Raw genomic sequence first — 70097 nt, 5'->3', positions numbered from 1 at the left:
CAATCTTTCAAGATTTGTTTCAAAAGCACTACTTATGGTGCTTGGTTTCGAGGGTGATCACACACGTGAATGAAAGATGGTTCTTGCAAGCATTTGTTCTTGGACTTGCCATGCCCAATAAATACAAGACCCATGATGCTATTGGGTAGATAATATGCATGTCTACACTTATGACTTTTTGCATGAGGCTTATGGGTCCGGCATTTTCCGTGTAGAGGACCAAGGGACATATAACGTAGCCCTTGGTAGCTTGTCCCTTAATGTGATACGGTAATGTTCTTTATCATGCTAAACATATTAGGGGAGTGGCATTTTTCTTCCTTGATGCCACTTGGATGTTTTCCTTGCTTTAGCTGAGGAACTTCAACATATGACCTTCCTAAGACCTTTTAATGTCTGGTTTAGCACGAGCCCAGTATGCATTTGGCATAAGTATCTTCTTATGCCTATATTAGTTTTTTATTATGCTATGTTTCTTTCCTATTTTTTGTGCCCGTTTTCACGCGGATTGGGTTGGGGTTCGACATTGTTAGACCCACCAATTATATTATCGATCTTTCCGGTCGCGAACTTGGCATGGGTGGAGGATACAACCTCATCGGGTTGCACCTTACACCCCATCCCACCAAGTGGTTTAATAGGTTAGCAATCATAGATGATAAATGGCGTCGCGAGATGGCAGATTTTTGCGAACCTCACTTCTTGATAGAAGAGGAGGATGACGATGGTAAACTTTGGAGTGGAGGTAAGTTTTAGTTTCAATTCATCGCGCTTATGTCCCAAGCAATTTAATTTATTAACCCCATAATGGGTGGAACTCTTATAGAGTTCGCGTCGGTTTTTATTCCTATATTAGTATATTCTAACCTTGTTTTGCAGATGTTCCGCATTTCAATGCATTTCCATGGTATTTTTCTACCCTTTTATTTAAATGCTTTGAGGACAAAGCATGTTTCTTGTTTGGGGGCATAGAAACACGGTAATTAAGGCATCTGTTAGGATATAGATATGTATAATATGCATTTGTTTTCAAGTTAAAAATTTCAAAAATATAAATAAATAAGTTTATGTTATACACTTAGGAATATTGGTATTGTTTTCTTTCTCTATCTCTTAACAATCTAGAAGTCTCAATGTAAATCTGTATAATTGTTAGAAACTTAGGTTAATATGTAGGTAATAATCTTTGCATCTATCTATAAATATATTACATGAGTATCTATGATTGTTAGCGATTTCCAGTTTCTGAAATCTAGGCTAGAGTACTTATTCTACAAATCCCGGAGAATATAGCCTAAAAAGCCTTATATGATTTAAATATTTGAGAAATGACACAAGGGAGAAGTAAAATCTGATAAAAATCACACGCCCACTTGCTTGATCACTTTTCTTGCCATATCCTGACGAATTTAGGCCCTCTTTGGATCGATATAGCCAAAAAATTCAAACCTATGAATTATTTTCCGCTTTAGTTAAGCCCCTCCGAGCCTTTCTTTAGCCTTCCATAAACCATAATTCCTTTTACCCCTTAGTTCCAAAAACAAAACAAAATAAAAAATTCAACTTACCCAATCTAGAATAAGTCCGAGAATTCAAGAAAGAAGAAGAGAAAAACCTCCAAAAATTAGTTAGTTGCTTCAGAAAAAGAAAAGAAGTTTCCATCCAAAGAAAAGAAAAGAAAAAGAAAAATAGAAATAAATAAAAACTCCAAAAATAGAATAAAAGGGAGTCAAAAGCCAAAGAAAAGAAAAAAGAAAAATATGGCTAAGGATTTGGAAACAAAGTATAGAAGCAAAAGAAAATAACAAGGTTTTCTCTAAGTTACATAATATGAAGACTCTATTATCTCGGACTTGTCCTTTTGTATATCCATTTCCTTCCTTCGAAACCATCTCCTAATCCCATTTAATAAAGACCTCTAGCTCGATTAGGAATAGGTTAGTGTGATAGTAAGTGGCGGATGTGTTTGATCGACTCCGGCTTCCTGTTTGTCATTGAGATTGTAAGGTAAAGTGTGCCCACTTGGAGTAGAGAACGGCGGAAAAAATCGACAGATTTTTGTCTTGACTTTTATGTGAGGACCTACTTAAGGACGCTTTATTCGAAGTTTTCGAAAGCGGACCCCTTAAGCATTTCATAGCATTACTCATTGATATATATGTTTATTAAGTAGATGATTGATTATTATGCATATATTAGCTTAGGTTTCACATGATTATTCTCAGATTCAATTGCTAGTGAGATGTATAGATAGTTGAGACATGAATGAGAAAACAATAGTTTTATTTCTTAGTCGTTGTAGTATAGATGAAGTTTGTGAGTACCTTCAAGAAAACTCTCACGAGGCTATAACCCAGGGAATTCCTAGTGGTTTAAGGCCTTGTTGCATATGGTCAATGCAATCGCAAAAAAAACGAGTAGATAGAACTCCATTTTGGTCACTTATTCTAATTTCTCATCTTTGCTTGAGGACAAGCAAAATGTTTTTTGGGGTGGTTTGATAAGAGCCCAAAACTGTAGTTTTAACCCCCTAATAATCATACTTTTAAACCAATTATGTGAATAATAAGTAAGAGTTAATACTGATTACGTGTTTTTATGCATTTCAGGCTTCAAAGTCCATTATGTGCTAAAATGTGCCACTTTAGCGAGATAAAGGAAAAAAGTCGCCAGAACTTCCGAATGCCATATCTTTGGACTCAGACCTTCGGATTGAGGCCTACCTTATGTCAAAACGACCGGCTCGGAAAGAGCTTCGCAATGGTCCAAGCCTTGACCCAATCAGAGGAGCAGAAGTGGACGAAAAGTCTGTGGAAGCCAACTGCAGCTGAAGAGGCCTTTTTGATCGAAAAAATTCGGTTTTGGGCCTGATTCTCTGGCCCAAAACATGGCTCCAAGCCCATGCACGATTTTTGGATCTGGATGTATAAAAACAAAAGCTTGACTCTTTGTTAATGGCAGTTAGGTTAGGAAGCTAATGTTAATGGAGTTTAGGGTTAGAAAAAGTTAGATCTAGATTAGTTAATTACTTAGTTTTCATTCCATTAATTAGTTTCATTCTTTGTTTTAGCTTAGTTATTTAAATCATTGAATATCATTCATTAGATAAATAAAATAGTTGTTATTCATTCAATCATATCATTGTTATTTTTTATTAGATCAATAAAGTTAATTATCTTTATTCACAATCTTAGTTTTAAATTCAGTTTAATTTAATTATGTCTTATTGTTATTATTGTTCTTGTGTTGAGAATGGTAGTATAGAAATTTCACACCAAACACATCACTCTCATCATTGTTCCTTTTGGTTTGATTAGTTGAATTCTATTTAGTCTTGATAGATTGAGAGTGGAACGAATCCTTACTCATTATATTGCATTATTATGACTTGAGAGTAAGAAGAATTGATTTAAACGTAAGAACGGTAGGATTACGTATTAGTGTTCTTGTAGCATTAATATTTAGTGTTCTATTATTTTTACGGGTTATCAGATGTACTAATTGATCAACTTCGGAGTTCACAAAACTCAAATGCATATTCGGATGGGCACAATCGAACATTTTAACACCAACATGGTATGTATATATGGATGAATATACGCTTTGAAACTTACTTCTTTGATTTAATATCTTCTTATCTATGAATTGATGAGTACTTAAATTGATTTATAGGTATTTGATAGTTGTCAAAATTTGATTGATTGGACACAACATAAAGAAAATGAAGTGGGAGCTATTATCGTCATTGAAAAATCTCAAAATGTAATTGGTGGGAAGGCTTCTAGACTTATTTTGATATGTGAGCGTGGTGTGAATTTCGAACTCATAAAAAGGTAGAAGCAAATGAGAAGGCAACGAGAAAGACCGAAACAAAAAAGATGGCTTGTCCTTTTAAATTAAAAGCATGTTTTGAACGTGGTAGTTTGGATAGATGGGCACTAAGAGTTTATTGTGATCGTCATAATCATGGGTTGGCAAAAACTATGGAGGGTCACTCTTATATGGGAAGGTTTAATAAGATGGAAATGATTATTGTATCTGAGATGAGTAGAGTTTGAGTCAAACCAAAAGAGGTCGTGAACGTTGTTGTCAAAATAAGAGATCTGTTAAACTCCTCCTCCATGAGACAAATGTATAACACAAGACACAGAATTAGACTTGATGAAATGGAAAATAGAACATAGTTGCAAGAGTTAGGTTGCTAGATTGTTAAGGGAAAATGGATATGTGGAGCACAATAAACGTCGGGAAGGTAGCAATGAGGTTATGCTAATAGTAACCATTACATTAGGTTAGATTTGGGAAATTGTTGCCCAATTCCAAAAATAGTGTTGTTTTGGAGTAGAAATAGTCTAGAAACTTCACCATGGCAGCGCTGGAGTCTGGTGGCTACCATTAGAAGACGTACTTATGCTTTCCTTAGTTGATATCTTTTTGATCCATGTATTCTGAGAAGAAAATAGAGCTGCAGAACACCTTAATGCAAAACTCGTTAGGCGAAAATATTGAACCTGTTGTTTTTATTCCTCATTTATGTATTAAGTTGAATTCTATAGTAGAGGATGATGTAATGTTAACTTATGAAAGGTTATAATACAGATGGGGATCTGCAAAATCCCAACATTTTTGCAAAAAAAAAAATAGTCTAGAAATAGCAAAAGGCTGGGATATTTTAGTGAAAAACCGCGTGGAGGCATTCCAAGGGTTGAATATTCAGGGGATTGCTCAAGCGAAAGCTTTTGAAGGAGATCCAATTTTTGTCGACTAGTGTAGTTGGGCAAATAGATGTTCGAAATACTTTATACTTTTACAAAGAATACATGAAGAAACATTTTTTGCAAGGAAGAATTTTTGTAAAGACTTTGATAGAATGGAATCGAATTTTTTATATATTTTGGAACCAAACATTTTACATGTTTAAATTGATGTTTCGACTTTCATTGTTTTACATGTATTGGTCTGAAACATTTTGCCAAATTTTCAAATTAGTTAAAGTTTTAATTTCAATCAAAATATCATCATTTGGTCATGCATTAAGAACGGTTTAGATGAACTAACTTAAAAAGAAAAGACACTCAGATTAGACTAACCTTTTTGGCATTGGTTGGTTGGACTATACCATCTTAGAAAAAGTATGAGATCGTGTTGGTCTTGCATTAAGAATGGTTAAGATGAACTAACCTAAAAAGCAAAGAAGTTTAGATTATACTAACCTTTTTGGCATTGGTTGGTTGGACTGGACCATCTTAATTAGAAAAAGATGAGATTGTGTTGGTCTTGCATTAAGAACGGTTTCGATGAACTAACCTAAAAGGCAAAGACGTTTAGATGAGACTAACCATTTTGACATTGGTTGGTTGGACTGGACCATCTTAGAAAAAGTTGAGATTAGACTAATTAACCATTTTGGCATTGGTTGGTTGGACCAGATTGTCTTAGAAAAAGATGAGATTGTGTTGGTCCTGCATTAAGAACGGTTCAGATGAACTAACCTAAAAAGAAAAGATGTTAAGATTATACTAACCTTTGTGGCATTGGTTGGTTGGACTGGACCGTCTTATAAAAAGATGAGATTGTGTTGGTCCTGCATTAATATGCAACATTAAAAACGGTTTATTGGAACCGACTTTAAAAGAAAAGATGTTCAGATTAGGCTAACCTATTCTACATTGGATGGGTGGACCAAAATTCATTTTCACCAACCATTTCAGATACAGACGGTTCGAGCATACTCAGGGGCGGATGCAGGATTCAACAATAGGGGGGGCTACTAACACTAATTCTCACTACTTTTTTTTTTTTTTTTTTTTGGGAGTGAATAGTTACCACTGTATTTTTGGGTTTTGAGCAAAGTTAAGGGGGGCTACAGCCCGAGTCAGCCAACTCATAGATCCGCCCCTGAGCATACTAACCTCTTTCGTTTTGGATAGCTGATATGATGAGCCGTTTAGTTAGTCAAAATTGGTCAACTTTTAGTAATTCACTAAAATTTGGTCGACATTGGGTGACAAAATCTTGATTCTAAGTCGTTAATTAGAAAATCATTACTAACCACTGTTTGTACACCCAAATATTACATATTTATTTTATGGTCTCCTCTACTACACTAGAGGTACATATGAGTTAAGGGTTTAAGGTTTATTGATCAGCTCTCAAATTCAAATGCACGTTTTATTACCTTTATATTACTGCATTATAGCCATTCTTACGTTTAATGAAAAGATAACTCATAACTTTTATTGCCTTTTTCAGGTTACAGAGAAATTCATACCACTTATCATAAAAGCTGCGTCTTAGCACCAAAAGGAGCCTTAATCATGTTTATTATGAAGACCAAAAGCTGCTATGAAAAAGTGCTGAAAAAGTTAAGGCCAAAGGTTAAAGCCCTCAACTAAGAAGATCAGATATGGAGGTCCTTATCTCAAAATATGGCATTATCCAAAATCTATCTTGATCAAGAAGAAATCAAAAAGCAAAAGCATAAAATGAAGTGTGAGGTGTCTCAATTGTAATGGAAAATGGCAAATCAGTAAAAAGAATAAAGTAGGGGTATATAATCTAAAAGCTAGGGAGAGAGAATGTACCTAGACTTAATTTAGTGTCATGTAGGATTTAATTTATAGTCTTTTACATTTTCAAGTAATTTAATTTTACTTTATTGTTCTTCATTTTAATCTTGTTATTTTGCTTTGTTATTCAATCAATCAATCTTCTTTTTGTTGTTCTTATTCCAATCTTTAATTTCAATCATTCCTTTCAATGTTTGTGTCATTTTAATTTTCAAAACAACTTAAGTTTTCAATGTTCTTCATAAACTAAAAACTAAAACAAGTTCTAATTAAACTAATAGTCTACCTTCCTTTCTTCAACTCCCAATATTCAAACTCTAAACAATCTAGAATAAACCACATCAAAAATAAACTTTGAGAAATTCCAAACTATACTACTTCAAATGGCGCCGCCATCATGGATTGAAGGAGCAATAGTGCTTGGTTGAACATCTAAGGAGGAAGCACCATTCTCACCTTTCCATTTCTTTTTCATTCTTTTTTTAAATTTTCGTTGTTTTTCATTACTGACTTACTTTTTTGCAAATCAGGGTTTGGGATCAACATACTGGAGAGGAGCCAAAGTTGTGGACGAAAATCGACGGAAGTTCACCGAACTGGACGGGCGACAGCGCCCTAGCCGAAGGGTGACTGCGAGGACACACCTCATCAGTCTAGTATCCAGTTAAGTTGTTTTGTGAGGGGTAGTTGAACTCTAGGCCCGGATTTTGTAATAAAGTAGGATAAATCAGTGAAACTTGTTTGTAATAGATAGAGATATAAAGAAAAACGAAAAAAAAAAAAAAGGAAAAATGGTTTTTGATTGATTTTTGTGGATGAACATGAGTTTAAACTTGGTTGAAGTTGTATACTTACCAAGAGATTAAAATTTTCTTTGTCTTGGGAAGTTCAAGTGTGCGAGGCAAGTTATGAATCATCGCTCGCACACTTTGAATCAACTTGGTAATCAACACTCTAAGCCCATTTAACTCTAGTTAATCTAGATAATCAATCTTAACTAGTTAATCTATTAGATTAGTATAATAGTAGTTTAGTTTTAAGTTTTGGGCCCTTGAAGGCAAAATTATTTAATTATCAAAAACCCAACTTGTGGGCTTTTTAAGTGGACCTTTATTGTAACTTAAAACAGGGTAAAGCTCGAAAGGTTGGGCCTGATTCTCAGATCATGCGCCAACCAACTTCGTCTTCTCCTTAAGCAGCGTGTAAGCACGGCTTGAGAGGTAAATTCTAAACCTCCTCTAAGCCCATGTAAGAGGATACCTTGTGTGTTCAAGCATGCTTACGTGATTGTTTGAAATTTAATTTCCGCACTACAATTTACATTTACGCATAAGGCTGAACCCAAGCCACATAACAACTATTGGGAAGTCATTCCCCAATGTAGGTAAATTGGACGTTGCTTGATTCTTGAAGCCCTAAACCAAAAAAACAAATTAATTAAAATCAACTAACTAGATCCCAAAGTAGTCACGCTCCTCCAGAAAATGACAAAAATATAGCCACAAGGATTTAGAGTAATCAGTTACCAGATTCTGGTGGACCAACTACCTTCCTCACTCCCCTCTCCCAGATTCATCGTGAGTGAGATTCTTGGTTGCACACTACTTGGTGAAGTGACTGCCTACTCTTCTGAGACGTGTAGTAGAGCCATCCAAGTCTCGCGCCCAATTGTTCCCTTGAACAAGGCATAGTAAATTATAGACCAAAACAAAGTTTTCAAAACTTCATACTTGCAAAAATGAATTTCGATTGCTTGAGCATACTTTGCATCGTTTGTGCATGGTAGAATAGTTTTGTGGTCTTGCTAAAAGTGCATGATACTGCGTCCAAGCACTACTGGCATTAGCAAGAATAAAACTTACTCACATAGGAGAGCACGTCGTCCTAGACAATCTTCTGTTTCTAGTCTTCCATCTACTAAGATGGTCGACGAAGTAGTGCAAGCTAAAGAGCCTCTCTCTAACTTCTACACACCGTTGCAAGATGGGCCTCCATCTTGTATACGACTCACACCGCTCACGAGCGATTTTCGCATTGCACCGAACATGTTCAATCTTCTACCTATCTTCCACGGGTTAGAACATGAGTTACCATTCGAGCATCTACGCCGGATACATGAAGTATGTAATACTTTCCACCATCCGGGCATACTCAAATTTACCATCCATTAGGACGTGTTGGTCTGTCGTCCTCTTTAAGGAAATGCATTTCCTTAGCATCGCGCCAAAAGACAATAGTCTGCCAAATTTCTGCCCATTCTTTTTCTCTGGATTTGTTCAAATGTTTCATCATTTTGTCATCATTCGGGTAACCACGAACATGCCTCAGGTACCGAGCGGGACGTCGCCATTGCTGAAACCTCAATGAGCAGATTATCTTGCTGGCCGGGCACATAGAATCAACCTTAACCCAGTCATGAAATGTAGCTGAAAACTGCGGGAAATGTGTCCTCATAATTTGGCAAGCGGTTACCGGTAGCAGTATTTACTGATCTCGAACAGTGCGAGCTCGTTTCAGATTGGAGATAAAACAACCTAAGATATCAAAGAATGTATGACCGAGCGGTCGCGGTGAATACTACGCGAGCAGCAACTCATTGGCGGTAGAAAAGTGCCAATCTCCCATAATGTTCAGGAGTATAAACAACATCGCAGTCCCCATGTTCATGGTCATGCTTGCTAAGGGAATGGTGATGTCGCGCCATGGCACATGGCCATCTCTTTCTCGTGTAATCCCAAGACCATCACCGTAAGTTTTGCAAAAAAGATGCCAATGAAAGGAACGACCAGAATTATGATAGATGTAATGCCATGATGTGGCAAGTTCGTAATATGGAAGATCCAAAGTTAGGGCAAGCTGTTAATCAGAAAAAATATGTCCTGTGCCACCAACTAGGATTGTGAAACCGTCCAAGTAGAAGCCATGCGCATGGTTGAATGCTGGTGTGTCTTCCATATTAGCATAAAAGTATGCAGCCAAACTTGGAGAATAAGTTTGGTCAGGTTGAAGAATTAGGGAAGACCACCCGATGTTAGTGATGTAGTCACGGAAAAGATGGTCATAAGTACTGGAATCCATCATTGACTTAAAGGATTGTTCAGGGATGAGTTTCGGAGGTGTCCTGTTCGATGGAGATGCTACGTTCGATGAAGATGCCATATTTGATGGAGTGGAATGATGGGGAAGGATATGAGAAGAAATATGTCCAAGAAAATTTGACTGGATGGAGGGAATATGTATGCAAGAAGATAAAATTAACCTCCTGTAGCGTCCCGCAATTCCGCCAAAGAAATGAAACAGTCGTTTCAACCCGTCGATGTCCCGAATCGCCAGAAGATATTTGAAATATCGGTTACAGGTCCAGAGAGTTTGGACTAGTAATGGAAGAAGATTTCACAGGGGAAGCTTTTGGTGAAACAGGAGCACCAATAGAGACCAAACACCTGCGCACGCGAGTTTTACCAGCTGACTCGAGTCCAATATCGCGTACGCGCAAGATTCTTCCGTAATCAGCCCAAATTTTCACAGCAATCTTATATTATTGTGTAGTTTATTTTCCATGTCCTAACTTTTTGTTCCTGTAAGTGAAACCAAAAATCCGATAGTGGTCAGGTCCTTTGCACGGCTAAAAAAAAAAAAAAAAAAAAAAATTGAAACAAAAACGTAGAAAAACAGAAAAATGAAGGAAGGATGAGATTGGGGTGTTTCCCCTTTGAGCAATTTCCAGTTTGCAAGTACATGTCCTTGGTTCTTAGAATGGCAGCGGTGCCATTTGATCTCTACTAATTCTACGTTCCAAGATGATTGTCTCGATTCCGTTTGGTGTAGACTCAATTCCTTACTCACGTGTTCGTGCGTTTTGCTCGAGTAGGGATTTGAACCAACCTAAGATCTAGGACAACCTACAACTTGATCATGCTCTTTTAAGAAACTAGTGAGTAAGTTTTTAACTTATGATTGAATTGATACTAACTACTTAGTTTTCTTCTAGCTTTTTAAATTTACTTAACATGCAAACTAAAATAAAATGAAAATCGATTTCTAGGAAAAGTGTGGAGGGAGTAAATCCACTCATATTTTGAAACATCCTTCTAGCTTGACTCAAGTTATTGTATATAATCTTCCTTAAAATTCCTAGACAAATTTTTAATAAGATTATGTTTGATCCCTAACAATATAACTTATCTCTAAGCTTATGTTGCTAGCATGAGAAACTCAAACAATGACTTATCTCTAAGTCATCACCTTAGTTCCTAACTAAACTCCACACCAACTACCATTTTGGGGTAGGATGTAGAATTTAGCTTATAGTTCTAAACAACTACTATAATCAAATTACAAAGGGTATCCCTCACATGAGCATCATTAACCCTCCACAATGGAGGGTTTTAGCTCATGGTCCTTGGGTTTGAAATGAAAATTACAAAGCTAGATATGTAAAAGAGAGAAAGAAAGAAGAAAGGAATACAAAATGTAACAACCTACTTTTCCTAAGGATGAAAGAAATCTTTTATTAAGAACTAGAAGTGTAGTCTACCATTAACAAGTTACAAGTTTTTTTTTCTTCAAACTAAAAACTAAAAAAAAAAAAAAAAAAAAAAACAAAAAAGTAAAATAAGACATGTAAAAGAAAACAAAGTCAAGGAAGTTAAAGCTCCAAAATCATCACCCCTTATACATAAGAGAGCTTTCTCTCTTCTCCCACATCAAACACACACCACCCCCACATTTAATTTTCTCTTTTTCAAACCAAACCCCCATTTGACACCTTTCATTTTCTAGATAATCTTTATCTAAATCCAACCACTTCATTAAATTCATGCAAGGTGTCAAATTTGCACCAATTATTTGTACCAATTATTTTGTCTTGCATGATGACTCATCAAATCTTTCGGGGCCCTCATAGTGGGACCATGTCCAGTGTCCAGTGGCGGTCCAATAGCATTTTTACAACTTCCCGCCTATACGTAGAGTTCGTCGCACTGATCGTCTGAGCAGCTCACTTGTCGCTTTTGGAGTCCTGGTTCAGTCGGAAAGGAGCTTCGAAAGTTTAACGCTTCTGTGCACGTAATCCCGTTTCTGACTGGATTCTATACTGTTTGAGTCTTTGGGGCTTTAGTCCAGATTTGTTGGGATTCACATAGGCTCAATTAGAAAGCTTATATATACTTCCTATTCCGTGCTTAAATGTTGGCTTTATCATCACTTTTACGTTAGTTGCTCCAACCTGCAAAAGCACGAAAATGTGATTATTTCCTGATTATTAAACACATAATTAACCAAATTGATATGTCTCAATGGGGTTTAATATTATAGTTTTGGGTGCTTATCAATGTGCAACTGAAACCTTAACCTTTTTTGAAAACCAAGATGAAAAGAGTACCCATTGGGGCGACATAAAAAATTCCAAAACAGGCCAACCCAATACATCTAAGGCTAGTGGTATTTTTGAGGTGAAATCAAATCTAGAAATCAAAACTTTAATCGAAACCATCACAAGAAAGATAGATGCCCTCACAACCAAACAAAAATACCAAACCCCTCATCTTGTCATAAACATAAATACCTCACTATGCAATTTCTGTCTAAGCCTAAATCATATAGATGCCACCTGTCCCTTGATCACAAACCTATCATTACTTCAGCCATAAGAAGTATGTGCTTTCAATGTACCAAATACACCATGGAGACAACATCCAAACTTTGCATGGACGAACATTCCACAAAACCAACCATCTCCAGGTTTCAACAAACCACAAAATACATTTAGACAAGGACAAGGACAAGGTACCTATAACAATCAGAACAGAGCATTGGTTCCATCCCATTTCAACCAGAACTACCAAAACCAACCTATCAACAACCAAAGAGACCTAGTTCCTATTACACCATCAACTAGTGTCCAAACAGATAAGCCCACCGAAATAATGCTATATGTCATGCAACAACAAACCAAAATCCTAGCATCCATGCAACAATCTCTGAACTTGTTAGCCCAAGATAAAACCCAGAAAGGTGTGTTCCCAGGACAAGCTATTCCAAACCCTAAACCAACAAACACAGCCTTTGAAACAATAAGTGACGTGAACGAAGCTGGAGCGCTAAAAACTCTTTCTTAATCATCCCATATATGAGGATTAAATATTTTTTTCTGATGTATTCCTTCCCCATTCCATTTCATCTTTTGCTTTAAAGGGAATACATCAATAAGGTAACCAGACCCTCCATTTGGAGTGTGTGGTTGTAAGTCCCGGAGCCTTAGTTCACGTATATCTCGCATATTCTTTGTAAAACACTTTTTACTCGTCATTTAAGTAAGTGTGAACCTGTGGAGCGAGTATACAATTTTTTTTTTCTTTATTTTACGTTTCTTTTTTAAAAAATAGTTGTTTTCTTTGTTCTGTTAATGCTAGATTCTCGATACATCAATAGTTATGTGATTTTTCAAAAACAAAATGGGCAATGGATTTTACACAGACCAATGCAATCTAGGGGCGGTTTGAAATCAATTATGCTTACTAAGGGTCGCCTATATCACCGAGCTATTCACCCAAGTCAGGACTTTCCATGTCTTGCACAGTAAAATCCCCTAACTCGCGTAGCTGAAGCTCTGTCTGTCTAGATTGGGTTCGCCATAAAGCCGACATGAAAGTTGCCTGAGATTATCTGTTATGGCTTGTTTTTCATCACAGCTTTTGAGTATGAGTTTCTTAAAACATCTCTCTATAGTTTTCAAAACTAGAGGATATAAAAATGAAAGTTATACGCCCCGGAGTAACCAAAATGATACTAGATTCACGTATAATTTTATTTTCTTGTCAAAGCCTCTATATGGTTAGAGATATATTTTGCTTGAGAAAACTAACTAAAAAAAAAAAAAGACGCGTCTCCAAACGAGAATTAAACAAATAGAGTAACCCAAAGTGATACTATTCTCTGTTTAATTCTATCTTTTGCCTCCACCGTTCTATTTTGTCTCGAGAATCTGACGTTAAAAGACTCAAACTTGTACAAATTTTCAAAATTTTCCTCTCTTTTAAAAATCTTTTTCCCTTCTCAATCTCTCTCTTTTCAAAAACTTTCAAAAATGTCTTCTGTAACAAACAAAAACTCTCCACCTAGCAAAACTAGATGGATAAGTTTCAATGATCGTGTGCAAGCACTTCCTAGAGAACTACAGCTGATGATATGGACACATATACCGAAAATCATTTCTAGTTTAGGTAAGAGTTCATACGCACGTAAGAGACGGGCTATGAGAGAAGGCTGGTGCTTGAATTGTCAAACACCAACTTACCCCGGTCTTCAACCTCATAATAATTCTATTTATAAAGTCTACACATGTTATCCTCCAGTGCATTACGCTCGGTCTAAGAGAGTAATCCAACCATCTGGTTGGGATTGACTCAAGTTTTCAAAAAATTCTAAGTCTTGGGGATCTGACTTAAAACGACCCAACTTTTTTAAAATTTCAGTCAAACTTATTCAAAACCCAAAAAAATTAATTAATTTTTTTTCTTCTGTTGTCTATACATATTTCCCTACAGTTCCTTTTTGTTCTTTCCATCATCTGTTTTTATTCACTATTGGATGTGAGTGTACCTATACCATTACATTGCATTTTCAATGCTGATCGTTTTGGTACCTCACGGGTCAAGATCGGGCGAGTAACGAAGTGCAGATCGACTCTTGAAGTTGGCAAGGCACTGAGGACAAGATTGGAATTTCCTAATTTCATTTGGGCTTGGGCCAAAAATTCATCTCAACTTAAAAGGAACGTGCAATCAAATCTATTTAGCCCACGCGACCGCCCACATTCATCTTCTTCCTCATAAAAATCCCCAACCTTAGCCGCCCAAACCAGCTCGCGATTGCCCCCTTCTAGCTCGCGACCGCCTGTTCACACCCATACACACCACCACCTAATTTTTTCACAACCTGCTCCATTTTCAACCCCCATTCCAACTAAAACCTCCAATTTTATCAATTCCTACTCTAAATGGCTTGAGTTCTTAAAATCGTGCCAGAGCAAAAATTTTAAAACCTCTTCAATTCTGATCTATTTTAAGTGCACTTCAAGGCTGAGATTAGAAGAAGAGGATGGGAACCCTTGGTTTTGTTAGAAGGTGCGGCTTATTCTTCCTTTCTCACTCTTTCATTTTATAATTGTATGCTTAGAGGGGAGGATGACCGCATCACAGTTGTCAAGGATGGTCGCTCGCTTGAGCTCACCAAGGAGGTGGTAAGTGGAGTTCTGGGGATTCCTATGAAGGCTTATGTTCAGACGGAATAGTCCCCAAAGAACAAGACCATCGATGTGATGATGGTAGAGACACTTCTCGAGGGGGTGAAGAACCCCAAGTCTCACTGCGCGTTTCAGAGTTCGCTACGAAGGAATTAGTTGGCAGTATCTCAGTGGACAACCTACAACCTGCTAGGCTCAGCCAAGCCTTCTGATATCGGTAAGGCGATGCTCCATATTCTATGGATTCATCAAGAGTAGAAGAACAGCTTCTGCATCGTCACCTTTGTTTGGGAGCAACTCTGTAAACCCAAGAAGTCAACCACCCCTCTACCAGTGTTGGTCACCAGGATCATGCAACACTGGGGGTTTGAGGCCACAGACGCCCTAGTGGAGGTCAAGGACAATACCACATGTCCTATCTATGCCCACTGCATCTGGAAATTTTGGCTTCCACCTGCCGCCAGAGCCGCCGAGCAAGCACGCCCGACTGAGAAAGTGGATTACTTCGTTAAAGATGCCACTTGACAGTTTACTCAGCCCATGAACGGAATTCACTTCCTCCATGGAGGCTAGAGGATTCTGCATTCGTACCTCCAACAGTTCAGGCAAACACAAGGAAACATCATAGCGGAACAGCATAACATCAGAGTGGAACAGCAGACCCTTAGAGAGAGCAACGGTCCTTCCAGCAGGAGTAGCGACGTTTTCAGCACAATGTCACTAGAACATTGCAGAGCATTAAAGATGTGCTCCCGCGTAGTGATAGACACCCAAGGACCCAACGTCATCAAGAAGAAGGATCTTCTAGACGTCGAGACGAGTCACGCACGGATTCTGACTAGGCAGCTCCCTAGTGTCTGTATAGATAGTTTATAGTCTATGTTTTATTGTTGTTTATTTTTCTTTATTATGACGTTTAATTATATGTTTAATATTATATATTCTTGTTTTATTTTTTTTGTGGAATTTGGTATATGAGTAGAAGGTAATACATATACATCATGCAAACAAATTCCATTTTTCTTTCATGCATTTCATATATGTTTTCAAAAATACAAAAACCCAAAAAGATTTCATAGTAGAATAATTATCCCTAATATAATAAACCATGTATTTCTCGTTTTATATCAAACAACCCACGCCCCAAACTTATTTGGGGGTGACATTTTCATCATAAAGAACAGAATACAGGTGTACGTATCGCCGTTTTTGCTCATATTTCTATGGTAATATCTTTTCTTATCTCTTTATACTTTGAAGATAAAACATAGTTCTATTTGGGGATGGTATAGTAACATTTTGCAAAAACTAGGCATTTTCTATATAGTAGATATAATAGTATATTTCTTCATTTCTAAAAAAAAATTATAAAAAGACCAAAAATATTTTTCTGTTTAGTATTAAAAAGACTTGCTTCTTTTTCTAGGATGAATAAAAAGTTTAGAAGTCTCATTATAGCAATAGAGTAAAGATTCATTCTTCGTACTTAGACTAATATACGTACAATAGTTTCTGCATATTTTCATGAATGGCATGCATCAACATTTGTTTGTATATAGCAGTAAGTTTCCGAGACCAAGGTTAGAACAATTAAGTTCCATATCCTGTGAGGATCTAGCCAAAAGTCTCATCTTAATGATTATTGAGTGATGACACAAAGGATGCCCGGATAGAAAGACCAGGCGTCCACTTGCTTGATCACCACGCCATATCCTAAGAGAGAATTTAGGCCATTTTTGGATCTATATAGCCAAATAAGCATTAAAACCCCAAAAATATAGTTTTCCTCTAGTTACCCTTCTTGAGCCTTCACCATTTTCTAAAAGCCATTTTATTCTTCACCATAAATTCCTAACCCATTGCAACACACAATAAAAAGCTTACCCAGTTGATGAGTTGAGAATTGGATGGATATTAGAAAAAGAGAAGAGAAGACTTTGTACAAAAACATATCAGTGAGTTCCTTCGAAAAGAAAATAAATACCTATCAAAAACCAAAAACTCCAAAAAAATCAAAGGAGTCAAAAATCGAATCTCCCAAAAGTTCAAAATCAAAAGGAGACGACATCAGAAACAAAAACAAAAAGAAACAAAAGCAAAGTTAGAACTCCCAAAATTCAAAATCATATGAAGTCACAAAGTCAAAGGGCTAAAAGAATGTATCACAATTCGGAAACAAAAGAACAAAACGAGGTTCTTCTTTGGTTACAAGTATCTTGAAGACCCTGTTTCTCAACTTATCAAATTTTGTTTTTCCCTTCCTTTTTCTTTCTAAACCATCACCCTAGCCCCGTAACTCCTAATAAATGACCTTTAGCTCAATTAGGAATAAGATGGTATGATAGTAAGTGGTAAGCGTGATCAATCGACCTCGATTTCTTTGGACATCATTTGAGTATGCGAGGAATATAAGTGCCCGCTACACTTGAAGCTTTAGTATTGGTGGAATTATACTTCAAAGAGTTTAGAAGTTGAGGTTCATCCTAAATTGTTTAAAGTTTGAGTGAGGGAGATAAAAGAAGAAAGGTAGACTCTTGAATCTTAGAATGGTTCTAAGCTAATGAACTTAAAAGCCTTGATTGATGATTAAAATGACTTGAAAACATTAAAGAAAGGTTGATTAAAACATTGAAATGAAGATTGATTAAAAATTTGAAATGAGGATTGATTAAAACATTGAAATGAAACAAGCAAATAAAATGAAGATTGAAACAAAGAACAATAATAAGTTGATTGAAATAAAGGAAATAAAATAACAAGTTGATTGAAATAAAGAAAATTAAATAACAAGAAATTAAAAACATAAATTGAAAAACAAGACAAGAAAATAAACAAACCAAATAGTTTGGATCCTAAGACAATGGATGAGTTCTCTCTCCTTTGCTTTTTGTTTATATATCCCTACTTTTGCCATTTACATATTTGCCCTCATCTATTCTAAACAAGACACCTCACCCCTTTCACTTTTGCTTTTGCTTTATGGGTGCCTTCTTGACCAAGATAGGTTTAGGGATAAGTCTTCATAATTTGAGAAAAGGGCCTCCATCTTTGGCTCTCTGATTTGAGTCCTTTGACTGTTGACTTTGACTTTTTTTGCACTTTTCCACAGCAGCTACTGATCTTCATAATAAGCGTGATTAAGGCTCATTTTGGTGCTAAGACGTTGCTTTTATGGTAAGTGGTCTGAAATACTCCTTAATCTAAAAAAGGCAATAAAAGCTATGAGTTGTCTTTTTGTTAAGCGTAAGAGAGACTGTAATGCAGTAATATACGGGTAATAAAACACACATTTGGGAGCTAATCAGCACTTGAGAGAACGAACCTTGAGTGAATCTATCAGAGAGTTGTGATTGCAACACACCCCTGTGAGAACCCACCTTAAAGACACTCTCCAAAAGTCTCATAAACGACTCTGCTTTTGCATTTCATTGTTCATGTTTTGCACATTTATCTTTAGATGATTAAATTACTGTACATATATTATTATAAGTTCAAATGAGCTTGTCCTTATTCCCCGCTAATGAGATGTATAGACTTCTGAGAATAAATAAGGAAACAAAACTCTTTATACTAAATAGAAGAAGTTTGTGAGCACCTTCACTGGAAAACTCTCCCGAGGCTTAAAGCTTGTCCATTAGGGAATTCCTATTGGTTTAAGGCCTTTGTTTCGGCAATAAACTGCTTCAACACAACGAGAGCAATGCTGACGAACGCACTAAGAAACAGAGGAATTTGATGTTGGGGGAGATGAAACTGAACCAAATAGTGGTCACCACGCACTCCAAGATCTATTCTCTAGGGATCAAGTTTCCACGTAGTTCCTTATGAAAGATAGTTTGGTATTTATAGAGGTATAGTAGAGAGTCCTTGTAGCTCAAGTAATCTTGTATCTTGAGTAATTGTGATAGAGTATAACTGTCAACTGATAACTATCTCTTTGATAAGAAATGAATCTGGACATAAATCAATGTACATTAGTGGCAAGCCATGTGGCTAAGGTTCAGCCTTAGACACATGAGTTAATGGGCTTGTACATTGATCCATGATACTGCGAATTGGGCTTTAGCCCCCGTTGATTAAATGAATAAAATAGAGACCCCTACTAATGGACGCTTTAATGCGTAGGTGGGGGTCGAACATCGCCCTCTTTGTCGCTTAACAAAGTTCACATGGCAAAGAAGAGAAAATAAATCACGGAAAAAACGAAATAATAAAAAGAGGAAACGGAGTGTATAACAAAATGTCGTGTGAACGTAAACGATAAGAAAATAGACAATCGGAAAAAAATTCGAATTAGCGAAATGAAAAATCAAATTAACGTATACGGGACGCAATGACGTAGTTAAATAAAAAACGGCCGAAAACGCATAGATAGAATAAAAGATGCACATAAATACAATTGCAAAAGAAATTGATTGGCGAAAATGTACCGAACGCGTCACGTGATAACGCGAAATTTGAATGCGATGAAGTGTGCCAACGGAATAGCGATACTCGGATTATACCGTTGAAAATTAAATGTAGGAAAAATCCGCGAATGATCCGACGGAACGGACATAAATTGGCGAATTACTGTGAACGAAATAAGAGGAATTCGATATGTCCGAAATAACGAAAAGATGTCACGTGAAAAGACTACAGAAACTAGGACTCCTAAATTAAATCCGGATTGGATAAGGCTTATCATCAAGTCTTGCATATGAAGTCGGTTTGGCTAAACAGAATTACATACGGACGTAAACACTGAACCAGCGTATATATTAAAAGATGAACACAGAGAAATACGTACTTAGCAGAAATCTTAGAGAAGAAAACACCACCGTGTTCTCCAAAGTATTAAACCATTGTGGACAGAAAACCGCACGCGGTGTCGCCGCCGCTTTGAAGACGAAAAAAGAAATGCATTGGTGGCATCGGAATGGCCTTTCAAGTTTATATAGGTTTAGTGGCGTGAGCACATGACCTGATGACATGATTCTCTAGCTTGAATTGTTGGTTGGACCTTGGTTGGGCCCTTAAGCATTTGAATTGAAAAAAAATATAAATAGAAGGTGAGGGACGTGAGCAGCATGAAGTCGTTGTTATGCACATGCCTTACCTATTGAATTCCGAAATTGTAGGGGAAAGCTCACCGATTTAGAAACTCCCATTCATTGCAAACACCAAAGTGAATCTTATCAGTGATGTTTTACTCGAAATCTTATCAAGACTACCTCACTCTTATCAGCGAGTCTCCCATCTTAAGTCAGTTTGGATGGAAGACTTATACACCGACAGAAAGACCGGACCAGCGCAAGAAAAGTATAAATAAAAGATAACGGAGAGACTCATCCAAACCCGTAGGTTCGACGAAGAAAAGCTGCGGGTAGACGAAGAAAAGCTGCGGTCTTATATCTGATACTCAACCTCGTCTTCTGTCGCCTCTACATCCAGGTAACCCCTCGCCTCATCGTCTTCTTCTCCGTCTTTTGTTTCGACTAGCAGGTACGTCTCTCTTGATCTTCTTCTCTGTTCACGATGGCTCATAACGCAAGTGGAAGGCATAGCGTTGGGCTGGGTGCACAGCAGTCGAAAGATGGTGCCACATGCTCTGCGAATCGACCTTAACACAACACCAAACAGCATACCGTCCTCTTTGCAATCTACCTCTATCCTCTTTGCAAGAGACAGTTGTGTTACGACTTTTGCGGCAACTTCGCGCGGTATGCTGCTGTTGGTTTTTTTTTTTGTTTTGTACGCCTGGCCTGAACTATGCTCCGGCTACTTGACTTCGCCCTTGAAGCAGATACCGACTTCTTACTTGCTGGCTAGCTCTTCGCTTCAGCAGAAACCGAATCGGTAAGGGCAGGAGTGGGTGCTTAGGCTCTTCAAGACCCCTATGTAAGGCAGTCACCAGGGGTTAAACTTCCTTGGACTAGGGATGGTGAAGGAAAGACTGGGCGTATTCGTAGAAAAGCTCTCGACCTTCAGCTGCTTCACCAGAAACCAATTCGTTTCTTACTGGCTTGATAGCACTTCGACCGGGCTTTGGGGGGTAGGCTACAGCTGCACCAGGATCTAAAGTGACGCTCGACTCCTGGTGGGAGTCTCCCTACGTTCCGCTAACTTTAGCTCATCTTGTCTTGTCTTGCTTATGCTTTCAGTTTATGCTTGCAGTTTCGGTCGACTCCTTGTGGGAGCCCTTAAGGGAGGTTAGCAAGCTAGTAATATCATAAGCAAGGGCTGCTAACGGCGAGCGGAAGTCGGCAACAGAGTTCCCTCCTCCGGTTGCTTGCCTTCGGTATCGCTAACGCTAGCTTGAGTTATCGCTTCACCTTAGGAACTCTCTGTTCCGAACATGTCGAGACGAGCCAAAAAAGTAAACTTTTTGGTGTCGTGCGCGAATTCTTCATGCTGCTGTAAAGATGGTGAAGAATGAAGAGGATGAAGGCGCCTGTAAACCGATATAACTCAAATACGATATAGTGCAGTGCCTGCTACGGAGGGGCACCGTACCTGTGACCCCTTTATCCGGCTGGTTCACCCTTGTGGCTTTAGAGAAACCGGTTTTCAAGTAATCTGACCCGATTTTTTTCTGTTCTATGTTTTCAGGTGGACTCTACCGTACTATACGGGGGAAAAATACTCGAGAAGAAACGCGATGACGATCGCAGACTTGGTGAGGTGGAAAGAAGGTGACGATGATCTGGCGACTACTGAACCGCGTCGATGGTCGCTTAAGGAAATACTGAGAAAATACTAGGATTCGAAAATTTGAGATGGAGGAAGTGTACGAATTTGAAACGAAAGTCGAAGAAGATGAAGTAGTAATGGTTTACACACAATTAAATTGCAGAAATGCAATCCCGTTGAGCAAAGAAATAACGCAATTACTGGAGTGGTGGCAAATTGCACCGGGACAACTGCCAATATCGCTCGTTAATCTTTACAAGAGCGCACCGTTTACAAAATGAATTTAACAGAAGGTTCGGGGCTCAAGAAATCTTCGCGTTGATACAACCGAAAGCCATACTGACGAAAGGGTACATAAAATTTGAAGTTGAATTCAAAGATTCAAACAGAAGTTTTAAAGGGTTCCCAAAAGTATACACCGGATGGGATAGATTTCATACAAACCATGAGGGAAGTGGAATCCGACAGAGTTTAAAGTGCCGAACAGATTTCGAGGTAAGCTAAAATATAAGTATTGAAAATTGTACGACGAGTAAACTGTTGACTAACACGAGTTATTTTGTGTCTAACAGAAAACGCGAGTATACTACCAGACATTGAATTGGACAAGGAAGTGGAGAGCAATCTTCGGTTCTTCTTTCATGAATGCTCTGATGAAAGATTGGTAGATCTTAGCTACTTTGATGATATCGTTGATTTCCGAAATTATGGGGGTATCGAACAACGGCCCGATAGGTCCAAGGAGACACAAAGCGAAATGGCGAAGAAGAGTAAGAGTATCAGAAATGCAATATTCGGCAAATGGTGATATAGTGAAAAAGAAGATGGAACGGAGTTAACACAGCGAGAACTAGTGCTGAGTTTGCCAAGCAAAAAAAGTGAATTGTACAAAAGAAGATGTGCCACAAGAAAACGGGCGAACGGAGACCAAGAGAGACAACCAACGTTACAATGTATGATGCCTCGAGGGACGAGACTACAATGCACCAAACATCCCAGACGAAATATAATACATACGCAACATCAAGAGGAAAAGGTATGTAGCGTAGAAAACATAGATATGTAAAGTGTGGTGAAATATAATATCTCGTTCTGGTTTGGTATATCAGGAAAAGAATGGCGGAGAAAAGAACGAAATAGTGATACTTACAAAAGATAGTGCAGCGAAGAACACAAAGTCGGTGAAAGAAAACAAACGGCAAAGCAAAATGCAAGAGCAAAGAATCCAACAACCACTGGCAAGTGGCGTCAGGGGTAATATTACTCATGGAGGAAAACCACAGAATCTATTAATGGTAAGTTGACCGTTGATTTTTACTATTGCGTTAGGATGGTAAAGAAATTTGTGTCCAACACTAATCCGATGAAATTGGTAGATGAAGCAGAGATGTGCAAGTTTGGAAGACGAAGTGAAGGGATCGTCCGGGATTACGCCAATGGAAGGGCTCGAAAAATATCAAAAATGTGACCAGAATACGGAGAACATCGGAGAATATGACAGAGCAGTGTCAATGATTTTCGATAGTATAAAACAGGTATGATAGTATTTTTTTATTTATTATTATTATTTTTTTATCAGTTATTGCAAACTTGTGTTTAAGTTTGAAAGATTGATGAAATTAGATATATTTTTTGCCGCAGGTTAAAACGGCGGTAGTACGGGCAAAAGAAATTCATGAAACAGTCGCGAAGAAAAATATCGTTCGAATGAAGTCAATGCCTTAGAAGAAATAGAAAAGTGAAGATACTCAACCAAAAATTGGAAGAGGCAAACAAAGCCGTAAAAGCGGAACCATCGAGAGTTAGAAGATGAAAACAAAAGCTTAACCGAAATGGGACGGAAGAAGCAGAGGGAGAGATCGTCATCAAGAATTTGGGAAAGCCTGTGATATAATGGAGGAACATAAACACTTAAAAGCAGATGTGATAGAATTTAAGTCACTCGTGGCGACCAAAGATCGAAACTTAAACGCGGCGCAAAAAGAGGGTAGAGAAAAATAACAAGCGAATGACAGATTTAAACGAGCGGCTCGCCAAGATCACGCGGCAAATGGCACAATCGTGAATCGTCCGTAAAGACAACCGACAGAGACTTTAATAGAAACGGGCGATGAACTAGAACGTGAGAAGATGAATTACAAGGATTTGTACGAGTTGTATATGCGAAAAGTTGGGAAGAAACCATTGGATTTTCCCAAATCAACGATCATGTGATTGCGAGTATGTAATATCGTAGAACTAAAAATTCTTTTTATGAAAATAAAAATAAAGTATGTGTTGGCTATTGAATATCATTGTGATGTCAGATAACATACCTGTATAAAACTTAGTGTTGATGATTTATGAATGTAAAAGAACGAGAGACCCCCATGTAGAGAGAAAAACCTCCCAATATAGAACCATTGGAGAATGTTATTGAAAGGTAAAGGGGACATGATCGTCCTCTATGAACCTAGCTATTCAGGTGTTAAAATATTTGTACCCGAGCGTGAAGCACGCGGCGACAACTGTTGGAGTTGTCCAGTTCAAAGTCGCCACCGTGTGCACCGGACCAAACTAAAACACAACGCCATTGCCTTAGTAGTGGAATTAGCACGGATATTGTATTGTGGGATATTGCAATAATTGTTCGAGCAAGAATAACCATCTTATTGACTCGGTTTCCGTCAAGGCATGAATGCGACTTTACTTTGACCGAAAAAGGCATAATATGAATGAACTCCGTAGAATGAACGTTAATGAATGACATTGTTTAAAGTAAAAGTACGCATCTAATAGAGAAATGTAAAATGACAACCAAACTAAGAGAATGGAAGTTGAATGCCTTTATTGATGGATAACATAGAACGAACTACATAGACGGATAGATTTGTTATTGATGGAGTAATGTAAAATTGCAAAAAATTTCCTAACGGTAAAACTTGCGAAGGTGGTAAGCATTCCATGGCTTCTCTATTATTCTTCCGTAAAAAGACGGGAGGAAATATGACCCCTTAGATGTTTGGACGATCTATGATGTAAGGTCCTTGCCAATTTTCCCCAAACTTTCCTGATTCTATAAGCTTTGGGTTTCTACAAAGAACCCAGTCTTCAGGAGCAAAAGACTTAGGACGGATCTTCTTGTCGTAGTTCCGTTTCATGTCAGCTTGATACTTAATAAGCTGTTGTAGTCCCTCGAGCGAACCTCATCAATAAGAGCTTTTGGACTTAGCCAAAGTAGTGTCATTGGAACTGTTTCAACCGCGAATCGACCGAGATGTCTTTGGAAATCAGTTCAGTAGGTAAGACCGCTTGAAAGACCATATGCAAGGTTAAAAGGTGATAATGCAGTTGAATACTTTGGCGTTGTCCTATAAGCCCACAAGACAGCTGGTAACTCCTTGACCCAATTTCCTTTGGCGCCAGTCAAACGCCTCTTCAGGTTGGCCAAAATCACCTTGTTGGTGGCTTCGGCCTGCCCATTGGCTTGCGGATGATAAGGTGCGGAGAAGTTATGCCGTATCTTCAAATTAGCAGCAGGAATCGACGAATTTCTTGATCAAATTGTTTACCATTATCTGATACAAGTGCCGCAGGGATGCCGAAACGACAAACAATATTTCTCCACAAAAACATTTTGACATTGGAAGCATGGATTTGGACCAAAGGCTTTGCTTCTACCCATTTGGTAAAGTAATCGGTTGCCACAAGAAGGAATCGAATACTACCTGGAGCTTTAGGTAAAGGACCAATAATGTCTAAGCCCCATTTGGCAAATGGCCACGGGCTTAGCATGGGATGCAACTTCAAGAATGTGTAGTTTACTCATATTATCGTGCTTTTGGCATGGCTCACACCTCTCGATAGGTGTTTTGCATCCTTTTGCATCTCGCCACCAATAGCCCCGTTTATAGCCTTATGAGCTAAACTTCGCCCTTTGGAGTGGCTTCCGTGAAAGCCGGAGTGAATCTCTTCCAAAACTTGAAGTCCTTCCTGTTTTGAGAGGCATCGCAACATAGGGTTAAAGTCCCAGCCTTTCGCGATATAAGTGCAAACTTCCGTCAAGAATGATGATATCACCAAAACTTCCATGCATCGCGCGTTTGATTCTTTCAATGAGTTTTGGTTCCGGCGAAGTGAGGAAACTTGCAAGTAGTCTATATAAGATAGACGCCAATCTTGCGATCGGAGATTATCATCGGCCCGATAGTATCATATCGGGGAACTTCGGGACTATCATCCGCTTCATGTACCAACTCACTATCTGTTTCGAGCTTAATTCGGGGAGGAACAAATGGATCTACGATTCTAATGGAAGATCCAAAATATGGTCATGTTGTGAATTTTCCATCTCCCTTTTCCGCTTCCGAAGTCATGATTGGTGCGATTATACGCGGGTCGTATTTATTTATTCAGCGTATAAACAAAACAAGTAATTGCTTTCATGTACATACAAGTCATGCAATTCTTTGTCGGTAAAGTCAATGCTTGGCTCTTTTCGAACTCCACGTTGATGTATCTTGACTCTTCGCTTCTAACGGCGACGAGAGATAAGCCAATGAATCGGCATGACGTATGTCATTTCGTCTTTGAGTGATAGAGATGCTATCAAATTGTCGAAAGCAAGGCTATGTATCAAACCAAGATAAGCCGCCATACGGTCATCTCTTGCTTCAAAAGACCCGCCAAACCGATTGGCTACAAGGCGAAATCCGTGTATAACCGGAGCTTTCGCCCCAGTTTAAAGTTGTTCTCAAGGCACAAACGGCAGCCTCATACTCGGCCGTTATTTGAAGCGGCGAAGCCAAGTCGCATTGATTTTCTCAATCTTCTCTCCGCCAGTTTAACAAAAAAACGATCCAATTCCGGACCAGATTTATTATGGGAGCCATCCGAATAAACAATCCATAGGTCAATTGGATTAGGAATTGCGTTTTGTAAGTTGGTCGTCGCCCCGGTTATTGGTGGCAGAATGTCTTCCATAGATTCTTCTTGGCAAGAAATCGTCAATAGGAGAATCATCAATCGGAAAATCAGCTATCAAAAAAGCTAAAGCATGTCCTTTTTCAGCAGTACGACTTTCAAAGACAATGCTATATGCACTAAGATAACTTTCCCATTCGGCTAATCTGCTTGATTCTTGTGCATTACGAAAGATCTTGCGTAAGGGATACTCAGTATAAACTCGACCAACCTTCCCTGAAGTATGGTTTTAACCGACGAAATGGCATGAACCAATGCAAGTGCCATTTTTTCCATCTTTGAATAACGAGACTCAACTCCGGTTAACGCCTTCTTCGATAAAAAGACGGGTCTACCATCATCGACGAAAAGAACAAAGACTAACGACTGAGTTGTAGCTGCTAGGTACATGCCAATCGGTTGACCCGTTGAAGGACTTGTCAATATAGGAGGATCGACCAAGTATTTCTTCACCTGTTGTAATGCCATCTCACAATTAATGTTCCAAGTTGCCCCCCTTTAAAGTCCGGAAGAAGGGATGACAACGATCGAATATTTAGAAATAAATCTATGAAGAGCGGCCGGTACGACCAAGAAGCCGTTGAATTTCCTTCTTATTTTTTGTGATGGCATATCAATAACGCACGTATCGATCGGGGATTAGCCTCGATACCTCTACGAGTCATGAGGTATCCCAAAAACTTTCCGGAAGAGGGCCAAAAGAACATTTCGTGGGATTGAGTCTCATGTTATACTTTGTTAAGCCTATCAAAACAAGTTGAAGATCGGAAAGATGATCACCAATGTAAGCTTTGATTTCACGACTATATCATCGATATAAGCCTCCATTATTATTCCCAACGGATCGGAAAAATTGTATTGATAAGCTTTTGGTAGGTTGCACCCGCATTTTTCAAACCAAAAGGCATAACATTAATAGCGCGAAAATGCCTTGGTCGGTAATGAAAGCGGTGAACTCTTGGTCATCAACATTCAAAGAGATCTGGTAGTATCCTGAAGAAGCATCCATGAAAGATAAGCGTTGAAATCCCGAAGTGGCATCCACTAGTTCGGAAATTCGTGGCAATGGATACGGATGAATCGGACAAGCTGCGTTAAGGTTTGTAAAGTCAATACAAATTCTGATTTGTCCGTTCTTTTTTGGCACTGCGACGACATTAGCAAGCCATTTTGGGTAAGTAACTTGCCGGATAAAGTTAACCGCAAGTAGCTTATCAATCTCCTCTTTAACTTTGAGCTTCCGATCAGGTGCCATTCTCCTTGGTTTTTGGCGAACTGGCCTGAAACTTGGATCAATGTCAAGTTTATGACAGGCAACAGAAGGGTCGATTCCCGGCATTTCCTCAATTTTCCAAGCGAAGATACGCTTATTTAGCTGTAAAAGGGAAACCAACTCTTGTTGTTCTATGCTCGAAAGTTCAAATGAAATAAAGTGGTTTCTTCTGCTGAATCTCCTACTTGTACTTCCAAAAGTCGATCCACCGGCGTCGCCCTTGCACATGAGTCTCAATATTATAGATGGAGGGCACGCTTGGTAATAGAATGTAACTTAAAGGCGGGGCACTTGCAAGGATCGTATTACCTCGAACTTCAGATTTTTATAGTCATCCATTGCTTTGTCATGATAGGAATGGGCGATACCGGTCACTACTTAACCTTGCAAATATGCCCGAGAGAATGGGAACTTGACACATCGATGAAATGTGGAGACTCTACAGCCCCATGGAATGTATCCAATCTCGCCCCAAAATTGCGTTATAGTGGGATCGACATCCATCAATAAGAAATCGAGCTCAACTTCTTTGTTCATTAATTTGATTGGTAAGGTAATTCTTCCAACCGCTGAAAATGTTGTCCCATCAAAACCGATGATAGGATTGTCTTCGGCGATGATCATACCCTCGCGTTGCATCCGAGAATAACATCCACCGAAAATGACGCTAGAAGGCCCCCTGTGGTCGATCATTACCCGTTGAACACGAGAAGCACCTATAGACACGAAATTATAACTGCGTCATAGTGAGGGTGATATACACCACGGAGATCATCATCGAATTTGGAGGGGCTCTTCTTCAAAAGTCTCGGTCCGGATTCCTTTGACAAAATCGACTTTGTTGATAATGATTAAATTCACCAACATAACTAACTTTCAAACGCTTTTGATTCTTACTCGACTTTTGGAAAGAGACTCAACATGAGAATGGGAGACATTAATGACATGCTCATAAGTTGCAAAGAATCACTGTTGAGAGTTTTTCAGAAGATATTCGTTCAAAAGTCCTTTCTCCACTAATTTCTGAATCCGACCCCGGAGAGAGCGACAAAGTTCTGTCTCATGGCCATAGTCATTATGAAATTTACACCACAAGGCTTTGTCCCTTGTCGCTTTGGTATCTTCTAAAAGTGGATACGGCGGGGAAAGAAGATTCCCACTTTTCAACTTCTCATATATAACAGAGTACTTGGCATTGAGCGGGGTCAGTTTTAGCTCAGGTAGAGTTTTTCCATCACGATTGAAATTGACTTGCTTCTAATTGTCATTCTTTCCATCGTTATGTTGTTGATCTGATCGTCCTTTTTGCTTAAAAATTTTTGCTTTCGGAAAAATCTTTACTCGAATATCTTTGTCCCTTGCTTTTCTTTTCCCGATAGGTTCTCCCTCGATCACGGATGTGTTGTTCAGCCCCAACATACGGATCGTATCGAGTTTTAGGGACATCTTTAATTAGAGAGTGGTAAAGATCCCTTACAATGAAGTTCGAACTTCGCCTCTTTCATAATATAATGCTTCTTTAAAGGCTTAAAAGAAGCATCCCATCGAAAACTTCGAACATCTGCTGCGCCTTTCGAACCTAGTAACAAAAGTACGTAACTTCGGCCACGCGTTGTTGCTTGATGTTTAAAAGCGAGTCGACATCCTTTGGCGCCTTGCAATTGTGGCGAAACGATTAACAAACCGATTTTCTAGTTCATTGAATTGGTGAATTGATCTTGAAGGCAACTCACTAAACCAGCGTAATGCTTCTCCCTTTAGAGTCGATGGAAAGAGCTTACATATGAGCGGATCATCCCCACCCCACAACACCAACTTATTTTTGAACGATAGAACATGCAAGCCAGGATCTCCTTCCGACTCATCATAAAGTTCAAAATCGGGTTGTTTGAAGCCGGGATGGTGGTAAGCTTCTTGAATGTCGAGCGAAAACTTGTCAAGTACTCCATCATTGACTGTCATGTTTTTCATTCTTACATCCCTTGACTCTCTATCGTTAAGTTCTTTTGCAATCAACTCTTTCAGCTGTTGTTCTGTTAGAGTTAAAGTATTGGCTCGAACAACTAGACGCCCCCGGTCGTGCCCATGTGGAGAAGGATACCTTCCATTATCTCTTATTGGAGTTAGAGATCTTTGGCGCGGTACCACGATGATCGGCTCCGACCGGTGATTGTCTTTGTCTATCCCTCAGAACCCGACTGTCTAGGCGGTAGTCACCCTTGGCGGGTGGTCGGAATAATTATACCACTCCATATTTTGTTGCTTTTGTTGCGATGCCCGCCTTCCCAGTCATGTTGACATGTCTCGGATGGCGGTCTTCCCCGAAATTGCTTCTCGAGGTAAATCTTCCCTTTGAGATCGGACATGTCTAGGGTAGTAGTTATCCCCGCCAATCCGATTCTCCCCATAAGTACGGGTAATAGGGTCATTACTCCTGAGCGTGCAATCGGTTGATTGTGCTTGAGAAATAGCACGCTTCGAGGGACGAAGTGGATCGTCAAGACGGTCCCATACACCGGAATGGCTGCGTCCCCCTTCGTGGTCGCCTTGATGTTGTTGAATTTGCAACGTCCGTCCACCGCCTTTGCCTCTTTGCCGCCTTCCTTCTCAAATTCTGTTTAAATTTTTGACTCGTCAGAACTCCCCCGGCTTCAACCGTATTAGGGGTGAATTGGTCGTTACTATCACCTTTTCCGCTAGTTGGTGTGAGAGTAATGTCCACGTCCATATCCATGTCAACCGAAGGATCGACATGGACGACGGATGGCGGACCGCATGGAGGATTACCGACTTGTCGATTTTCTTGTTGCAAGGTGTTAAGGGGTGGCGACACTTGTACCGCCTTTTCTGGAGGCGGAGGCGGTGGCGGTTGACCGCTACTGATCGGATGTTGAGAATTGATCCTACTACTAGGAGCAACTTGATTGTTCAACGGTTCATGCATCGGCCGATTTGAATTTCGAGGGTTCGCGATTCTTGTTAGTAGGAGGAATATGTTGACTATTTGGTCTACTTCGTGCTTACCATCTTGATTGTTTCACGTGATAATGAATTCTTTTTCCCACGCGACGCCAATTATGTTTCGCAATAAACCGCTTCAACACAACGAGAGCAATGCAATCTTTAACGAGCACTAAGAAACAGAGGAATTTGATGTTGGGGAGATGAAACCAACCAAATAGTGGTGCCACGCACCCAAGATCTATTCTCTAGGGATCAAGTTTCCACGTAGTTCCTTATGAAAGATAGTTTGGTATTTATAGAGGTATAGTAGAGAGTCCTTGTAGCTCAAGTAATCTTGTATCTTGAGTAATTGTGATAGAGTATAACTGTCAACTGATAACTATCTCTTTGATAAGAAATGAATCTGGACATAAATCAATGTACATTAGTGGCAAGCCATGTGGCTAAGGTTCAGCCTTAGACACATGAGTTAATGGGCTTGTACATTGATCCATGATACTGCGAATTGGGCTTTAGCCCTGTTGATTAAATGAATAAAATAGAGACCCCTACTAATGGACGTTTGCCACGTAGGTGGGGGTCGAAACAGCCTTGTTGCATATGGTCAATGCAATCGCACTCTGCGAAACGAGATTAGTAGAACTTATAATAAATCACTCATTTGTGATCTTAGTTTTTTCTCTCATCCTTGCTTGAGGACCAATAAAATGCTATTTGGGGGTGGTGATTAGCTCCCAAATGTGCGTTTTATTACCTTTATATTACTGTATTACAACCCTTCTTACGTTTAATGAAAATACAACTCATAACTTTTATTTCCCTTTTCAAGTTACAGAGAAATTTAGACCACTTATCATAAAAGCTGCGTCTTAGCACCAAAAGGAGCCTTAATCACGTTTATTATAAATACCAGAAGCTGCTATAAAAAAGTCAAGGTTAAAGATCAAAGTCAAAGGTCAAAGCCCTGATCAACTCAGAAGATCAGAGATGGAGGTCCTTATATCAAAATATGACATTCTCTAAAACCTATCTTGATCAAGAAGAAATCAAAAAGCAAAAACAAAAGCATAAAGTGAAGTGTGAGGTGTCTCAATTGTAATGGAGAAAGGCAAATCAGTAAAAGACATAAAGTAGGGGTATATAATCTAAAAGCTAGGGAGAGAGAATGCACCTAGACTTAATTTAGTGTCATGTATGATTTAATTTCTAGTCTTTTATATTTTCAAGTCATTTTACTTTATTGTTCTTCATTTTAATCTTGTTATTTTGCTTTGTTATTCAATCAATCAATCTTCTTTTTGTTGTTCTTATTCCAATCTTTCATTTCAATCATTCCTTTCAATGTTTGTGTCATTTTAATCTTCAAAACAACTTAAGTTTTCAATATTCTTCATAAACTAAAAACTAAAACAAGTTTTAAACTAAGAGTCTACATTCCTTTATTCAACTCCCAACATTCAAACTCTAAACAATCTAAGATGAACCACATCAAAAACAAACTTTGAGATATTTCAAACTAGACTACTTCATTTATAGGTAAGGTTTTGTACTTTATAGAGATGTGAATGAATTGAATTTGAATAACATTTTTTCTTTATTTCAAAATTTATTATTGAATTTTGGCTAACAAAATTATTTTTGGAATTTAAATACACGACTCAGTTTTGGGTTTTGGGTTCAGAACAAATAGTGAAGGAAAACTTTGATTCAAATTTTTTGGTCAATTGATTTGTAGGCTTCTTTTTTGTTTCATATGAAATATTGAATATGCCCCTTTGAGTTTATAGTTAGAGGTATGAAATTTAAAATGAAATTTCTCGCTCAAAATTTTAAATTTCAGTGAAATTTCGAACCCAATGTTTTGGTGCTTTGGTTTTTATTTTTTATTTCATGTTCAATACAATATGAAAACATGAATCTGGTTTGTCTTTGGAGTTAGTGATAACACAAAACCAAATTGAAATTCAAAACACAAAATTTGAATTGAAATTTCTTGCCCAAAATTTTAAATTTTAAATTGGATTTTAAATTTTGGTGAAATCTCTAACCCCTTGTTTTGGTATAGTGTTTTGTGGCCTGGGTTCATATTTTGTTTAACTTTTAGCATTGTAGAGCTTTTGACTTTGGAGGGAGAGATAAAGTTCAAACTAAAATTTCCCACAAAAGAATTGAATTTGAATTTTGAAATTGAACATAAAAAATGATATTTATGGGCTAATATTTGACGTCCGTGTCCGTGTAATAGAGCTAACATTATGACCTTCAGTAAGCTGGGACCGAAATATTTTGTCAAAATTTAAGGACCATAGGGGGAGTGTGCCCAAAGACAATTTTAAGTTTGGGGTTTGCTTTGAGAAAAAATGGGGGTTGCCTTGAGAGATTCGGGGTCTGTAGGTAGTCCTTCCCTTAGTTTTCAATGTTTTAACTTTATTCAAATCCGTAGTACAATGCCACAATTCAATTAAGAATGCAACATTTTAGATTGCAAAAATCTATGTGATGGGCAAATAGGGGAAAAAAAAAAAAAATCTATTTAGACTCTCTTAATAACTCCTTAGGGAGTAGGGACTCCATATTACGTGGCATACAAATAATAATTTTCTTTCCAAAAAAAAAAAAAAAAAAAATAGAAATAGAAACAAATAAATAACTAATAACCTACCCAATTAAATAACTAAAACCCAAAATAGTAATAAATAAATAACAAAAAAACTTACCTATATATATTACTACAAATTGAGAATGAGAAAATTAATCTCTCTTATTTCTTGTCACATCTACTTTTTATTATTTTAGTTTATATTAATTTTGAATAGAGAAAAAAAAAATCATATGGTTCTCTATCTATTAATTAACTTGAACAAATGGTTCATATATATGGTGCATATAAATGTCAAAAAAATATGATGATTTCATTTAGTTTTTTTTGGTGTTAAGGCTTACTATTATTATTATTATTATTTGATTTGTTTGTCGAAATATAGGTAAGTTTTTTTTTTTTTTTATATTTATTTGTTACTATTTTTGGTTTTAGTTATTAATTAGGTAAGTTATTTGTTATTAATTTGTTTCTATGTTTGTTTTTTGAATTTTGGAAAAAAGGAAAATGATTTTGATGTCAAGGAGGAAATGGACTCCCAAGGGAGTTATAAAGGGAGCCCGAGTAGAACTACTAAAAAAAACACTCGTCTACTATCAATTTCTGATTTTTTTTTTTTTTTTTTTCCGAATGTAAGTTTGAACGAAATGATGCAATAACATCTTATATTGCAAAATCCATGTGATGGGCAAATAATAAAATGAGATAACTAGGGACGGACCCAGTGATGTATGAGGAGGGTCCTCAAGTTTGTCGGGACAAAAATTTTGTATTTTTTTTTTTTTTTTGGCTAGAAATATTAGTCTTGTATTTAACTTGGCTCATTTGTTGACCAAGATATTTTTAACATTTTGGATCATGGAATTTGTAACCTAAGCCCACATGTCCACACTTTCACTCCAATGAATCTATTTCTTTTTGTCTATTTATTGTAGTTTTCCCAAATCTCCAGTCTTTCTCAATTTCTCAATCACCTCTTCTTTTATTTGGACTCTTTCTCGGATTGGGTTCTCGATCAAACCATCTCGTATTCTCAATTAAAGTTCTCGCAAGTATCATATTGCCTTGGAATCGTATGTTTTTTTCGGCGATGAAGCAATAATGCAATGCTTTAATTTTAGAAAATAAAAAAATAAAATGTCAAGGGTTGTTGCAAAAAATCATTTACTAGCCGTGGTACTTGGAAGATATTTGATTTATTATGTATGTGAGATCATGAGAAGGATTTGTTTTGAGCAGTTGATGTATTTGTGTGTATGGTACACAAAACTTTGTTTACGTATGTCTCTTATTTGGACTCTTTCTATTTAACCTACTACTATAATTTTGGTGTCCTTGAGATCCTTTTCTAACTATCAATGAAGTTCCCTTTACGAAATTTATTGTTACTTGTTTTTAGCTTAGGTCGTTGATTTTCTTACTTGAATACCCTCTCTGAAATTCTTGGGTCCATCCCTGGAGACAACAACATATGTTATTATTGTCGTTATTAGAACACCCACCACAATCTTTATGCAAAACTCATAACTTGTGTTGGTGAAGATCGAAGCAATCAACCACAATAGATCAACTGAAGTTCATGTAAGCGGTAGGAAAGATAATATTCGTGAACTCTAGCTTGGTTTATGAGTTTTTTTTTTTTTTGATAGATATCATGTCTTATTTGACGCGAAATAAAATATTCAATAAGATTTCCCTTGGGCACTCTTGGCAAACCAAAAAAGACCCGTTGGCAAAAGAAAAGGTCCCATTGGGGCTCCTAAATCTAATTTAATGCCTCAAGATATATATACAAATAATTTAGGACTCCAAATTTTGTAAAATCATGGGATTTCAAATGGAATAAAACAATCAAAGTTTGAATATATAGGATACAAATTCATAATTAATGGTCCTATAATTGTGCTAATTCGCAACTATTAAGGAAATAAAATCTTTCATTCTATCCCGAATTTTAGGCTTCACGTAAGAGTCGATCATTTCCTTTATACGGTTGTATTATTTTATTTGGTGTAGGATACTTTTGAATACCTTTTGTGAATACTGGTCGACGTACTTTCTATGGTTGGTAGCCCTACAAATATGAATTTTATTAGAGAAGATATAGATAATTGAAATATATATTACTATTTTGTTTGGAAGCTTGAGCATTTGATTGATATACAGCATGCTAACAATTATGTCGTGTTTTGTTGTACACAATCATTTGAACAAAGTAGGTGGAAGAAGCCAAAACAATTTAAACAAGTAGTGTACATCAAATTTAAATTACTATATATGTGGGTTAACATTTAAAATGACATACCAAATTAAAATGACATACCAAATTAAAATTAAACGTCGTGACGAATTGAAGTCACTGACAATTTCTAGTTTATAATATAACACTGCTCACTTAGCAAAAAAAAATAGTACATTTCGGCACAATTATAACAAAAATATATATATATATAAGATAGGGGTTTTTTTTTCCCACTACAAGACAAAATTATAATAAAAGACAGTCTGAATCATTTCTATCACAATCTAACGACTGCTGTCAGGCTGATCATCCTCGAGATAAGGGTTCGAATTTAATTGTTGGAATATGACATTAACGGGAACGAATCCCACTTCGTTTTTACGGGCTTTTCTCACACCAAGTCGCGGGTTCGAGTTAGAGGCCAGCATCAATTTCGTTTTTTTTGGGCACTCATTTTTTTTTCACTCACTAGAAATATAAAATTTTGCCCTCAAACAAAAAAACACCTCTTGGTATCCAAACTTTGTTACAAAATTTCAGGACTATTTGTTTGAGAATGTTCAAGGGGTTGTAGCTAATGAGGCTAATAAGGTTAAGGTTTATGGGAAGGACTTTATAAGGTTGGCAAAAGGGGAGGCGGCGGATGATTTTTGATTTGGGCGGTGGGTCAGCGAGGCTACTCAGAAATTGATGGAGGAGTTTGAGGAGGCAGCACAAGGAGGAGGAATACAGAGTTTGGCATTGGGTGCTTGGAGAATAGTTTTTTGGTTGGTGGTTCTGGTGTTGAGGTTGTTAAGAATTTTAGTGATGGGATTCAAGGGAAGGGTGTTTATGTGAAGTTTGATAATGGGAGTTCTAGATTTGGTTCATATTTTGGCCATTCGGTTTCAACACCGAAAAAAACTCTTCTTATGAGGGCCGAGATTAATACGTTGCATATGAACTCGACTACGAGTGAGGTTAGTTCTCATTCGACTGGGCTTCATCAGCTTGATATTGAAATGAGAAGGATAGTTTTGGAATGAAAGTTTGAGAAAGAGGGGAATGATATTACAATGAGTGATATAACTAACAATAGTAAGGGGTCTCAATTGGACCTTTAGGCATCGATATTTTTGGGTTTGGATGATAATAGGATTTGTAAGTGGGATAAACGTGATCGAAAACATATGATTCAGAATCTCGCAAGTGAGAGTACATCCGTCTTGAATTGGACTCAAGGACATCAGTTTTATGGAGGAACAAACTTTCAGTGTTTTTCTATTATTGGTAGTGGTTCAATTGTAGTTGGATCTCTTGATGGTAAAATTAGATTGTATTTGCCATTATTAATAGTGGTTCAATGTGTCATGAGTACCGTCTGGCACGGGCACAGTGGCGGAGCCAGGAAAGTAAGTGAGGGTGAGCCAGCCAGACAAAAACTAAGCATACAAAAAAATAAAAATAAAAATATATATATTATATATATTAATGTATTAGAAAAAAAAATCAAATCTAAACAAATACTTGTTCATAGTTGTCCTCGGCGGCCTTCTTTTTCGTCGTTCTTTTTCATCTTCTGGAAGCGTTGTAAGATCAACTCGGTATCAATGCTATCAAAAACTTCTTTTTCAATGTATGTTATTAAACAATCATTCAACCATTCATCCGCCATCCGATTGCGCAGACGATTCTTTATGATATTCATAGCAGAAAATGCTCTCTCCACAGTGGCAGTAGCAACAGGTAAAATCAACGCCAACTTAATCAACAAATAAACAAGTGGGTACACAATGTCTTTCTTCGTCTCAACCATTTTTTTGGCTAGGCCGCTAATTCCATTTATTTCACCAAACTTAGTATCGGAACGTACATCAATGATATAATTCTCAAGCTGATCCGCTAATTCCATCTGATCTATCTCTGAAAAATCATCGGGATAAAGTCGAGCAAAACGGATCAACTTTTGCTTATCGAAAGCAACAAACGATTCACTAGGATCAAGACATGCCATACAAAGAAGTAATTCTGTGTTTGCTTCATTAAACCGGTCATTTAACTCTTGAATTTGCAAATCAATACAGTGATAGAATAATCCAACACGAAAGTAATGTAAATTGGTGTTTCCTTCTGCTCTTCGTCGAGACCTCCCTCGAGCCATATACCTCTCTTCCATATTTGGAACAACCACATCATGTTTGGCACATAGTGAAGAAACTTCAATCGGAGACTATCCCACCCATCATCTCTCATCACTGTGTAAAAAGCGTACCTTTGTTATTTTAACAAGAGCCATGGCATTGACAATGTCTTGGTCCTCACGCAAAGCCTTTGACAAATCATTGCTAATTCCTAGTATCGCTTTCATCAAATGCAAATTGAAGATAAATTCAAAAGATCGATCAATCCAATAATCCGTAAGCCTCACCTCTTTGTTCTGAGCTTGAACCATTTTCCGCTACATTATCAAGCACATCAACTACTAAACCATAAGTGGTTATCATGCCAAGAAGTGTATAATAGTGTGAGCCCCATCTAGTGTCACCCGGATCGTTTAAGACTAGTCTCTTGATTCAACCCTTTGCCACTTGAAATTTCTCCGCTTTGTAACGCTGCAACAACTTTAGCCTTCATTGCATCTCGCAACATATCCCGTCGCTTACATGATGCTCCAACAGTATTTACCACATTAGAGAGAATACTAAAAAGGTTAGCGATTGACTCATGGTTCTTTGCAACTGCTACAAGGGCTAACTGAAGCTGATGGGCAAAACAATGAATATAAAATGCAGATTCATTCTCCTTCATTACAAGTGCTTTTAGGCCATTCAAATCACCTTGCATATTGCTAGCCCCATCATACCCTTGTCCACGCAGTCTAGATATGCTCAACCCATGCTTGGAGAACAACTCATCGATTGCCTTTTTAAGTGTTACTGTACTAGTTTCCTTAACATGCACAACTCCAAAAAATCTCTCAATCACGCAACCTTTCTTGTCGACATAACGCAAAACAACTGCCATTTGCTCCTTAATTGATATATCACGTGCTTCATCAACTAAAATAGCAAACAATGAATTCCCATAATCTTTTAGAATAGCATTTGTAGTTTCCACAGTAGCGAATTCACAATATCTCTTTGGATATCGGCAGGTCAATTTTTCGATTTTTAGAAGCATTATCAATAACTTTCTTAATGACTTCGTTATGATCTTCAGAAATCGTATAAGTTCAAGAAAATTACCTTTATTGATCAACTCATCTGATTCATCATGACCACGGAAAGCTAAACCTTGTCTCAAAAAAAACCTAATGCAATCGGTTATTGCGGTTAGGTGTATTCGATAATCCCTTCGAACTTGGTCGATTAATGCGTGAAGAAATGTCTCGATATCTTTGCTTGATTTAACAAAGCTTGTGCTGCCTTCAGTAAGCAATATTATGAGCACTATTTGGTCCTCCAACGTGCTCTTTTAATTTGGTTTTTTTTCTTTCCCAATTAGTAAACCCCTATGAGAAAAAAAAAATCTCCACCTCCTTGTGCCCCTTATTAGGTTTAAAGAGATAACAATATAGACAAAACGCGGCATCCTCGTGAATACTATATTCTAACCAACTAAACTCCTCATACCACTCTTCCCCGAAGCGTCCGAATTCTCTTACCTCTTGTTCTTGGAGGAAAAACATGATTAGGGCGGCAAGGACCCCTAAGCAAATATGTTCTTCTCACCGAAGTCTTGATCATTAGGATGATAATCAAATCTTTTTCCTCGCGAGGGTCTCCCCAAGACTAGACAAGTCAAGTTCTTCACGATTTTCACGTTGAACCCGCTTTGGCGTGGGTTGTTCAACATCACCATCCTCAATTTCTTGGTGACTTCGCTTTGAGGAGGATCCTACTTCAACACCGCAACATTATTTATGTTATTAGGTGGTTGGGTAGGTTGAAATGCAACGACTTTCCTTTGATCAAATACTTTAACATATCTGTTTAAATAATTAAAATAAACCATTAATCAACCTAATTGAAATTGCACTAATTAAAATAAATCACCAATATTATTATGATATTCACAAAATAAAATTAAATAAAAATATGTGGTTTAATGAATTCACAAAAAGAATACAAAAAAACTAAAAAATATGATTTAGGAATCAACTTAACATGAAAAGATAAAAAATAAGACAAGAAATTTAATAATATTAGGCTTACCTAGCAAACTTTAAAAATTAATCAAATTATAAATAGCTAGTTAAAATAACAGAGAGAAAAGTGGAATTGTGGAAAAGTGGGTAAGTGGGGTGTGGGTTTTGTAATTTTGTATAACTTTTTGATTAGGCAAAGAGTCAAACTTGAGTAAGGTATTGGGTTTTTCTTTTTGTTTGGTTTCGGTGGGTGTGCTGTGCTTTTATTTTGTTTTTTTGTCGGTTTTTAGTTCAAGTTCAATACTGTTGAGTCATAGTCTAATTCTAATTCAAGTATGAATACTATTGAGTCACGTAAGTCGGTAATAGTCTAAACTCTAAAGTGCGAGTCTAAATACTGTTTGAACACTGCTGACTGCTGAGTCGTTAACTTTATGTACTTTTGTACTTTTGTTAGCTGTGTTTTCAGTTTATATAAATAGTACAACTACTTTTTTTTTTTTTGTCGAAAATTGAGGGTGAGCCAGGGCGTACCCTGGGCCCCCCCTGGCTCCGCCACTGCACGGGCATCAACTAGTATATATATATTATTGAATTTGTTTTTTTTTATCAAATAGTAAATATCTCTCTGATTAAATATACAAAAAAAAAAAAGCACACCAAATGAAAGACACCTAGTTGTCTCTTTTGCATATAAAGTTGGACCGGCACGAGCTTGTTGTACTACAATTACAAGCATAATTTGGCAAGAGTAACTCTGAAAATGGCTCTCCAAGTCCTCCACCTCAACTTCTTGTCAACTAAGATTTCCTCCTCCACTCCCTTTCCAAAGCAAGTCCCATCACAAAAATCTCGTAATGTTGAATTCACAACTTCTCCACACAAGTGTCTAGCTACTACCCAGAATGGCGTCGTTGCTCAAACTGAGAGGCGATCTGCAAATTATAAAGACAGCATATGGGAGCATGATCAGTTTCTGAAAACTTTGAAAAATGATTACACGGTCATCATTACAACTCTAAAACTTCCTATATATAGCTAGAATTCTTTGGTTAAATCGGAATAGATAATTATGGTGCATAATTACAATAACTTTCCTCTGTTGTACTAGGCCTGTGATCATGATCACGTTTAGTGTATAGTTCTTTTCGGTGACAAAGCAGGCACCATGCAGGCATGCAAGCATGGTTCTTTTCCTGTCCACTTGTTAAAAGATGAACTTCAACGCCATTTTACAGATAACAGATCGAATGCTTTTTATGCAATAAATTAAATGTCCTTACACGAAGAAAGAAAGAAATAACTAATTTTCAAGTCTTGTACAGGCCGAAGAGTATGTATTGAGGAGAATGAGGGCCAACATTCTAAAAGATGAGGTGACACACATACTGGACCCTGCGCGAGATGCTAGCAGCCCTTTCGCGTTGCTTGTGCTGATAGATGACATACAGAGGTTGGGGTTAGGATATATTTTCGAAAAGAACATCCGAACAGCCTTGGGATTTCTGATCGAAAAGAATCTAAAAATGGAAGAGAGTCTTGAAACTACAGCTCTGTACTTTAGGCTCCTTAGACAACACGGGTTCAAGGTCTCTCAAGGTACGACCAACCAACTCCTTTGGCTCAGGTTTTAATCTTCATTGCTCATCATCATCTGTTATGTACGTACCTCTGTTTTTAGTTTTAATTGCTTCTCTTTTTCTTTTTTGTAAATTGGTGAAACAGATGTCTTCAGCATATTTAGGGACCCCCAAAACAGTTTCAAGGAGAGTCTCGGCCAGGATGTCAAGGGTATGGTTAGATTGTTTGAGGCTTCTTATCTGGGCTTAGAAGGAGAAGACATACTTGATGAGGCCAACGCCTTTGCCCGTAGGCATTTATTGGATGTTAAGGGAAACGCGGACTCGAACCTTGCGGAACTAGTAACTCATGCTTTGGACTTGCCATTGCATCATCGGATTACAAGGTTAGAGGCTAGATGGTTGGTATATTGATGCATACTCAAGAAGAAAGGACGTGAATTCAACGTTGCTTGAACTTGCGAAGTTGGACTACAATATGATTCAAGCTACTTACCAGAAAGATCTCATTGAAACGTCAAGGTAAGAGTTAAGACCCTTCATTAGTTACAATTTAAGGAGCTATCACAAGAAGTCAAGAAGACACGGCGTGTACTATTGAGCAGTAACCTTTTACGTGTTATAATGTTTCCTCTGTCGTTACTATTGTAGGTGGTGGAAAAAGTTAGACATAGTAATGAACTTGCCCTTCTCAAGAGATAGGTTGGCAGAATCCTTCTTATGGTCTGTCGGAATGACTGACGAACCACAATACAGTTATTGTAGACAAGTAATTACGAAAGTCAATGCTCTGCTAACCATAATTGACGATGTCTATGACGTTTATGCTACATATGATGAAGCCAAACTCTTTACTCATGCAGTTGAAAGGTTCGGAACAATGTTCTTTTTTGTTCAATGTTCTCTTTCTGTTGGAAATTTCTAAAACACGTACGTATTCAACTCAATATGCAGATGGGATATTAATGCAGTGGAACAACTTCCAGACTATATGAAGTTGTGTTTCTTTGCTCTTTACAACACCGTTAATGAATTTGCTTATAATGCCCTTAAGGAGCATGGGTTTAATATCCTTCCACACTTGAGGAAACAGGTTAGTCCATTCACTTCTTCTGTTTACCATTATGGAAATCGTCTGTTTTCCCTGACAAACTTAACGTTTATATGCTTGCTATAGTGGGTAAACCAATGCAAATCATACCTACTCGAGTCGAAGTGGTTTCACACTGGATATAAGGCCACCCTTGCGGAGTATCTAGACAATGCGTGTGTTTCAGTTGGGGGGCCAATATTGAGCTTTCACGTATACGTATCCATGACTCCCAGAATCACCAAGGAAGCGTTAGACTACTTACAGAATTATCCAGATCTTATCCGTTGGGCCTCTATGGCATCTCGAATAGTTGATGATTTCGGAACTTCTGAGGTAAGGAACCCGTATAATAGATATCCCTAGTTATCAAGTTATGTATAATCTTCCTTTGGTTCACTCCCTAAATCCTAAATCAGCTGAGTTCAATGCCTCTTTCTTAACGATTTGTATAGTACCTTCGTTTCTTGAGATATAGAACTTTCTCGCATCAAAACCAACAGTGACACGTAAGCAGAGAATATTTGTGCACACTGAGTAGTAGTTCTCCTATAAGTAATGACTTGTTGCATGTGATATAGGATGAGCTACCAAGAGGGGATGTTCCAAAAGCAATCCAGTGTTACATGCATGATACTGGTGTTTCTTTTCAAGTTGCTCGAGAACAGTTGAGGCATTTGGCTAATGAGGCATGGAAGAGGCAGAATAGAGAGCAGTGGGTTGAATCCCCTTTACCAGAAGCTTATGTAAAGGCGGTAACGAACGGGACTAGGACAGCAGAAATATTTTACCAATATGGAGATGGCTTTGGCATCCCAGACAGTGAGACTGAGAACCGAATTCGATCATCAATTGTCGATCCAATTCCTTTATAGTTTGTACTATGTCGTAATCGAACCACAAAAAAGGCAAGGTTGGCTCTCCTTTGGTTCAAACTTCAAAGATGCCTCTCCTTCGAGAATTTTTATTGGTGCTCCGTTTGATTATCTATCTGTGTAGTATTCGGTTTGGTAATATCTGTGTAGCATTCGAATGGCCATGAAATTTCTGCTCCTACTATAATTTCGAATGTTAATGCGAATTGGGGGTAATATTCCCTCACCTCCATAAAAGGGTTTATTGTAATTACATGTAAAGCAGAACAGGGGATAAACATGTTGATCATTGTCAAACATCAATTTCATCAATTTCGTCGGTTTCAATGACCTGAGTTCCTTGATTAATTACCATTAAAAAAAAAAAAAGTTCCATGATCAGCACAGAATGTTTTTGCTATCACTTTACACAACGGCACATTCAGAGCCAACATAATTTCTACCAGTACCGGTAATAAGTTGATACAATAAATCAATATGAAAAGTAGATACGATTAAAATTCTTCCAACAGAACATATAATGATCATACGTTCGAGAAAAACGTATGTAAGATTCCATCAGTACAATGACTTTAATGAAACGAATGCAAATCAAACACAAAGGGCTTCAAGAAGTGTATTAATTATGTAAAACGGTAAAGAGGTACCCTTTAGAGACGAAGATTTTTTCTTTAAAGAAAAACAAAATCAGAAAGAGAAACACTATTTAGCTTCTCGAAAGGGGGTTGTCTTTCAACGTGTAGCTCCTTAACATCTCTGTTTTGCAGGTTCGATTTGGACAAAAACAGTGTCATCCTCAGAGTTCCATTCAAGAGATTTGAAAAGCAACTTAACAGTCATTAGCCACACAAAGGTACGCAAAGGAGCATTAAGATCATAGTATCATACCACGTCATCCTTATGGAACTGAATCTTTGCGTATGTCGTCGATCTTTCCAACAGCCTCTAAAATCGACGAGTAAGTAATAAGATCATAATCAAATCCGCTTGAACTCATCTCTTTCATCAGCCTCACAGCCTCCTCAACATACCAGCACGACTAAGACAGCCCAGAACTGTGTTGTAGGATACAGAGTCTGGTTTAATGTTTGCATTTTTCATCTTCATAACCATCTCCATTGCTCGATTGGGACCGCCTGACCTTGCCAACCCATACAAAATGATATTGTGTGAGTTTATATCTGGAACAGAACCCTCTTCTTCCATTGTTTGAAGCAAAGAATGGGCTTCATCTATCATGCCACCTCTAACTATTGTAAGCATACACATCTGTTGGGAGATTTCACTAGAAAGTCACACTTCAATCTAGTTACTTTCTATCCTAAATGATTTCAACTTGGAGCTCACACCAAGAAAATCACCCACCCAAGACTTTGGTAGTTATCACAACAAACTCAAGCAAACAAAACTACTAATTTATCATCACCCATAGCAAACAAACAACAAATAAGAAAGTAAATATGCAAAGAGACACAAAAATTTAGGTGGTTCGGTAAATATTACCTACATCCACACAAGAGCCAAGTTTCTTTTATAGCAAAGATTGAGAGTTTACAAGAGATATCAAGAATCAAGAATAAAAAGCCTCACTCCCTAGCTCAATAGAGCTCTCACAATATCCAAGAAATGAATCTCTCAAAAGGTTGTCTCAAAATCCTAATCTATTTCTTTTATATAAGTACACATAGAAAAAAAGTGAGAAATATAGGCTTGGGGCCGAAATATTGACAAATTATCGAAATTCAAAAAAATTCAGAACACTAAAGTTTGTTGGTGAGATACCGGAGCTTCATTCGCTCGACCGTTCTACAGCCCAACAACATCAAGACTGCATTCAAGTTTCTTCATTTCATTCAAAAAGATCTACAGCGTCACCCAGGTGTCCACATTTTCCAAAGTGTTTGATCATTACAGCATATACCCGAGAGCTTGAAGAGCCACAGTTCTCTTTTAATTCCCGAAACAACTCATTCGCGGTTTAGGCAAAGTTTTGCTTTCTCAAGAGCATCAATAAGAGACTGCAATAGGCAAATGGACAATGAGTAAACCCGTTCTCATCCATTTCCTCAAGCAGTAACAAAGCCTTTTCTACCAATGCCATATACGTACTCGAATCATGCTAAAAAAATTCCTCTTCCCAGCCCATTTAAAGAACTGTAGTGTAACACTAATTTCAACATTTATCTTCATTTAACACTTCTAACTTCTATGATTAACATTTCTAACGCCTTCTCGGCGTTTGGGCCCATTTAAATATCTTTAAAATCCTAATAAACCTTTCATCCAACAAACGCACCGGCCCTCAGTTGTTGTTTGTTCTAGAGTGTTTTGGATTCATCATTAAGTTGTGCCGCTGAGTGTCGTTCATGGGTGTTGGTAACTGAAACATTTTAACAATTTTATTATCTACACAGTAAACAAAAAGTGAAAACTTATCGTAACTACAATAATAAAGGCAAAGGGTAATGAGAGATCATTCTCTCTAAATTTAGTGGCACTTCATATTGGCTGTTGGATGACATGATCATACGGTTTGGTGTGGTTTGTCAGTTGTGGGCCATGCAACAACCTCAATTTCGAGAAGAAATTTCTATTTGCCTTGATCTCTCAAAGAAATTTCTATTTGCCTTGATCTCTCCAAATTTGGACAGAATGATCTCTCCTTATTACGAGACTCTGTAATAAATGGAACATTTGAATTGTGGCAATAGTGCTATCTTGATTAAGTTATAAATAAACTTATCACAAACCCACCCATTTGCATCTTTTGATTAAATAATTTAAAGATGTAAGATTATTTTTTTTTTCTATTAACGCTATTTTCTAAAAATTATACTCTTGCTTTGTTCAATTTAGATTAGATTTGGGCATTTAATTCAAGATCTGTCAACGTGATCCAACAATAGAAACTGACTGTAAGATGGTTGTAAGAAAATTGGCTTTCAATATATATATATTGACACAAAAAAACACCTGTAGACCACTTGGCCAAATCCAACCAATCTATTTGCAGTCACAAAAAAACATAGGTAGACCACCTTTAGGTGATGTAAAAGTGGATATATTTGTGGTGCAAATGTGCAATACATCACCTAAAAATGGTTCACGTGCCTAGATTTGGTCAGAGTTATTGGGAAACGGGTTAATTGAAATGGGAATCGTAAACTAACACGGGGTTTTTTGCCAAAAAATTAGTACAAAGAGCGAAATTGATAGTAAAGAGAAATTAAAGGGAAAACCTAAGTTTCTCCTTTAATATATAGTTGTGGTATGTGGAGGCCTATTTTTCCTTGTCAAACATCACCCCAATCAAGTCTTGATAATAGCAATTCCAATAGAAGGTTGCTATATGGAGGTGCTATAGTACTGCCACGCACATAGGATTTTTGGCTGTCCAGTGAAATTGATGTTAGTGGTGAGTTTATTTTATGAGTTGAAGTTCATCCTAAATCTTAAGATGGAAAAAAATGGTTGATGACTAAAAACAAAAAAAAATTCAACTTTTCTTATTCATTCCAGTGAAGTTGATGTTAGTGGTGAGTTTATTTTATGAGTTGAAGTTCATTCTAAATCTTAAGATAGGAAAAATGGTTGACGACTAAAAACAAGAACTTTTTCAATTTTTTTTTATTCATTGTTCTAGATCTAAAAAGATATTGAAAAACAAGTTGGTTATGAAGAGAAAAACATTAAAAACATTGAAGTTGGTGTGGGATTAAAACATGAAGTGAAAAAAGATAAAATGGAATAACTTTATCACCAAGTCACACTCATTTGATGTCTTCAAATGAGATTTAAATGACAAAGAAGGTTTAGAAATAAATTTGATTGAAATGACAAGATTGAAAACAAGTATTGAAACAAAAGTATTGAATGCAATGAAGAACTTGAAAAAAAAAGAAAACAATAAGATTGAAATAAAAGAAATAACAAGACAAGAAAATAAATTGCAATAATGTAAATCTATCTAAGAAAGCATTACAAAATTGGATCTCAATTTTTGGGTTGTCAAACCAAAAATTGGATAATATTTTCTCTATCTACTTTTTGCTTTTATACTCCTACTTTTATAATGACTGATTTGCCCTCTCTCTACAATTAAGACACCTCACACATTTGTTTTTTTACTTTTCCTTTTTCCTTTATGTTTTTGCTTTTCTTCTTTCTTCTTGAGCAAGCTAAGGTTTGAGCAAGACTACTTTTGAGATAAAACCATCCAACTCCAGTCTTAAGTTAAAGACATAACTTTTAGTCTTATGGATTTGAGACATTGACTATTGACTTTGACTTTTCAACACTTTTTCATATAAACTAGAGGTAGAGTCTTCATAAGAAGCGTTAATAGAGCTCTTTTTTGCGCTAAAATGTATATTTTATGATAAGTGGTCTGAAATGGTTTGTAACCTGCAAAAGGCAGTAAAAACTATGAGTTGTCTGTTTATTATGTGTAAGAAAGGCTATAATGCAGTAATGTAAAGAGATAAATATGCACATTTAGGAACTGATCACCTAGCCAAATTTAGCTGCCCAAAAAATCAAAAATCTTTCCAATCGGTGTGTTAAAGTTTGAGGTGCTAAAGGGATACAAACGACACAATTTCTGTCGTCTGTCCATTAGTTGCAAATATAAGCCGATATTTTTTTGGATAGACGACACAATTTATGCCGTTTGTCGAAATTTAACACACGGACGACAAAAATTGTGTCATCCGTCTATCAAAACTTAATTATAGCAGCCAAATTTAAGACCCTTTTAGCAGCCCCATTAGAATGGTCATTTGGTGTTTGGGGTGCTATATGGTCTTTAGCAACCCATGCCATATAACACTCCCATTGGACTTGCTCTAAGATGACTAAAAGCCAAATGCATGGCGTGCATGATAAGGAACTAGCCAAATAATATGAGACTTTAGTTTAATATTCCATATGATAGTGGAAGCACAAGCCACAAGACATGTCAATGTGCTAAAATCTGTTTATACACGCTAAATTAACGAACTTCAATCACATATATCAAAGAGTAACTCTCAAGGACAAAAAGGAAGAAAAAATCGCTCTCAAATCCCCCTTTTTTTTTTTTTTCACTCACAGGGATCGGGTAGATTTTAGGACAAGTATACCCCTTATACGAAATTAAAAACGGGACAGGTGGTAAAAAGTCAAGTTTACCCCTGACGTGAAATATAAAAAATGGCTTGACCCAACCAAAACGACCAGGCGTATATAGTATGAACAATCGTTGTTCATATCTCAACATAGTGTATATATGATTAGTGAGAACACCTATTGGAGTATGAAGTGTGAACAATCATTGGGGTACCGGGTATGAACAATTACTGTTCATACCTCAACATGAGCTATGAACAATCTCTATTCATACCTCAACATAATGTATGAGGTCTGTTCATACGCGAGTAAGTATGAACAATCACTGTTTATACCAAAATACAGAAAGGGTAAAATTGGAAGATATTAATTTCAAATCCGGGCTATTTGTGAGTTATTTTCACCCGAAAATTGAGTTTGTGAGTGATTTCGAAAAATATGTGTCCTTGAGAGTGATTTTAGCTCATTATATGAACTCCATCACCAAAAATGGATTTATAAGATGAATTGAGGACTGATTTTTGGTGAAGATAGTCTTCTTATAATAGAAAATCTTCCTACAAAAAATCACCCCAAATGAAAATGTTTAACTTTGTCAAAAGTTGTTTTGAAATTTGAAAAATCTATACTGTTGGATAATTTTATAACATTGCAAACAAATTTTGATACGTCTAGACATCTTTGAATGTGATGATTTTTTCTAAGAATGATCTATATCAATGACGGTCCTAACTCCTAAGCTAACATAAATTACATTTGAAAAGCCCCTTCTAGGTCTTGCATCTGTTTTTAGTAGAAGCACTGTTAGGTGGTCTGCAAATTCCATCTTGGAATGGGTAACGGCATCAAGACTAATGCATTGATCTTTAACACGACATTGTTGGTTTACATCAAGAGTGTCCTGTCATTTCTGTGCTGCAGAAGGTTTCACAAACGCACAATACCAATTACAGTGCCCAACACAAAAGAGAAAGACAACAAACTGATCGATCATAAGCCAAACCTAAAATAAACGTGTCTACACTTTTTACTGTCGTATAACAGACAGCTATCAGTTCTTTTGTATTTTTCGATAATCTAACAGCTGTAAATCCGTAGATTCTTGGGGGTCCATTGTTTGACTAAGTTGATGACCAAGGTTTATTCCACCTGCATTTAACTAACTTGGCGGCCAAGGTTTATTTCTTTCTAAATACGTAACTTCAACACCGTTTCCTAAAAATAAACACTGTATCTATTAACTTTCGAAGTCAATCAGAACTTAGAAACTTATTTCTGTTCACAACCAAGAAACTATTTCGTTGTCTCAAACCAATGGCTTCTTCTTCTTCATCTTCGTCCCAAACAATGGGAACTCCCACCAACTTTCAACTACTACAAACGTATTACACTTTTGTAACATGGGAACCAGAAAAACAACAACCCCATCAACAGAAACACAAGAAAGCAAGAAAAGATCATCAACAAGAAGTTTCAAAATCAGTTCAATTCTGCTTTGAATTTAGTTTAGAATGCAAGTGCAACTACTTGTTTCAAAAGTTGGATGGACAGTCTTTTTAGACCCAGAGCAATTTCCAGCGGTAATCCAAACTTTCACTATCATACTTTTTCAAGTACGATAGCACTGCTTACATAAGATGTAATGCACATTGTGCAGTAAACAAAAAGTAGCGTCATAAGATGCAATGGGCGTTCATTCTTGCTTTTGCATCCTAAAGATGTTGTATCCTTATAACCATTGATAGTTAATGATCGGAATTATTGACAGCCTTCATCCCCGTGGCCCTGTTGGCAACCATAACCTGAATGCAGAAATAATGTCAAAGTCACTCCAAAACAGAAAACAACCCATACAATAGTGTCACAAATTTCTATGGGCAGTACATACCTGAGTTATCCATGTGGTTTCTTACTGCTGCCGGCACAGGCTCCTTGATGCCAACAACAATCACATCTGAAGTGAGGAACGTTCTAGCCACAGAAGCAGCATGATCTAAGCAGCACCAGATTATCAATAACAGAAGACGCTGCAGTCAAAACTATTATTATATTCACAAAACCATCATAGAAATGCAGCACAATACACAAAATTGATAGTACACAACAAACAATAGTTTGTTCTCAAAGAAATATACAGTTCCACGTTGTGGAAAAACATATCAACATGATAATCCATCATTTACATTTTTGACCAAGACTGCAAAAGAATGTTACCTTGGTAGGATCAATGATTCCAACAGTCATTAAATCTTCGTATTTTTCAGTTGCAACGTTGTACCCATACTTTGGGTTGTCGCTGCAGAGAACCTGAATAAAGAAGAGAATAGAACAAAAATACATAACTTTAGCGCAATGCATCCTAGACAAAATTTACATAAAATATATTAACCTGGGGAAATGTTTACCCTCTCTATGACCACATTTCCATTGTCACCAGCATTTTTGGCAATTAACTCAGGACCCTTTTAACAATACCTGCCCCAACCTGCCATCCGCCCATGATAATGAACACCGTGCAACAAAACAATGCATAATTCCCTCACAGAGAAAGAAAAAGTAAACTAAAGTTATTCAAGTCCAAAAGAAGTATATGTCGACATATACCTTTTGCTCCTCGTTATCAAGAGTATCCCTGATAGCATCAACCTTTGCTGCAAGTCTCAACAGGGTGCACCCTCCACCAACTACAATGCCTTCCTCAACAGCCGCCTGAAAAATCATTGACAACACCAAATTATCGTACGCATTTCTCTGTGTTCTCAGTATTCAAGCAAGACAACATTAGCTGAAATCAGAAGATACCTTGGTTGCATTAAGAGCATCTTCTACACTCAGCCTCTTTTCTTTTAGCTCAGTCTCAGTTTGTGCTCCAACCTAGTGAGTTAAGCAAAAAGTTCAGATAAAATTATGACATAATGTGGCATATATAACTTTGTTCCAGTAGAGGTGAACAAAGAATAGCAAACAAACAAAGATGTACTATGGCTGAAAAACACAATTGAGGGTCAACTGTATAGAAAATAAAAATATATACCTACTAGCCAGGTACGTTATTTGATTTCTTCTAAGCACGCTACTTTTCAAACCCATTGTTGTGCTTTGTTTCCAATCAAATTAAGCTCACTACTCTACCTCTTGCAGCACCAACTCTTATCGCTTCATGAGAAACTTTAGATTAATGATTTTATCAGAATAAGAATTTCGCAAAGGAAACTAAGGTGACACAAACCTTATAGGAAAGACTGTGATTAACTTTCAGACTTTTAAAATTGTTACTATTTGCACAATTTTTCTGATAGTTTAGAAAAATATTACTTGAAAGACAACTAAATTTTATAAAGTTTTATTACGGTAGGAGAAGGTCAGATGATGTATGGCTCTATAATGATTTTAAAGACAAATGGAAAGAGACTTAGTTCAATATATAGCTATTGAAAGCAGAATCACCTGAACTTGCTGGACAACTTCTTGCTCATCGGAATCAGCCAGTATATGCATCTGGGTGTCCTTCATAATGTTAGAGAAAACTGTACAAACGAAAATACAACGTTTATAACATTGGGCAGTAAGAAGAAAATCATAACATTTCCAACTTAAAAATCTGGGTCAAAACTTAAGCGTGCGAAGAAATCTTACATAGGTGATACTCTCCAAATCTTGGGCTAGCAATTTGTCGTCTCAAATGCTGAATGTTCTCCGACGCCGAGCGTAAGAAGAAAACAACTTTAAGGTGGGACACTGATTCTTTCGATGTTGAATCAGCTATTTCTACTAAAAACACTTCTTTCTGAAGCAACTCTGATTGTGAATACACAACATTTACAATGCTAACCTGCATATTAACCAAATATAACTCTCATATGGGTCTAATAAATCATATAGTTATAAATTGCAGGTAATTAATGATGTTCAAGGCTTTTTTCTTGGATAATTTTAACGGCATAAATAAACAAATCATAAAAAAATTATTAGAATAGAAAAACAAATCAAAGATGGGGAAAGGGGAGGGTGGGTGCACCGTTTGAGAATCAACACCATTTTTGCTATGTATTCTCGCACTGGTGAAATCAACACCATTTTTTGTGCTTGTAGCAACGCATATGCAAACAACCATTTCTTTGTTCAATAGGGAATATAGATTATGGAGCATCTAGTAACACGTTATGAGAATATATGCAAATCTAAATCTCAGACTTTCAACTTACTCCACTAACTTATTCTACTTAAGCAATTGATAAGACTGAGGGTAGACTATTCTCAAATCGAGTATCTGTTCAAATTAGAAAGGAAGGGAATTAATTAGAAATGTATTGAATATAATCTACCTCCTGAGCCAAAGAATTACAGAGATTCTAATCTTCAACCAGAAAAAATTACCCAGTTCCCAAGAGGCTGAGTACAAAACTAATGTTTAGTCTTAACTTTCAAAATCAATCCACACACAGATCACCTCTGTGACTTTATATCCATTCTCAGGTAGTTCTGTTGTGGGATTTGGTGCTTTGGTATTCTGAACCCCAATTTCTAAAGGATATTCCAACTTCTCTTTGACTTTCCCAGCTTTTCAAGTTCTTCTTTCATGCTTGAGCATTCTTTCTCTAGCTAATTGGACTTCAATTCATAATGGTAACAATATGGTCATGGCTGCCAAAGGTAGCTCCATTTCCATTTTTAAAAATGCATAATTTCCCTAATATAATAATTATTGGCACATCCGAAAGTGCAACTAAAACTGAAGTTAAGAAATCCTGGATTTTGGGAGTTCCAAAAGAAAGTTAATCAACGACCAAAGGGAGTGCTCTAGCAAACTACGGCATAAAATGCTTTATGGTTAGATAGAAAAAATGTTTCAGCTGTCTGTATGTTTCTATCCTCTCCCTCTCTTGTTGTCTCTGCCTCTCAACTGATTTCTAGTTCCCCCCACAGCAAATGTCACTCTCCCACCTTCTCTACCTCCTGCTTCCACATTTGTTGTGGCCTTGTGGGTGAGTTCTACTTCCCCATATTCTGCTCCCGCCATTTGCCTTTTCCTCTCCCTCATCCTGCCTAAAAGTCACTCCATCACATTGCAAATTGCAATAGAATTGTTTGCTAAAACAACTTTTCAATTCTCTTATGTCATATAGGATCCTCAAACTCTCAAAGGGTAGGAGTGCACAGCTAGTACCCTCCAAAAGGACATGAAGATCACCCAAGGTGTGTAATCATTTGTATGGAAGCATACAATGCTCATAAACAAACACAAATTATATTCTAATTTTACCCACCAAACATAGGGTTCCACAATAACAATTTAAAATCATTATGCTAAGTGTACAACTAAAAAAAGAAGAAAAAAGAGGTACTATGTCTGTACGTATGTGAATCCATAACCAATCTACATATTTCTTGTTAAATTAGTATTTGAAGGTAACAAATAATAATACACCATCATTAACGATAAGTGAACCTAGTATTCTTCATTCCCTGTACGTGGTACTGTTTCCTGGACATGGTAATAATTCTAGTCGTGCTAATGATTGCTATTATATACCAATTGTTAGAGAAACCAAATACATGATTATTGATAATCATATAATCATTAAGCACTCAATTACTGAAGCCATATAGATTAAAGAAAAAAAATACATTACCTTATCACCTACTAAATAGAATAGTAATAGTCCCTCATCTTGATGAATTTATTTAGGAGGAAAGATGCAATAGTGAATGCCTTAACTGATGATTAGATTATCAAAGCTAGATTTCAAAAAGGGAAAAATGTGTTTACCCATTACTACTATCTAATCTATGAAATAAGGTTTGACTAAAGAGCCGTAAAAAAAAATGGTCGAAGAAAAATATATCAAGTGTACCTACTTTTCAGCTTCAATGGCTAATATATGTTGAACAAAATCCGGATAAGAGTTTAAACAGAACTGAATGTTGTTAAAGGAACCTAAAGCTCCTTCAGAAACAAAGCAACTAATAAGAGAAATCAACCACCCACTTGATGGGATAATACAAAGAATACTACATGTGCTCATTATACCATACTGCATTGTTGCTTTGATCACCTGGCAAATAATATTACGGAGTAAAAGTTCTATAAAGATGTTTTAAACCATTGGTGTTACCTGGTAAGCAAGGTGTTTTCTACTTCCAGTTAGAATTGAAACAAAAGCGTCATATGCACTCATTATTGCATTAATCACCTCCTTTTGATAGGGTTTCCAAAAGCTTTTTCGTTATTGGACTTAAAGAGGAAAACAAACTTGTTTTTGGAGGAAGCTTTCTGCATAGAAATATGAATTGCAATTAAAGAAGGCAGTGGCTATTACAATGAATAAAAGAGAATCAAAACACCGAAACATGAAAAGGCTGAGAAAACAAAGAATGGAAATAATAATATAAACATAAGGAAAATAGAAGAATGGAAATCAAAACCCAAATCTATTGAATGAAAATTATTTATTGGATGATGTAAAGTTATCGTACATTATGGTTAACATCTGCATCAAGCACTTCCACCCAAGTGCCCAAATATAAAGTGGAGTACCGTCCAAATTCTTCTTCTCATCAGATTTTTTTGCCAATCCAAAATCCACAAAATGCAAGAATACATTGTGGCATAATCACACAGCCAACAACCCCTACAGCTTGCCGAATTGTTCTCGAGCTTAGCTTTGGCACTAAAACACCTACATAGAGAAGACAACAGTTACAGCTACAACTTCGGAACAAAAAAACAAACAAACTGAAATGATTGAACAATAAATAACACTACTTTCAATACCTATTAGTACTTCCTTCCCACTAGGCTTAGTTTCTCCAAACATCCAAGCAAACAATTTAGCCATCGTCGCAATCAGAACCGCGAAAACAGCTTCCAATTTCCACACTCCATAGTTCTCAAGAAGCAGAAATATAAAACTGTACAAACACACAACATATGATTACACTCAAAACACAAATTTAAGCCAAAAACTAAAACTGTTCACTCAAAAAGATGATATTTTTTCTGCTTACCAATCAGTAGCAGTGATGAGAACACCAGCCCAAAGTGACTCAAAATCTGAATAGCAATAGCACTACCAATAACTTCTTGAATATCAGCACCAATTAAATCCAACTCAGCCATAACCCACAACAAATACCTAGCCCAATTAAATGATTAAAACTCGTTAGTTTGAGAGAAAGAGAATGGAAACGATTGATTCCCCAAACATTTTCACTTGATTAGTGTTCTTTAACCACTCAACAAGTAAGGCTTCACAAAATGCTTAACTCATAACCTATGTTACATGGACACGCCATATTCCAAAAATAATCTGTGTCGGACATATATCCACGTGTCCGTGTCGGACACATATTGTGTGTGATGTACCTTAGTTTTTGATATTTTGCTGTGTCAGACACTCCGTATCCGTGTCGGATACTGACACACGCGTCCATGTCAATGTAACTTAGCTCATAACCATAACGAGGTAATCAATCCAAGATTCTCATAATTATCCGCGATTTCATAATTATTGAGTGGATCATGGAGCATGTTGAAACTGCCGCATGCTCTTGCACCTCAAGCAACTCTTTTTTCATTCAAATTTGAAAATAGCTAGTAAGCTAAGACATACAAACAATATCCATTTAAATGATACTGTGAACATACTTTTGCAAAAAAGTCGCATTGATTTTGCCTGTTTGCATCTCATATTCCTTTGTCTTATATCAGGATTATTAACTATTTTCAGTTATTAATAATCGTTACCTTGCTCAATCATGAAAAGTAAGCAAAAAGGTTAGCTACCACTTATCACTTATGCCTTCATAGAGGAAAAGTTGAGTTCAAAGAATAACCTGTGGAGCAGCCAACTCAAGAGTCCTAGGGACTATTATACTTGGACCTGCATTATGTCAACCAAAAGATAGATGTATAAATTGAAATTAATCGAGCAGCATCGTGTAAAAATAAATAAATGTAGACTTGAAATTATAAAAATAAAAATTGGAAAAAAAGAAAGAAAGAAAAAGGATCTTACGCTTCTTAAATTTTAATTTCACGTACACGTGAACATTCAATAATATGTCCTCGGCTTTGTGCATCCTTAAGATAAAACATTATTCCCAAAAAGGAGTAATGGACATGGACTGTGGACAACAAAAGACAGTTTATTTGCCTTGTCTTAATAAACAATATAATGTATATGTATGTAGACATTAAGACTGGACCTGTAAAGTGATGTCTTTGACTGCCTTGTATGCCACTGACATACGTCCTGAGTTTTATCCTCTGATGAACAACCATAAGCTATCTATCGTCCAGTCCATGTATGATGGTGACTGCATCCTATGAGGAAATTGATCAAAGGCAATAATCAAACAATCAAAATATAAAAATCTAACAGAAAAAAAACCTCTAGCTTTGAAGCCCAAGTGTCTTCATGTGAAGTTCTCCATTTAAAGTAATTTCAAACTCAAAATCTAAAACTAAATATCTCTTTCAACATCTATTCGGTCTTTAATGTCCGAGCCATCAATACCACCGTTTCCATGAGAATATCAACTTGGGGAATTTCCTACTTCATCTGCAACACGCCGTCTATTGTGGCCATCTAAAACTCCACGAAGGAGAATACCTAATATTCCTGTGCAGAGCTTTGGTGTTGGTTCTATTAGGTAGTGCTCCGTCCCTTGCAGCAACACAACACGCAGCTCCCATGATAACTCAAAAAGTCAAAATGTATATAGATTACAAATCTAGCCAAATAATAGAGTTCACCTTCTTGCAACTATATTCCACATTCTCAAAACTATCAGGTTTCAAAGAAAGCCTCACAACCATGGTTTAGAAAGCAAGAGAGACTACTTCCCATAATGGCCCTGTAATCAAGTAAAAGTAAATAACTCTGTGAAGAAATGGGCAAGTAAAAAAAATGATCCAATGCAAGAACAGATGATAACCAAAAAATAAGGGCAACAAAATGCAATAATGAATATCCCACCCCAAACAAAACCGACCCGTATAAGTACAATCAACCAATGAAGCTATAAACAAAATTAACAACACCTCTACTCCAACTCCCTAACTAGATGGCGGGAGAGAACAGAAGTTGGAGAGAGAGTACGCAGGTATTTGGGGAGAAAATCGTGGAAGAAATACTTATTTCCTTATTGGATGATTTAACACGTGGGCCACTAGGATCAAATTTGAAATACGGTAAACATTCTTCAAGCCATTCATCGAAACGAAGAACACACAATCATATTATTATTGAAATTCAAGAAAAATGGAAGGAACGAAATCACGTCAGATAACAACTACATCACATACACGAGCACGTCGACAACACTAAATACTACCACGTTTGGAGTTCACAACAATCGCCTTCCATTTTTTTTACTACAACTTCTCCGTTATGTAAAATCCCAACAACATCATACCAGAAAAAAAATGAACTTTCGACATAATGCACAGGGAGACCGTCAATTCTGAATTTTCTTTCCCAGTAAAACCTGTAGAACCATACCCTTCATTGCCATTAGTCGAATGCGTCCTTCCAACACTTGAACCTTTCCATTGCATACATCCAAAGAAACGAGTTCCGTAATTAATGTACAAGATCCCATCAACAGAAATCCTTTCATTGCTGACCGACCACCTTTCCTCCCAAGGAAGTATAATTGGATATCATTGGATCACTAAAACAACATGAATCATTCCAAGAACCACCTATGCTTCTCACGTGAAACACCAGAGCACCAGAGCAATCAATTACCGACTTGACATGGTGATGCATCGAAGTATAGTACAACAAGAATCACCTGTTGTTTCAAACCTACTCTTAAAATCAAATGATATTTTGGTCTTTACAACTAAGAGACACTGCTGAAATGTGAACAGATGCTTTACACTGCTTCATTTTACATAAATGATCGATTACATTTTCCTCCACTCTGCAAAACTATCAAAACTCGAGGGAACACTAAACCTTTAGGCTTAGATCCATCTATAATAATAGAAACAAAGATGTATCATGAATTAATATCCTTCCTTACATGGATTTTCTTTTCTTCTGGAGCTTTCTCCACTTCAAATAAATCTGGTATGACAGACCGGAGAAGACCATTATGACACTACTCCACTGCTTTGCCGACAGAGGATTACCACTAAGCACTGAAGAAACCACAATGCTCACAAATTTCCGAGTAGTTGTGATGGTGGTGTTGGCAAGGGAGCCAAATCTGCTGATGGTCAAAAAGATAAAGTTCTGCCCAACTGCCCCGCACAAACAAAAGAGAAAAATATCCCATGCTGCCTCTGGATGATCTCTACAAAACTGGACTGCCTCAAATCCACTTCCACGTGGCCAGCTGAACATGTAGATGATGTTGTATATGGTACCCCATAAATTCATCCCCAGCATTATATCCCAAGCACTCGTTTTAGGGTACCTGTGTAACAGATTGCAAACTGGTTGAGCTGGGGAGCATGAAGTTATATATGCATTGATGTATTAAATGAATGTGTTTCGAGAGAGTAATTCACTGCATGAAAATTGATTTGCTAGTGATCTGTAACCCAGAGTTAGTAACTGTTTGTCATTACTTGTGAAATATCAAATTATATAAATTTTTTTGCTTCATATAAAACATACTCATGTTCTTGTGAAGTGCAAACAGGAAGTGGGATTAAAAAGCGTTATCCTAAAATTTGTGCAAGTGCAAACATCAAAGGAGTGGTCTTTAAAAGGTTCAGGCTCAAACTTCATTTCAGTAAGTTCATAGATTGTCGTACAAGTACAATGGAGACTGAGATGAAGACCGGGTATTGCTTCACTGCCGGATGGGTAGGGCACATTAAGAACCTTCAATTCTCTCACCGTACAGGACTACACAACTAGGCATTTTCTTACGCATCACCTTTCAGGCTTGCAGTTGCTACTGAGGCTAAAATTTCCTGGCAGCCTGAGTATCAGCTACAATGGCACAAATTATGCATGATGGGCATTGGCAATGGTGATAACCACATTCTTAGTTATATCAATATATTAACAGGGGGAGGGGAGGAAATGGGGATGGGAGGGGGTGAGGTAAATGGAATTTACATAAATTGATATGCACAGAAGTGACTATCCAATTTCTGAACATTCATACCTTGCTGAAATTGAATCCTGAGTGGCATTTGTAAATCCGTCAAATGCTAAGTTCAGGAAACATAGCCCATATCCAAGAGGTGCATTTGGGTGAGCCAGCTTGCTTATGGTCTTTGAGCTCGTCTATTGTCAACAAAACAGAAGAAACAACATAATAGTTAAGAGAAAAGCTTATAAGTGCAACGCAAAGTTTATAAACTGTAATGGAACTTCATATGGATAGTTCTTCTACTCGTTAATTCCAACTCCAAGGACACAGTCGTCACCTTAGCAAGAGCAAATGCAGACACCCCTCCAGCAACAAGGAAAGTGCACAGGTACTCGGGAAAAGTATATTTAATGCCGTAAACTAGTGTACCCATCAACATAACTGCATGCAGGTCAGAGATCCATCAGTGAAGTTATAAAACGTGAACTACAAATCCTGGGTGAAAATACTAGTATTGTAACAAATTCATAAATGTATTCATACCTGGAATCATTTTTGAAGATTTAGCCAGGACCTGCAAAGGAATAATAGCAATGTGAGTAAAGTTAAATGGACAGAAATGATGAAAGATTTTCAATAAAAGTATGACGTGCCTGGGCCGGGTAACTGATGTATTTTAAAGCTTGAATCCCCATGGCAGGACCAATTGTGTTTGTGATACCAGCAGTCCAATAACTCCAGCATGGAGCTCCACCACTGCTACTTCTGGACCATATCTTTAGCACTGCACAACAAAATAAGAGTAAACAAATTTGTTAAGAGTAAATGTGGAAAGGGAAGAATTAGTAAAGAAAACTTACTCATAAAAGACCAAATTAAACAAACTACATTTTGCGCAAGATTTAGGAATGAAAGATGCTCGAAGCGTTTCCCTTCAGGACCGAACCGCTTGGTTGATCTGAAACACAATATTATTATTATTATAATAAACACAGGTTTCAAAGATTGATTGCAATTAAGAAGACAAAAAAAAAGCTTACATGGTCTCTTGAAGGACTCCTTGTGTGATATAAGCTGACCATATTCCAGCCATGCAGAATCCCAATAACAATACTCGCCCAACTCCACTCCCATGTCTTTCCATCCCCGCCTCGAATTTACACTTTTTTTTTCACAATTGGAAAAAATGTTCGATTCGACAAAGTTGAACTACAACTTATAAAGTACCCGCGAACAATCACACTGACACGTGGCGATGTTTCATTGCGTACTTGTCGTCACTCTCTCTTCTTATTGGTCGTTCACACGCGACCAGGTTTCCTTCTATCAAAGACCATTAATATGCTCCTAGTGACCTACGTCGTCCCCCACTTTTTTCTCTAAGACCAGGCCATTAGATTTTACATAAAAAAAAAAATTTTAAACGCTTTTTTGGCAATTTCAATTATTCGTAATCCAAAATAAATGGTGTAAATGCTCTCAGTGACCCACGTCAGCTTCCTTTTTTCTCTAAGACTGACACATTAAATTTTACATAAAAAAAGGAATTATAGGCCCTTTTCTGACCCGATTTCAATTGTTAATAATCCAAAATAAATGAAAACCTCTTTCTATTTTTTTTTTTTTTTTCAATTCTACAAAACACTTCTAACTCTCTAAAAAAAAATCATCTCTTTAAACTCTCTCTCTTATTCTCTTTTTCTTCCAAAATTAAAGGTCAAAAAGGATGATATGGCTTCTAGGACAAGGGATTTTCAGGGTGTCAGCACGAACAGTTTTGAAAACACAGCCCTAGCGCTCATTGGTTAGATGGGTTCCATGCTTCTTGGTGACATTCTTCACCACCAAAAGAGGCCTATAAGAGAGGGTGCCATTGCAAATCTAGTTGATGAGGTTGAAGGTGATGTAGTTCATATTGATGGTCTTTCAAAGGCTATTCTAGGAAAACAACAACACGCCATTCATAGGCAAGATTGTGGTATTTACCAAAGCAAAGCAACCCTTCAATATGTTTTGAACCCCCACTTTACTCCTCTGATTAAACCCAGGTCAGTTTCATTAACTTTCATCATTATTTTATTCTTTTTCTGCAATAAATTTGTATATTAACAGTTTTTTTTTAGTGTTTTTATGTTAATCCAATACTGTTAAATGGTATCTATAGTCCAAATAAAAATGCTTTATGTATTGGTCTTATTTTTTTCGTTGATTTTTTTTACTATTGCAATGAATTGGATGGTGGGTATTTGTCAGAATGGGCTAAAAGTTTAATAGGATTCAGCATTATGTTTGTGAATGTCTGTATGTATTTTTAGATTTTCTAGGCTCTCAAATTAAACTGACTCATCTCTAAGTTTATTCTACGTTTGGATCAAAGTAGGTCGTATAGTTGTCATTTTAATTGCAATTTATTTGCTCTAAACAAGATTAAGTGTAAGTGAAACCATGAAGTTCAAAAAAGGAAATGAGGTGGAAGTGTTGAAAAGAGAATAGCAGTTTGAATCTTGGTTTCCTGGTATCACTAAACATAGTAGGGAACTGTGGAAGTTTTATCGCCTAAACATTTCATCAATATATCTCTGTGGTGCTAGATATTCTTCTAATATAATGCATTCATGTTGCAGAAAAGCACAGGTTAAATGAAGAGGATCCTGGTACTTTTTCAGCTAAAGGGTGCAAAAATACAAATAGGGGGACATACCAGATCATGAGGCTGGTAATGGATATTGGAAAGCCAGTGGATCCAAAAAAGAGTTGATAGATCAAGATAAAAGAAAAGTTGGTCTTACGAGAGCTCTAGTCTATTATGAAGGGAAGAAAGTCAAGGATAATCCTAGGAAAAAAACAGATTGGATCATGCATGAGTTCTGGATTCCAGAATATCAAATACCTGAGAACAAGCAAAGCAATTGCATGAAGGTACCTTCTCAGCATTTTCTAACTCTATTTCAACATAATATGATCTGTAGTATAGTTATGAATTCATGTTTATCTGTTTTGAGCACTACTCGACATTAAGCAAAAGATTTCAGAGCAATTGTATGATTGCCGCGTGAAATCCATGCTTATGCTCCCTTAGAAAACGTAAATATAGGAAACTCTAAAGTCCTTGCATACCGACCATCTCAATTCATGCACAATTCAATAATTTGTTTGTTTTTGCTGTTAGTTTCATTTCAATACTTATGCCATATGTCACACATGAATGAATGTATATGTGATGCTTTGCTTCTTTCAAGTAGATTCATCTCTATCTACTGATTTTTATACATGTTATGCTATTGTTTCAATTCTCCAGCTAGATGATTGGGTATTATACAAAATACACTACAATAACATGAGAGGCAAAATTAAAAGGCAAGAAATATATAGGAAGGAATGGAAAAAGGAGAAGGCAAGAAGGAAATGACAATGAAGATGATGTAGATAAAGGCCAAGCTGAAGTTGAAGGTAGCAGGAATAATCTAGAAAACTTAAAGGTTGACAGTGAATTTGCTACAAGCATAGAGGAAGCAATAGAACTCTTCGATGAATATTATATACCTGTTAGTTCTCGTGGAAGATGTTCCTTTACCCCCATCACAAAATCAACAGTAATTCTTACTACTTTTATAACTTACCATGTTATTTTACGATTCACGTGTCCGCCTTCTATTTTTAATCAATGTGTTTCCGTTAGTTTAACAATAGAGAAATGAACAACAGTTGTTTGCCTGTGTGTTTCCGAGGCATTGCTATGTTTCAGGTTGACATGGTTGAAAATGGGTCGATTTTTCTTTTGCTTATAATAAGTTGTGTTGGGTCGGTGGGGCATTTTATCCTCGCCAATGGTTTAAAAATATTTTACCTTATTGAGTATGAGTTGGCAAGATCTAATTCTTAGCATCAGATCTGCTTGGTAAACTTACTTCTCATGATGTGACACTCCTATCGAAATAGCCAGTTTGTCGGCTATAGAGTGCCTATGCTGTTGTGGTCCATTCATGCTTCGCCCCAAAGACACGCTTGGTTCTCTTTCGAAGATGTCTTCTTGAGGAGCTGATATATGCTCCTCAATAAGACAAATTGCCGGTGAAACACCATTGGACTCGACACCCGCGATATTATAGGGTTATACCATGAAAAGCTAAACCATCTATCAATGGAATTAGACCTGATAGAAAAGTGAGTCAAGAAGTCTAGAAGATTAGACACAATCAAATGGAGAGAACCAACAACACTAAGTCTCCTTGGAGATCCACGATGAATGAACAACTTACCATAACCCATAACTCAAAGATAATGAAAGCATTCTTTAAATTGCGAGATATGAACACAAATATATCACAAGAGATTGATAGTTCACCAAGAACCCAAGAGCATAAAAAAATAGAACAAATGAGAATACCCGCCGATCCGGTTAGCGAAAAACTTTCCCAAAGACACTAAGATGCATGGATACCGAGGTCACCCATTGACCTATGTCATATAGGTATGATCTTCGGTACTAGTACAAGATACACTTCAAATATTGCTGAAACACGTATCCTCACATAGCCATGAATAATATGGTCAGTAGGTAGGGGGTGGGGGAGAAACAACACAAACAGAGATGCTAATCAGTAATTGCAGCACCATCTTATGTTCAAAATTACATTGTCTACCTAAATACAAATTCTACCAAAATCCTAACTTTTCTCCTAAAACTACGATTGTCTTAAATGTTTTTAATGAAGTTTTACTCGGTAATGAAATTAGTGTATAACAAAGTTTAAGCATGACAACATTGATTTCCTCATGCGACACCCACTTTTGGACTGTTGTTCCTTCACATAATTTACTTCATCAAACAAGGTCTATTGACTCTGTTTCTGATTTTTATGGTCACTTAGATTCTAGATTTTGCGGTTAATGGGTTAGTTGTGACTCATTTATTGAGTACGATCGCATCCAATATCTTCGATAATGGGATCCTTACATAGAGAGCCTGGATTTTCTTTTATTCCTCGTTGGTAGTTGTGTGGTATCTACCAGATTTTATTTCCTTTTGTTGTTGTTATAGGATTTGCTTTTGTCTATATGGATGATGAGCGAGATGCTGAGGATGCAATTCGAGGACTTGACAGGGCGGAATTTGGAAGACAGGACCGACGGCTTCGTGTTGAGTGGACAAAGGTATGTATGACAGGACAAATCAAGCCATCTGTCGTGGGTTTGAATCAGGACACAGTGATACGTACATGCAGAGGTTCCAATCAATGGATTAATAGAAGGAGACACAATGGGAACCTCCAGTACCCGCCTACAATGAAATATCTTCACTTGCCTAAGTGTGATATCCTGAAGCACCACCTGTCATTGAGTCCCAACCCGATTCTGAACTCACCCAGGTTGCTGAAACCCCAAAGCCTGAACAGATTTTTGCTGTTGTCATGGTGAGACAATTTTCGTGTCTTTTTTTTATTCTTGATATGTGCTGAAAAAAATGGTGTTTTGTTTTGTTGATATGTTAGATTGGTGGTCGGCAATATATTGTCTTTACAGTACGTTTTCTCACTGCACAGAGGCTCAAAGGTGCTAAGGTTAATGATAAGGTAATTTGGGTTTCTCTCCAATTGTGTTTTTGTTATTTGGTGCGTTTGTGTTTTGGTTCTTTTATGATTTGTTTGTTTTGTTTGTTCGTTTTATTATCATTCAGTTGTATTTTAGAGCCATTGGTATTTTTGATTAGGTGAGTGATAAAAAAGAGCACACACATTGGCGTATTTTGATTCTCAATGTAAAAAATAACAAACACTTGGGGTTGTCTTGGTTTATTTGGTTATGAATATTTTGTATTTTCCTAATGCAGATTATACTGAACAAGGTCTTATTGGTAGGGACCAAAATGACTACCTACATTGGGCAACCAGTTGTTACAAACACTGCTATGCACACAGTTGTTGAAGATCAGGTATGCCTTAGACACATGAATATTTGTCAAATTGTTGTGTTTACTATCTGACATCCTCAAACCCTCTTGTGGGATGCAAGGATTGGACCCTAAAGGGATTGTGTATAAGTACAAGAATCGGAAAAACTATCGAAGAAATATTGGTCACAGACCAGTACTGCAAAATCCTCTTGTGGGATGTAAGTCATAACTTTATATTTTGAAACACATGATGTCTTTTTCCTTTTCTTCTTGATCTGTCTCTCTTTCTCATTTTTCCCATTGTATAGTTGAAATGGATGAAGGTGATGGTATCTTTTATAGGTCAGCAGAAGGATGTGGTGGGAGGAATTGGCAACTTAAACGTAGAACCCAGTCAAATAGAATTATTATACTTTGAGCTGCTTTTTTTTTTCTTCAGCGTTTGTGTATGTCATCAATTGTCAACAAGTATTGCTTTATTTATTTGAATTAATAAGTCTTCTGATCAAGACCTACTAATTTAGTGTTCTGCCTTGATTGTAATTTAATTCCACCTTGATTTTAAGTTGTTGGGATATTGTAGGAGGTGTGGATTAATGAAGTGTTGGGATATATATGTTTTGGATATGCCAACGACGTACCATTAATATAGGTTTATTTACTCATCCATGTAATCCATTATTCTCTTTGTTGGTGTTTCTTTGCATGCCAAGTGAGGACGAGATATTTTATTCTTTAATCGGAATTTTTTCATCTATACAAGTATTGTGTGTGTATAGCATTTTGATTGCAATCTCTTAAAAAAAAAAAAAAAAAATAAACCCTTCAAACAAAGTATGTAGTGAATTATTAGCTATCAATATACATATATTATTTATTCAAGTAAACTTTAAGATTTTGAGTCATTAGCTATCTATGTAGTAAGTCCGGCTATGCCAAATGGCTAGTTTTACTTGTGTTTCATATCAACAAGATTTGCTTTTTATTGGTTTAAAATGGTCCAAGTTTATTAGACAAAATATGGACCTTATGTTTAGATGTTTAGACTTTGGTATAGTGGATTGTGATTTATCTGTAGACTAGTATATTGCACTTGCCGTATAGGCGTATAGCAAGGAAAAGCCCAGTACATACGGTGTTGATTTTAAAAAAAATTGCAATTGAAGCCCACTCCCACAAAAACCCAGTAGAAACCCATCCGAATTGCAATTGAAGCCCAGTCCCATAAAAGCCCAGCCGCACTTGTTGACCACTATGGGTGCAAGTGGATATTCAAATATTCGAATCCGATTCGAATTCATATTCGAAAAATTGGATATTATGTCCAAATTGGTTTGGTTTTAAATACGGATTCGGATATTGCTATATCCGCATCCGATAATATCCGATCCGATTTAAAAAATTAATAGTTATTATATATAATTAATTTATTCATTTTTTATTATATAAAATCATAAACTAATAATATAAAACTATAAAAACAAAATAATAATAATAAATGACAAATAAATATATTTATACTATTTTTTATAGTGGTAAAATGAATTATTCAAAGCAAATAAAATTTTAATTAATTTTAATTTTCGGATCGGATATTATCAGATATTCAATTCAGATATCCGAAATCGGATTCGGATAATTTTTTTAATATCCGTTGGATTCGGATATCGGTATAAATTTTCGAATTCGAATTTGGATACAGACATATCCGAATCCAAACCTATCCGTTTGAACCCCTACTATCAGCACACCCCCCATTAGCACTCTTGGATGCTCCACATCATAAGCAAAATCCGAATGTTAGAAATTGGGGCTGCAGGCCCCACACTTCCCTTCTTTGTTATATAGATATAGATAAATAGATGCCCATAATATCCATTGTAAAACATACAAATCACAACACAAAATGCACGCAGCAACTAGCAAGCAAATATTCTAGTTTCTGGGTGCAATTTTTAGATAGACTTTTCAAATGGGGTGTTTTGATTTGTGAGAATTGTTTCCATAATTATGTAGAGAAAATTATTAACAAATCAAACGCAATACTTTTTTTTTTTTTTTTTCAATAATACCATCTCCATTCTATTAAATTACTAAATAGTATGGGTTACAACTCAAAAAACTTGGTTGGAGGCTCACTTCCATTAAATCTAAGTGCCCATTTGGCACCAGCATGAGCCTCTCCATTACTATTTGTTTTTGAAGTTTCCACAAAAATAGTTGAATACTAACTTCAACTTTCATATTCCAGATGATCTGACAATTCTAGGGTTGAAGGTGGAAGATTGGGCTAAATATGAGTCACTGCAAATGTTATGATACGCTGCCTTGACTGTGGAGTTTCCTTTTCTAGTTCCTAACCAATTAAATGAGGTTGTCTTCTAACACATTAGGTCTAATGTGAATTGAAAACATATCTCCAATTCTATTCAAGTTCCAGGTACTAGACTCTAGATATATGAGGTGGTTTACAGTAAGTGAATGTAGGTTAGGATCAAGAGGTTTGAAATCTTCAAGAGTAAGAGGTTTGCCATTGGCTATAATCCAATGATCATTAAACAGAGACACATTCTTCCCATTACCAACCATCCAAACTGAGTTGCTAGAAACAACCTGCAAATACTTTTTTATATCTTTGAGTTTCCACCAAGGCCCAAAATATCGAATTCAATGAATATTTCAGTGTACCCAAAAACCAATATATATCAGAAATATCGGAGATATATCTTTTTTTGTTGACCAGTCAAAATTTTGTTTTGTATGTCGATATATCAGAAATATTGTTGATTATATTGAAAATATCGTCAATATATCGATCAAAGTCAACAATTTATATCGGATATATTGGTCGATATATATCATTATATTAGAAATTTCAATATATATCGAAAAAAAGATTCAATATTCGGTAGATATATATCGAATATATCTATGTCGGTGTACCAAAAAAACGATATATATAGGCGATATTTTGGGCCTTGGTTTCCACCACTTAGAGTATACAGACTTGAAGAAAAATGTCCATAAAGACTCTTGGTTCTTAAGAAGTTTCCAACTAAACTTGGCAAGCAAAGCTGAATTCATAAACCTTGTTTTTCTGAAACCCACTCCACCACAAGCTTTTGAAGAGCATAATTTATCCCAATTCGCTATGTGTATAGCTTTATGATCCTTTACTCCATTTCACCAGAACTCTCTAGCAAATTGATCAATTTTGTCACAGATTTTCACAGGAAGATGGTAAGCAGTCATAGTGTAAATTGGAATGGATTGGGCTACAATTTTCACTAGCACTCATCTTTCAGCTTGTGAAAGAACATTGGTTTTCCAACCAGTTATCTTCTTTTGAACCCTATCAATCAAGTAATCAAAGTCCTCACTTTTCTTAGAGGACAACACAATAGGCACTCCAAGACACTTCTCATTTTCACTAAAAATCTTCACATTCCATAGCTGCTTAAGTAATTTTTGATGATCAGGATAGACATTTGCACTAAAGAAAGCACTAGATTTCTCCCAGCTCACAACTTGCCCTGATGCTTCACAATAGTTTACAATAAGTTGTCTCATCTTTTGAGATTCTTCCAAAGTAGCCTTGCAAAAGATTATTAAATCATTTGCATATAGGAATGTGGGTTATAGGTATTGCTCCTCTATTCACTTTGATGCCATGAATATTTCTTAAGTTCTCTTTTTGAACAATCAATTTAGAGAGGGCTTCAGAGGCTATGATGAAGAGATAGAGTGAAATAGGTCTCCTCTATTGGGAAAGATTTTCTTCAATGGGGAGCCATTTAATAGAACATTATAGGACATTGTGGAAATGCATTGACTGATGAGCATCCTACTTTTGTTTTAGACAAAACACACAAATGACACAATTAATGCACACTTCCAACACTTTTCTCATTGTTGGTCAATTGGTCCAACAAATCATTGTTGGAATCAAATAATTTTAAGTGGTATGTGTTTTGTAAACCTGGGGAAAGGAAAGCTCCAACAAGTTGTTGGGTTAACAACTGAACAAGTTTTTCCAATAATTTTGTTTCACGAACCGGAATCGGAAACCGGTTGAGAGTGTGCTAAATTTGTGCATTGAGCATAACTAACAATCTTGGCGATGTTTCATTGATCGTCATATTGGTCGTTCACAAAATATGGGCCAGATGTCATTTGTTCATGCAATAATAAAAGGTTGCATATAAGCAATTCCCAAGGACAAAAAGCAGGTCCTTTCATACTCTTCTCTCTCGGCTCTCGCACACTGACTCCACAGTAAACAATGGCAGAAAAAGGAGGAAAGGGATTTTTAACGAAAAAATCATCACTTTCGTCATCAAAAGGAGGCAAAGGAAGCAGCACATTATTACCAAAGAAAAAAGTCCACTTCACCTCCTCCTCCTCATCAGGTTCAGATTCTGATGACAGCCTCCCTCCATCTTCAACCAAAGATTATGGAAAAGGAGGAAAGCCCAAACCTATAAACGACAAAGCAGGAACCCCCACCCACCCCAAAATCCCAATCTTTGACATCGAAAACGACCTTCCCAAAAACACCAAATGTTTAATGGACTGTGAAGCTGAAGCTATTTTAAGTAAGATACAGGAACAAATGGTCATACTTTCCGATGACCCAATGATTAAGTTACCAGTTTCTTTTCATAAGGGACTACAGTATGCGAAGTCGGGCTGTGGGTATAGTAATGTTGAGTCGGCCAGACGGGTACTTGAAACGCTTAAGGCCAATAATAAGGTTTCGGAGAGTGAGATTTGTTTGATTGGGAATATATGTCCTGATGGAGTTGATGAATTGTTTGCGTTAATGCCGAGTTTGAAGGGG

General features: G+C 36.9%; 4 protein-coding genes, 1 long non-coding RNA gene and 3 pseudogenes across 6 annotated transcripts in view; 4 read left to right on the top strand and 4 right to left on the bottom strand.

Annotated features, from left to right (window-relative positions):
- Window positions 1-22617: 22617 nt before the first annotated feature.
- On the top strand, window positions 22618-23174 carry LOC147522683 (uncharacterized). The gene is made up of 3 exons (XR_015195505.1): window positions 22618-22781; window positions 22863-23021; window positions 23128-23174. It is a non-coding gene; the product is annotated as an uncharacterized LOC147522683 (long non-coding RNA).
- A 13730-nt stretch (window positions 23175-36904) lies between these two features.
- LOC147522682 (uncharacterized) lies at window positions 36905-38529 on the bottom strand (annotated as a pseudogene).
- Window positions 38530-40358: 1829 nt separating this feature from the next.
- LOC147522681 (terpene synthase 10-like) lies at window positions 40359-44413 on the top strand. Its single transcript, XM_086568267.1, has 8 exons — window positions 40359-40655; window positions 40978-41251; window positions 41378-41637; window positions 41699-41754; window positions 41884-42102; window positions 42187-42325; window positions 42410-42658; window positions 42904-44413. Exons 1-8 carry the CDS (start codon window positions 40416-40418, stop codon window positions 43195-43197), a joined length of 1731 nt encoding a protein of 576 aa, XP_086424393.1. The 5' UTR covers window positions 40359-40415; the 3' UTR covers window positions 43198-44413.
- Window positions 44414-49782: 5369 nt separating this feature from the next.
- LOC147522679 (ruBisCO large subunit-binding protein subunit beta, chloroplastic-like) lies at window positions 49783-57533 on the bottom strand (annotated as a pseudogene). Its single transcript, XR_015213959.1, has 16 exons — window positions 57285-57533; window positions 56512-57162; window positions 56322-56430; window positions 56140-56186; window positions 55312-55439; window positions 55079-55215; window positions 54781-54983; window positions 54420-54577; window positions 51940-52135; window positions 51751-51830; window positions 51106-51177; window positions 50908-51012; window positions 50709-50788; window positions 50518-50610; window positions 50192-50330; window positions 49783-50105 (listed from the first exon to the last, which is right to left on the bottom strand). The product of XR_015213959.1 is annotated as a ruBisCO large subunit-binding protein subunit beta, chloroplastic-like (transcript).
- On the bottom strand, window positions 54862-55423 carry LOC147522680 (metal transporter Nramp2 pseudogene; annotated as a pseudogene).
- A 636-nt stretch (window positions 57534-58169) lies between the features above and the next one.
- Window positions 58170-60733, bottom strand: LOC147522678 (UDP-galactose/UDP-glucose transporter 3-like). The gene is made up of 7 exons (XM_086594705.1): window positions 60405-60733; window positions 60225-60322; window positions 60018-60148; window positions 59908-59938; window positions 59702-59805; window positions 59437-59558; window positions 58170-58734 (listed from the first exon to the last, which is right to left on the bottom strand). The coding sequence occupies exons 1-7, from the start codon at window positions 60506-60508 to the stop codon at window positions 58335-58337; spliced, it is 990 nt and encodes a 329-aa protein (XP_086450831.1). The 5' UTR covers window positions 60509-60733; the 3' UTR covers window positions 58170-58334.
- A 3577-nt stretch (window positions 60734-64310) lies between these two features.
- On the top strand, window positions 64311-65924 carry LOC147522677 (large ribosomal subunit protein bL21c-like). Its single transcript, XM_086594715.1, has 5 exons — window positions 64311-64778; window positions 64857-64937; window positions 65195-65296; window positions 65377-65475; window positions 65600-65924. The coding sequence occupies exons 1-5, from the start codon at window positions 64776-64778 to the stop codon at window positions 65636-65638; spliced, it is 324 nt and encodes a 107-aa protein (XP_086450841.1). The 5' UTR covers window positions 64311-64775; the 3' UTR covers window positions 65639-65924.
- A 3615-nt stretch (window positions 65925-69539) lies between these two features.
- The window catches only part of LOC147522676 (DNA-directed RNA polymerase II subunit 4-like), a 627-nt gene continuing 69 nt past the window's right edge, over window positions 69540-70097 (top strand). The window contains exon 1 of the mRNA XM_086568254.1: window positions 69540-70097. This exon is cut by the window's right edge and continues 69 nt beyond it. Within this exon, the coding sequence (XP_086424380.1) occupies window positions 69540-70097 (558 nt within the window).

Source organism: Coptis chinensis, chromosome 1 (assembly GCF_015680905.1).
Source record: "Coptis chinensis isolate HL-2020 chromosome 1, ASM1568090v1, whole genome shotgun sequence".
NCBI classification, from domain to species: domain Eukaryota; kingdom Viridiplantae; phylum Streptophyta; class Magnoliopsida; order Ranunculales; family Ranunculaceae; genus Coptis; species Coptis chinensis.
The sequence above is the reverse complement of the archived record's forward strand: the minus strand, read 5'-3'. Positions and strand labels throughout refer to the sequence as shown.

What these genes read in the sequence shown, in the direction of transcription:
- LOC147522678 (XM_086594705.1), bottom strand. Translation starts at nt 60,508, where the DNA reads ATGGAAAGACATGGGAGTGGAGTTGGGCGAGTATTGTTATTGGGATTC. An exon ending in ATCTTCAAAAATGATTCCAG is followed by an intron (nt 59,806 to 59,907) that starts GTATGAATACAT and finishes ACCTGCATGCAG; the next exon opens with TTATGTTGATGGGTACACTA. An exon ending in CTGCATTTGCTCTTGCTAAG is followed by an intron (nt 59,559 to 59,701) that starts GTGACGACTGTG and finishes TGTTGACAATAG; the next exon opens with ACGAGCTCAAAGACCATAAG.
- LOC147522677 (XM_086594715.1), top strand. An exon ending in GTGCTAAGGTTAATGATAAG is followed by an intron (nt 64,938 to 65,194) that starts GTAATTTGGGTT and finishes TTCCTAATGCAG; the next exon opens with ATTATACTGAACAAGGTCTT. An exon ending in GCAAAATCCTCTTGTGGGAT is followed by an intron (nt 65,476 to 65,599) that starts GTAAGTCATAAC and finishes TATCTTTTATAG; the next exon opens with GTCAGCAGAAGGATGTGGTG.
- LOC147522681 (XM_086568267.1), top strand. Translation starts at nt 40,416, where the DNA reads ATGGCTCTCCAAGTCCTCCACCTCAACTTCTTGTCAACTAAGATTTCC. An exon ending in TTTACTCATGCAGTTGAAAG is followed by an intron (nt 42,103 to 42,186) that starts GTTCGGAACAAT and finishes CTCAATATGCAG; the next exon opens with ATGGGATATTAATGCAGTGG. An exon ending in TTCCACACTTGAGGAAACAG is followed by an intron (nt 42,326 to 42,409) that starts GTTAGTCCATTC and finishes TGCTTGCTATAG; the next exon opens with TGGGTAAACCAATGCAAATC.